This window comes from Clarias gariepinus, chromosome 3 (genome assembly GCF_024256425.1).
Source record: "Clarias gariepinus isolate MV-2021 ecotype Netherlands chromosome 3, CGAR_prim_01v2, whole genome shotgun sequence".
In the NCBI taxonomy this organism is placed as follows: Eukaryota; Metazoa; Chordata; class Actinopteri; order Siluriformes; family Clariidae; genus Clarias; species Clarias gariepinus.
Genome location: NC_071102.1, coordinates 28,605,684 through 28,677,772, shown reverse-complemented (window position 1 = coordinate 28,677,772; position 72,089 = coordinate 28,605,684). Strand labels below are relative to the sequence as shown.

At 37.5% G+C, this 72,089-nt stretch overlaps 4 protein-coding genes across 6 annotated transcripts; 2 read left to right on the top strand and 2 right to left on the bottom strand.

The window, feature by feature from the left end:
• The first annotated feature begins 25,804 nt into the window (after window positions 1-25,804).
• On the top strand, window positions 25,805-28,655 carry hey1 (hes-related family bHLH transcription factor with YRPW motif 1). Its single transcript, XM_053493062.1, has 5 exons — window positions 25,805-26,068; window positions 26,345-26,420; window positions 26,520-26,603; window positions 26,735-26,816; window positions 27,189-28,655. The coding sequence occupies exons 1-5, from the start codon at window positions 25,884-25,886 to the stop codon at window positions 27,815-27,817; spliced, it is 1,056 nt and encodes a 351-aa protein (XP_053349037.1). The 5' UTR covers window positions 25,805-25,883; the 3' UTR covers window positions 27,818-28,655.
• Window positions 28,656-31,790: 3,135 nt separating this feature from the next.
• stmn2b (stathmin 2b) lies at window positions 31,791-39,378 on the bottom strand. The gene is made up of 5 exons (XM_053493063.1): window positions 39,219-39,378; window positions 35,265-35,360; window positions 34,584-34,759; window positions 34,101-34,292; window positions 31,791-33,095 (listed from the first exon to the last, which is right to left on the bottom strand). The coding sequence occupies exons 1-5, from the start codon at window positions 39,235-39,237 to the stop codon at window positions 33,018-33,020; spliced, it is 561 nt and encodes a 186-aa protein (XP_053349038.1). The 5' UTR covers window positions 39,238-39,378; the 3' UTR covers window positions 31,791-33,017.
• A 4,162-nt stretch (window positions 39,379-43,540) lies between these two features.
• Window positions 43,541-50,240, bottom strand: LOC128518367 (uncharacterized). Its single transcript, XM_053491449.1, has 11 exons — window positions 50,087-50,240; window positions 49,257-49,327; window positions 48,867-48,995; window positions 47,865-47,939; window positions 47,472-47,630; window positions 47,230-47,322; window positions 46,852-47,010; window positions 46,425-46,487; window positions 44,168-44,260; window positions 43,819-43,992; window positions 43,541-43,650 (listed from the first exon to the last, which is right to left on the bottom strand). The coding sequence occupies exons 1-10, from the start codon at window positions 50,238-50,240 to the stop codon at window positions 43,834-43,836; spliced, it is 1,155 nt and encodes a 384-aa protein (XP_053347424.1). The 3' UTR covers window positions 43,541-43,650; window positions 43,819-43,833.
• An 8,856-nt stretch (window positions 50,241-59,096) lies between these two features.
• si:dkeyp-120h9.1 (Y+L amino acid transporter 2-like) lies at window positions 59,097-71,232 on the top strand. Of its 3 annotated transcripts, none has more exons than XM_053492502.1 (10): window positions 59,097-59,242; window positions 62,248-62,839; window positions 65,326-65,451; window positions 65,708-65,852; window positions 65,949-66,072; window positions 67,527-67,630; window positions 67,870-67,966; window positions 68,062-68,211; window positions 68,303-68,486; window positions 69,231-71,232. In XM_053492502.1, the coding sequence occupies exons 2-10, from the start codon at window positions 62,395-62,397 to the stop codon at window positions 69,326-69,328; spliced, it is 1,473 nt and encodes a 490-aa protein (XP_053348477.1). In that variant the 5' UTR covers window positions 59,097-59,242; window positions 62,248-62,394; the 3' UTR covers window positions 69,329-71,232. The 3 variants fall into 3 exon arrangements, with proteins under 3 accessions (XP_053348477.1, XP_053348479.1, XP_053348480.1); XM_053492504.1 differs by lacking the exon at window positions 59,097-59,242 and adding an exon at window positions 60,372-60,452; XM_053492505.1 differs by lacking the exon at window positions 59,097-59,242 and adding an exon at window positions 64,415-64,448 and having other exon boundaries at window positions 62,662-62,839.
• Window positions 71,233-72,089: the final 857 nt, after the last annotated feature.

Here is a 72,089-nt window from a genome sequence, read left to right as displayed (position 1 = left end):
CTTTCCTTTTCCTTGACCCTCAGCAGAGTGATGTGATTCTATTTCACACACTGACGGACAGAAACAGAGGGGTACTAAGGGGGACATCAGTTGCCAGGAGGGCAGCCAACTACATTTTAAACACTGGTATCCATGGCACAAATACTCCTTTTTTCAAGGAGTTATGGACAACATATTCTTCTCATTCAGGGCGGATCTGCTGTAAACAATGAGCTAAAGGTTTATGTGTTAGAAGCTACTGGCCTTTGTATGGTGTGAATGTGTTTGTTCCCAGCCAGGCAGTCTGTAGCAATGACAGAGCTCTGGGGTGAAGGCCGAGGCTGAGACTCCAGGCAGGTAGAGTCGGGGCAGGTCTGGACCTCCCGGCGCCTCGGCTGTCACATCGGCCCAAGGCAGGAGGTGGAGTTTGGCTCAGAACATCACATTGAACTCAAGGGGAAGAAACAGCACGAGACTGAGTTCTTCTGGCCGACGTGCTTCCTTTGCACATGTACTTTCTTTCCTTAACCATCTCCACTTTCATTCTTTACCACATTATTAAAAACTCCCTGGTGATATTTTTTATGTATATAATAATGATGTATTGGAATCTTTGTCATTAAAGACTGCCTGTTAGTTCAATATCAAGGGCTTAGATGCTGTATAGTTTTTAGTAATTATCCGAGATTTAACCTACATGATTTATTAGTACTTATGGATGGTACTAACAGCACTGTTCTCGATGTTAGTGAAGGTGCTGATTTGTTTCTATCCACTATAAAAATTGCATCATCATATATCACATTTGTACTGTTAGAAGCACTATTGTGGTGTTTTATTTCTTATATTATTTACATACTTTTTAAAATAAAAATACCATATCGTCCCATAAAAATACAGTACAAAATTAAAATTCTGACATTATTTAAAATGTAGGTAATGTTCTTAGTAACATGTTTTGTTGGTCTTTTTCTTAAACAGTGGGCTAAAAACAAGCAATTTTCTTATGATACATATTTTTCATCATTATAAATGAATATTATCACAATCTACATAACACTGTTAACCAAACAGCCAATCAGACAATAGAGCAACATTATTCCAGGCCCTTTATCCATATTGAATCATGATGTTGTTGGTAAAGTTTGTGGAAAATGCATAAGTTTTGTTGGATCCCTTTTGGTACAGCTTTTGTAGTAAAAAAAATCTTTAAGAAGCATCTACTGCTCCCTTTTGCCTTATATTGCTGTCTTCTTAAATTCACTGCATTATCAGCAGCATTTTTCACACACACCCTCACATGCAGTCAAGCTTATTTGGTCCCTGAGTACGGACTTCTGGAGCATGTTTTCCTCCATCTCCTGTTTTCCCAGCAGTTCTACTCAGGTGCCAAGAAGAACATCTGTACATCCATGCTGAATCTTAAACAGTTTCTGGCCATGAGGAAAAGAGACTGAGATGCTCATTTTCACCTCCACATGGGATAACTACAACGGGCATGCTGTTAAAGGCAAATAATCAATGATGAGATAGTGTAATACAGTACCGCAAAAAAGGGGCAAAAGTCTTGAGCACCTCTTCATTTCTTAATTTTTTGCTTTCAAAGGACAGTTTTTTATTTTTTAATGTAGTCCTGAGGAATAGTTCTCCAGGCTTTCTTAAGGGCTTTCATTCTCAGTCAGTTCCCGTACCTGACCAGTTTTAGAGAAATGTTTTTTTTACCCTATGAATCATTTAGGCATAAAAACCATCTTAAGACATGAACCAGTGGTTGAAGCAGACGAGAGGGGAAATAAGGCTGCTGCTGTTTTAAAATGGTATCTTTATGTACTTTACAGTTTGTCACAGTAAAAAAAAAATACCTTTATTATGTAAATTTTAATCTACATAACTTAATTTGATTTATTATGAAGAAATGAATGTGGCTTAAGTCTTTTGTGCATAAAGGTATAAATGAAGGTTATACTTGTTTTAGGGAACATCAGAGAAACATGTTAACATGTTATCCTGTCGCCACATGCATTACAGTTAGTTACAAACAGTTCCTGTACTTTCTCTATAAGGTATTAAGAAAAAAAACAGGCCATTTTCCATTAGAAACCTTTGAGGAACAGCTTTACTTCTGCCTGTTACAAAGTCCTGACAGTGGAGACTCCATCCATTTACAGTTTAACATTTAAATGATAGTAGATAATTAATCAATGATAGTGGATCGTTTAAAGGAACAGCTTACTTCTTATTATTACAAAGAGCAGAAAATGAATAAATGTACATGGCACATCCACTATAAACATGACCCTATTCGACATAAAAGGCCTTTAGCTGGGTTTTCACAGATAGGCTCACAAATAAGCTGTTGCCATAAAAAGTGATAACATATTAGAATGGCAGCATTAATATAAACCTGTTATTTCTCTAATAGCCAACACTCCTGTCCAAGCCATGCTGCTAGACAAAGTTAATCATCATGTTCTGACCAATCAGATTCGAGAATTTGTTGTTCCATAAAATATTAAATATTACACTTCAGAAAAAATAAACCAATTCCATGAAAATCACGAGCACCAAATTCCATTGCAATGACTTTAATGAGAAAATCAGATGTTGATTTTTTTATATACATTCACATTCATTTATCTGTATCAAGATGATAAATATGACATACTACTATGGATTGCAAATGTGCAGTTTAGAATATTTGTCCTCTGTTTTTCCTCAATAGTCTTGAATCATTATAGTACAGCTTTGCATTGCAGCAACCTCAGTCTGAGGTGAGAGCCAACACAGCTGAATCCTGCTGCAGCCGTTGCCTGTTATCCCCCTGGAAAGAACAGGAAGTGACAGAAGTCACTGGTAATATTAATATAGGAAACAGCACATGGGACACATCAGTTTAGTAATATTCGGATGTGACTCCAGGGGTGTCCTTTAGTCATAACTCCAGAGGATGTGCTTATTCCAGAACTTATGTGTGTGAGGTCATGGAACAGGTTTCACGGGCATTAAAGGGACTTCATGACAAGCGACTATTTTTATTTATTCGTTTATTTATTTATTTTCATAATTTTGTTGACCGGTTGAAAGCAAATGATGGAGCTTCGGTTGAAAGCTAAAAATGGAGCTTTTATAACATGCAAATACTTAATCAGCAAAGGTGCTACATATACAGTAGTATGAATCCTATGTTTAATAAGTGTAGTGTTTCTACTGCTAATGCAGTTGAGTGTATAAAGTAAGGATAAAATTGAGGCCATGCTGGAGAGGTAGGACCTGGATAGCCGTTAGAGGATAGTGCCTCCTTTATGGGGCAGTCCCTGATTGTCCTCAGTTCCTGTTGTTCTATTTGTGGCTCTGTGGTCGTCTCAAAGGTTTCCCACCGGATCAAATTGCCGCAGCACACAGCCTAGACAAAACTCCATTCAGGGCTTGAGCAGGCCAACTTCTCGCTCTCTCACCACCCTCTTTCCTGTAAGCCTTCCCCAGTGGAGCCTGCTGGAAAACAATGCGTCGTTACCTACTGTGCAACACGACTGGGTGAGACAGAAACCAACCCGCCCCAAAGCTGCCTGGGAATGGACTCCTCTGGTGACAAAGGAAGTGTGTGTGAGAGTGTGTGTCAGTGCAGTAAACACCCAAATATACTACAACAGCATTGTTTTTGAAGGTAGAGTGACGATGTGGTTAGCTGATTTTCCCCAGTACTGGTCAAAGTTCAGTGTGGTTTCAAAACTCACGGTTCACAAGTTTAACACTAGCAACCACATGAGACGTCTAGTGGGATGTGCTGCCTCCGAAACACTAAAATAAAATGTAAAAAAAAAAAATAATGCAAAGTTTAAACAAAGCCAAGGAATGTACAGAAGCTGTTGTCTCAGCTCTTTTCACATGTCATTAAAAGTGCTCAGCTTCATGAGACCTGAAAGTCAAAAGTGAATCTCTTCTGAAGACAATTTTTTTTCCCAATGTTTGGTTTTCTTTTTCTATTCCTGTTTCCCAGTGAGAGGAATCAGCCAGCCCAGTAGCTGTATAAGTTGCAAACTATTTTTCTTTACTACGACACAAGACAATTTCGCCATACAGAAAAGCTAAAAGAGTTAAATCTAATCTCCTTATTATCTGTAGCTCCTTCTAGAAAGGAATGGTAGCAAGTGTAAAAGAGAAGGAAACATCATTTTAAATGTTCTTTCTCTGCTTTATCTTCTGAGAAAGGGGTTTCAAGAGCAACAACTCACCTAGGCATAGAATGAGAGGGTTCTTTAAATAACAGAAGACGTCCTTAAAAAGGTCTACATTAACCAGGTTGTCACCCTCTAGTAAAATCAGAAATGTATTTCAAAAATTTAATATCTGGCTATTTCAATCTGAAAAGAAAAAAATTAAAGTCTGAATTTTTTATTTTAGTTTATTACATATTTATCTTTTGCTCTTTCAGATTGGCCTATTAAGGGATCATCTGCTCATGTGACATGGCACAGATTTTAGGTAGATTCCCTCCCTGACACACCCCTCCAGATTTATCCAGGTTTGGCACTCGCACCAAGGACGCTCTTATTCCAGTGGCTGGGTTCGGACACTGCCTGGGAATTTGAATCGGAGCCTTCCACAATTCTACCCCTGAGCTGCAGATGACAAAATAGTAGGCATAATAATGGCAACAGATTTTGATATATACATTTTATAATTTTTATATTTCTATTTTACAATATGTTTATAGACTATGGGTGTCTATTCACTTCTTGCAGGTCTGTGTACTTATTTGTTGACCATGTTTGAGTATTTATATTCTATGTGCACAAAAAAACTTTTTAATATGTTAAGGATATATGAACATCAGCGCAACTTGCGTCCATACATACTACCGCCAGACACTTATGTTGCATGTAGCACCTTGGTCCTGGAGGAACGTTGTTTCGTTTCACTGTATACTGAACTGTATATGGTCGAAGTGACAATAAAAGCCTACTTGACTTGACAAAAAATTAAGAAATTATTTCACTGTGCAGCTGTTCAGAAAATTGCCTGAGTAAACAGAATTTTAATACTCATATACTGTATACCTGGGTGGTGCCATGATGAGGAGTTCTACACCAATCAGCCATATTATTAAAAACACCTGCTTAATATTGTGTAGATTCCCTAATGGGGCCAAAATAACGAGGCATAGATTCCACAAGATCTCTACAGGTGTGCTGTGGTATCTATAAATTACGAGGTGGGGCCAAGTTAACACCTTGAACTCGCTGTCATGTCTCTCACACCATTCCTGCACCATTATTTACAGGGTGCATTATCCTGCTTAAAGTGGGAAAAGGAATACCATTGCCCATAAAAGGGTGTCAGCAACAATATTTAGATAGGTGGTATATGTCAACGTAACATCCACATGAATAGCAGGACCCAAGGTTTCCCAGCAGAGTATTATCCAATGCATCACACTGTCTCTGCCACCGTGCCTTCTTCCCATAGTGCCATTTCTACCCCAGGTAGGTGGCACACACACAGGCATCCACTTAATGTAAAATAAAACAGGGTTTATCAAACCAGGATACCTTCCTCCATTGCTGCATGGTCCAGTTCTGAAGCTCACATGCCCATTGTAGACCTTTTTGGCAGTGGACATGCATCAGCATGGGCACGCTAATGAGGCTGTTGCTACACAGCGCCATACAAAGCAAGCTGTGATGCACTGTGTATTCTGACTCCTTTCCATCAGAGCCAGCATTTAGCTCTTCAGCATTTTGAGCTATAGTAGCTCCTCTGTGAAACCGGACCAGATAGGATAGCCTTTGCTTCCCACACACATCAATGAGCCTTGGGCACCTATGATTAATTTGTTAGCCATGGCATACTAGAAACATGTTACGAAAATTTTATTCAAAACCCCCACCCCACCCCAATGACTGGTACCATTGTAAAGAGATAATCAATGTTATTCACCTCACCTGTCAGTGTGTTATGGCTAATCTTATTGGTGTACTGTAAATCCTGTTTATGTTTAATTTCTCTCTCCCTAAAAAAAAATTCAACATAAGTTTAAATAAAAAATCTGTTTAAATAAAACACAAGAGAGAATCGCTGATAATCTCCAAATAATTAAATATTGAAAAAACAATCCCTTAAACAAAGAAACATAGTGTAACATTTTTTACAACATATTTGCTTACATGAAAAAGTAATGTTCCTAGTAATAATGTAGCATGAGTAACATTCAGTCACACACTCACTCCACAATGTACACACATACACATTTTCACACACCTACACACATACTGGTGACAGACAGACTAATCACGATGTGCTCACCCCCAGGGCATGTGGTGTGTGGTTTGTGTGTGGGTGTGTGTGTGTGTGTTGTGAGTACAGAATGGGAGAGTGGTGGCTACATGTCCTCGGTCGTAATCCGTGACCCTCACTCACTTGCTGCTCCTCCCTGAGCCTGGGAAGCAGTGATGGGGGGGTCTCACACAAACACACACACTCACACACACACACACACACACAGGGCCGACGTGGGCAGACAGCTGTGTGGACGGCAGTGAGCAGCCGTTACAGCAGCCCTGCTCACCACCCACTGTATGAGTTGCACAAGCTGTTGGACACACACACACACTCGCACGCACACACAAATACACACACGCGCACACACAGGAAAAGTACATATGCGCGTGTTTAGAAAAAGACGCGTCATGTTCACAGTTACTGGTTTTATGACCAGAATATTAACCAGCCCACACACACACAAACACACATACACATGCACATATACTCACCTATGCACATGCACACACAGAAACACATCTATATCTATCCATCTATACATCTGGTACAGATAAACATACATTTCTATCACATCATACATCTGAGCTAAACTGATATATAGTCTATATTCGAACATATAGTCTAACCTAATCTAATCCAATAATCTAACGTATGGTGTAACATAATCCCCTACGATACTAATCCCAGTGTTTCACTAGGGCTTGGATACCATCAAAGTAGGAAGATTTCTCAGAATTCCAGAGCCATGATCAGACTGCCTGCTTCACATCTGAAATGCTGGCCTCCCAGGAACTCCTTTAAAGACCAAACATGTGGAAATGGCTTGGACCGAGGTCAGGACTGTACAAAAGGATGTGGCAATAACCCCCCCAGCCATGTTCCTAAAATAGTAACTGCTGACAACACCTTGGTTTTTTTATCCTACAGATAAAAAATATACCTTTAAATATAAAAATTCATCATTGATTTTTGATGTATTATACAAACGTCTCAGAAATAGTAAGTTTTCTGTAGTAGCGTTATAAATGAAGGTATGCAGTGATGTTCAGAGTCATGCAGGGTTAGGGTCTGATTAGACCAGGTGGTGAAGGTTGGAGTCTGGTTCATTACCTTTAACCAAAAGGTAAGAGACTATGAAAAGGATGGGAGAAGTCTTTCATAATGAGGGTACAGCGGTTGTTGTAGATGGTGAAGATACTTCTATGATCTTCTCATCTGTTCCCACAAATAGCTGTAGGGTCTTTCGGTCTAAAACTGTGGAGTTCTCATATCAATCAGTGAGACAGCTGGATATGATGTGCTCTATTGTCCCCCAGAAGAAGGTGATGAGGATGGGGGGGAAGGTTAGTACTCCTTAACCTCTGCAGGAAGTGTCGTCACTGCTGGTCCTTTTAAGAAAAGGCAGGTTTTGTTGAGAGTCCAGGAGAGGTATTAATAATGGACAACCCAGAAATGTGACTGCAGTTTTAACTCCATATTTGATAACAGTCTTTTTACTCCCCTATGTCCAGTACAGCTAGAAAGATTCCTTTCTGGACTAAAAAGTCCTTCATGTTGGTTGTTTTCTTGCAGAGGGTAAATAATAAAGTTGGCTAATATATGAACTAATATTACGTAAGATTATATTAAAATGGGATACTAAAAAACATTAAAGGTACTATAGGTTACCTGTTACAGTATGCTGGCTGTAAATTACAGACTTATATTTATGTGCACAACTTAAAATTTCTATAGTAAAAACCAACACTGGGACTGATTTGGAAGGTGCTCCATCAAAAACAAAAAATGCACTACATGTCAATTCCAAATACAGTCAGCCAGACAAGTGGGCAGACACGATGTTTGTAGCAGCTCATAGTAAAACATAGCAGTTCCTAGCAGTACCATAGCAATTCTAATTCTAAAATAATAGGGTTGTCTTTTTTTTTCTTTTTCATTATTTTGGACACTACAATCATTTACAAAGTCTTAAATAACTACTAATATCCATCTTTAAATTGTATTATGGCCGTGATTTTTTTTTTAAAATAAAACCTGCCAAGCTATAGAGTACTGGACTGAATTTTCTTGAGAATCTCCTTTGGATTTCCTACAATCTAAAGATTATTTTGGGAATGTGGGGAAAGGCTGCTAAAATTGTGGACTGCTACATTTGACAATTTTAAAATGTTTATTTGGCTTAATTATTTTGAAATGCTGAACTAAGCACTTGTTTTATCGGCAATTTTAAATGAGACATAGACCAGGAATAACAGTTTCACCAATGTGATGATTTGTCATTCATTTCACTCAGATCCACCCTCAAATTAAGCCGTTAGAAGTTAGGATGTGATTACTTTCCAGAAGTTTACGAATGTAGACAGAGGTAGAAAAAAAGGCCCATTGTCAGAGAAGACCATGCTTCTATCCAAATATTTGGGTAAATATAAATATACATTTATTTGTTTATTTGTTTATAAATATAAAACTACCTGGCCGAGAAGTGCAAAACAAAATAACAAAATAACAAAATAACAAATAAAAAAAACAAAATAACAAAATGAAAACAAAATAACAAATTTAAAAACAAAATAACAAATGGAAAACTAAAAAACAACACCAAAAACAAAATAACATAACCAAAAACAAAACAACTAAACCAAAAACAATATAACAAATCAGAAAACAACGTCATATCCAGATACAAAATACCAAATAAGAAAACACAACGACAATTCAGTCAAACCAGAAAAGGTAGGTATAGTTTGCGAATGAAATGCCTATCGATGATCGGACGAGACATCTGTCACTTAATTGTCCAATCAGCGGTAAGAATCAACACCTCTATCTGTGGTTTGCGAATTAAATTCTTATTTATCTTTAGTGGCAGATGTCTTGTCCAATCAGCGGTAGGAATGTAATTTGCAAACCACACCTACCTTTAATTGGCTCGTTGATTCTTCCCCCGTTTGAACAAGAAGAACTGCAGCCACACGGACATTTAGATTTATTTTCATTTAAGGATTCATTTCAGTATTTTAGGATTATACAGCCCTTTGGTCAACTACAGTAAGTTGTGTTAAGTGTGCTTTAAAAATGATCCTGACTTCACTTAGTAGTACTTTTTGTATGTCTTGAGCGACAGATGTCTCATCCAATCAGCGATAAGAATTTAATTTGCTACTATACCTACCCTTTCCGATTTGAGTGAATTGTTGTGTTTTTTCATTTGGTATTTTATTTCTGGATATGTCGTTGTGTTTTCTGATTTGTTATATTGTATTCGGTTTTGTTATGTTGTTTTTGAATTTGTTATTTTGTGTTCAGTTGTGTTGTTTTGTTTTCATTTTGTTATTTTGTTTTTGAATTTGTTATTTTGTTTTTGGTTTTGTTATTTTGTTTTGCACCTCTCAGCCACCATAAAAAACAGCAACAAAAACAAATGCAAATTCAGAATGAACGGCACAATGATCGACAACAAATACACCAGTACACAATGTAGGGCCTAGGGTTAGTTACTATTGAACTAGTTAGTTAGATTGGAGGAAAAGTTATATTATTTCCAATCCATATATAAGTTTCTGAGTTTGGATTAAGCTAATTTGAACCTGTTTATAACCAGTGAAAGATAATTCATAATTATATGAAGTCAATAATTCAAAATAATAATTATGAAATTGCTGGATTGTGAATGCCACTAGAATGCCACCTGGCTATGCTCCTAAGGTCCTCAAATTCAGACTTCAAGAAACATAAAGAACCTTTTGACTGGTGGATGCTTAATCGTTATTACTGATGAAAGAAACAAAAATGCCATTATAAAGATAATTTCAATGAAAATGTTTGAAAATATAACGAAAAGTTTTTGGGTCCACAGAATAAATTGTAATGGGACGAAGCCGAAGCTGCGGCTGCTGATTGAACACAATGGAGAACACTCGTTGCCCGATGCACCAACCGATGCGGGAGGCCTTAAGGTAAGGAATAAACTGTTAAAGGTTTAATGACCAAAATGTTATTAGTGAGCCTTATAACAGTAATTATTCATTAATCTAATCTATTATATCGTCTATCATTCATCATTTATAGAACCTATTTATTTATTATTCTTATTTTTTAACTTTATTTTTTAAGAGTATAATAGAAATGATATGTATTTTATTTGTTTTTGCATAAAACGAAGCCACGATTTGAACAACAGCAACAAGCAGGCATTGTAATTGAGATCTTCTCAATTCTATGCATGTTACTGTAGGTATGATACCGTAAAATGACAAATTCAAACAATTAGACAATTCTTCCTTGTGGTCTAATATTTTTTTATTTTTTACTAACAATTTAGTTTCTACTTAGTTATATTTATTGTTTAATCGACAAAAAACTAAGAAAAATTAACAATGATCGCGTCACCTGTATTTATCTTACACTATCTTCACACTATGTTTCATTAAATGCAAATTAAATTACAAATAAAACTTGAAATGAAGTTGAAAAGATCTTCTGTGCCTCTAGTGAGTCTTAGTCTGCCAACTCTGCCAACATGAATCAAATAACAGTTTTAACAGTGATTAGGGCATTATTTTAATAAAATAACTAGTTGATAGTAAGAAATTTTGGCTGCTACAGTTTCTTATAGAAAAAAAATAGTTTCATTACCAAATTGTGCTTGAAGTCTTTCGTAAATGTTAATCAGTTTTACACCTTTATGAGAAATTCCATCCAGGTTTTATAACACCACTTGTATTATTGTACATGGTAAAAGTTTATATATGCTGTATATGTTTGCTAATGTCAATGTTTTTTGGAGAAAAACAATGGAAGAAAAAATAGAGATATAACAAAGATACATCTTGGTAATCCCTCATTCAGGATCAGATCAGTATGATATTTAATCATTCTAAAAATACAAAAAATATTTAATATATATAAATACGAAAATTATAAATTGGCTTCTGCTGCATCCCCAAATGCATTCTTGTGCCTAGATAACTCTTTTTCCCAAATGCAAGATTAAAATAGTGGCGTTTTAAAATACTAAAAAGGTGGCTAAATATAATAATAATAATAATAATAATAATAATAATAATTTATTATTATTATTATAAAAAGTCTTGGTGAAATGTAAACAAAAATGTGTTGACAAAGTTAAGAGGAACGTCTTTACGTCTAATAAATTAACATGTCTAGTCATCATTCCACCTTTTTAAGTCTTCTGAAGCTGAATAACTTCATGTTGATTTGCTATTAATAGTTAGCTTACATTTATTCGGGGTATTTTGATATACTTCACAAACTTTCAGTGTAGTAACTTTGCCAAGCACCATAGATTAAACTCACTAATCATCTTCACTGCTTTTCCCTGTATACAGGGTAGTGGAGGGCCTGGAGCCTATCCCAGAAGACTCAGGGCATGAGGTGGGGTTCCCCCCTTTGATAGGGTGGCAATCCATTGCTGGACACACACACTCCAGGCAATTTAGGAATGTCAGTTAGCCAAATTTGCATGTCTTTGGACTGTGGGAGGAAACAGGAGTACCCGAAGGAAACCCACCAAGCACGAGGAGAACATGCAAACTCCATGCACACAAAGGCGGGAATCCGGACCCTAAAGGTGGAATTGTGACTCTGATAACCACTAAGCCACCATGCTGCCACTATACATTATAATGTCTGAGATTAGTTTTTATACAAATGTTTAAATAACTATTAAGCTTGATAGCAAACCCATGTTACAACCCCTCTGTCTGGTTCACAGTTTGTGATGTAATAATGTAAATATATATGCGAATAGAGCTATAATTGATAGTTCTTGCTTTATAAAATAAAAAATGATTTCAATGCACTGGACTAAAACACACAAACAAACTACACTGCCTAAATTGGCTATTGTTTTAAAAACAATCACAACCCAAAAAAATGAATTAGACATGAATAATCCTCAAATACAGTATATAGTAATGCAACTAAACATGCATTTAACAGCTTTAAATAGTTGTTATGCACACCTATAAAGTCAGAGGTAATAGTCAGAATGGTGCCAGGTCAGTGTGGGTCTGTGTGTGGGTTAGGGTTAGGTAATGGTGCCTTTTCTTTTATACACCCGGACCCCCAAAGTTTCTATGCATGGGCCAGGCAGTTTTGACAGGATCACAAACGTAATTTTCTTGCAGCAAAGGGCAACAGGTGAAATAAATGTAATGTAAAATTATTTTTTACTGGATTCTTTCTGAACCCTGATATGTAAACATTTCACTTCACCTCATAACTCTACACACGTTACAAAAATAGCTTCCACGTATCTTGGGTTTCACCCATAACAAGGTCAGTGGTTTTTCATTTTCCACATGTGAGGAAACCTTCGAGGTGAGCTCTCTGCTCGCAGCAGGAACAGTGTGAGTGAGATTGCAGTGTTTGTGTAAGAGCAGCGTGGGGACCTTGTGAAAACAGACTGTCGGAGCCGGGCAGCAGCCACGGTGCAGCCTGTCAGTGTAATGACTGAATAAACACTAACCAGGTTCCCTGACGCTCTCTATGTGTTCACACATCACTCACAGCCTTCCACACCATCAGCACTAACACAGCAGGGTTTAACATGCAGGTTTGGGGTGTTAGAGAAACATGAAATCGGGTCATTATGGGTGTAGACTGCTGCGGCTGCTCATTTTCTTGAAAGCTGAAATAACACCAGAGAGCGACTGCATAACATGCAGAATATCAGTTCGAGGGCTGGAAGCGTGTTTTTGGAAAATAATCTACAATAAGGCAGGATTTCTCAACAGACAGCATCCCAAATTATGTTTTATTAGAAAACAGGTTGTAATTAAATTTTCCCTCTACTAAGTGTAACAAACAGCCAAGACAGGTTTGACATTCATAGTGTACAGTATATATATATATATATATATATATATATATATATATATATATATATATATATATATATATATTAAGGCTTGATTAATCCATCCCTCCTTTTCTCACTTATCCACTCCCTACTTCACTCACTCACTCACTCACTCTTTAGTATATGTATATATATATATTAGTTTTGAAGCTACTGGTTGCTTCATGCATGAGCACATTACCACACTTTCCCTAAAGATATCATGTGGTGTGACTCTGTAATGTAATTTCCACACATTAGTATTTGTATACAAAAAAATAAGGTTTTTGTTTGTTTGTTTATTAAATTAATTTGGCCCAAGGGTGACACTTAGGCTATAGTTTTTGTATTATGTTTGCAATCATCAGTTATTAGAATTTTATTTAATTTACTACTTTTATTTAATTATTATTGATTTACTATATTATTGATTTAGTTCTTTCTTTTCAATGTTTCTGTCACACCTTTTACCTGCACTGAAGAAAGCAATTTTTTTTTAAATGGCTACTCTATAACCCATCTCCCCCCCCCCCCCCCCCCCCGGCCCCCCGCCCTTACAGTGCATCACAGAGAGTCAGAAAGAACACAACTGAGCTTGTTTGAAATAGAGAACAATTCAGTGCCCTTTAGGGTTAGTGTGCAGGCAGAATTACTCCCTCCCTGCCTCCCTTCCTTGCTATTTCACTCTCTGCTCCTTCCCTCACTCCTTCATTCCCTCACCCCCCCACTCTCTACCTCACTCCCTCACTCCTTTAATCCCCAAGTCCCGCCATCACCCCCTCACTCTCTCACGCCCTTCAATCATATTCTCCTTCACTCACTCAATTACTTCCTGCCTTTCTCAACCCTCACACACTTAACCGCTCACTCCCTTTCTCACTCACTTATTCCATCCCTACTTTTCTCACTTGCCCACTCCCTACTTCACTCACTCACTGACTCAGTCGCTCTATCACTCACTTACTCACTTCCTCCCTTACTCTGACCCATTTCTTTAACTCCCATCATCCCCCACTCTCTCACTCGTGGTATCAGAAGCTATATTACCAGGATAGCATTCTTTCACCTCAGAAATATTGCCAGAATAAGAAATTTATTGTCGCTAAACGACGCAGAAAAACTAGTTCATGCTTTTATCACCTCTAGGTTGGACTATTGTAATGCCTTACTGTCTGGTTGTTCAGCTAGATGCATAAATAAGCTTCAGCTAGTCCAAAATGCAGCAGCGAGAGTCCTCACCAGAACCAGAAGATATGAGCACATCACCCCTATCTTATCTTCACTCCATTGGCTCCCTGTGAAATTTCGCATTGATTTTAAAATACTACTCTTGACATATAAAGCATTAAATGGTCTCGCGCCGCAGTACCTGAGCGAACTGCTAGTGTCTTACGATCCGCCACGCCTACTTCGATCAAAGGATGCAGGCTGCTTGTCAGTACCGCGTATTATGAAAAATACAGCTGGGGGCAGAGCTTTTTCTTACAAAGCCCCAAAGTTATGGAATAGTCTTCCAAATAGTGTTCGGGACTCAGACACAGTCTCAGTGTTTAAGTCCAGGCTAAAAACCTATTTATTTAGCCGAGCATTTTTATAAATAGATTTGCCATAGGTAAAGGAGCAGATCTGGGGGACTCATGGACGTAGAGTATTATGGTAAACTGGTATGTTTGGATGCTGTCTTCCTCACTCACCATACCTAACTGCCATCTCTCCTCTTCTTCTCTTTCCCCCCCTCTTTCTTTTTCCTCTCTCCTCCTGTCCCCCCCTTTCACTCTTTCTCTCTCTCTCTGTCGAGCTACACATGTCGTTCCTGAGCTGCCAGTGATCCAGACTCCCTCTGCCCTCCGGACCTGTCTGACCCATCCTGGTGCCCCGCTTCTGGCTGAAGATCTCGTCACATGGATGCCCCGTGTGTCTCTCTGGGATGCGTCTGGTGTCTGGGAATGATTCTCTCTACCTAGAAAATGGTTCTGGCCTTGACTGGTGTTGGCAACTGTTTCTCTGGGGACTTGACAGTTCGATAGTTCATGACTGGAACTTCTTACAAGTCTACCTGGGTCTTCAATAACTACCTGGACTCCATATTAACATCAATTAACATCAGCTATTATAGCTGAACTGCCTCCCACCCTACACACTGTATAAATGCAGATCATTTACTGCTTTTGTTTCACCCAAATGAGGATGGGTTCCCTGTTGAGTCTGGTTCCTCTCAAGGTTTCTTCCTCTTACCATCTCAGGGAGTTTTTCCTTGCCACTGTCGCCCTCGGCTTGCTCACCAGGGACAAACTGACCATTTTGATTCATACAAATTCACATTTCATACAAACCTAAATAATTCTTTTGACTATGTAAAGCTGCTTTGCGGCAATGAAAATTGCTAAAAGCGCTATACAAATAAAATTGAATTGAATTGAATTGAATTTTGCTAATTTTTTTTTTTTTTTTTTGCTGTTTTGGATCAAATACCTGTAAGCAAGTTACAAATATTTTAAAAAATCTGCTTAGTATTTTTTATAGTTAGTTAAGGTAGTTCAGCTTAGTTAAATTTTATTGTATTATTAAGAAAAAGAAATTAGATTTATTGTTGTACATTTTAGGGAATTGTGGTAAGGATTCTTTCCAAAAACCTGGCAACCCTGGCTACTAGCTTTGGTGAGAAACCCCGCTAACAGTCCTATAATATGTTAAAAACCTCATGCTTTACAACTGTGGATCTGTCTGGCAAGATTCCAGTTCAAGCACAATGACATCTTGACAGATGACAAGCACTGAATTCCTCTCCTATTCCCTGTGTCTGTATTCGTATTCATTTAGGACGCATTATCTGTTTAACCCGAATAGTGTCTTCGCATACAGTCCCCTCTGCTATAGATGTGTGCTCACATAGGCTAATTAACATAAGGCTACAGAAAAATGTCCCCTGAGATAGAAAATCAGGATGTTTCTAATATAATCCTCTTTACTTACTTCAAGTTTATATTATTACAATTTAAATGCAGTAAATGAAACCCTACATTTTATTAAGTAAACATCAAAATGAAGAAAAAAATGAAAACTATTTCAGCTTCCTCTCAATGTAAGCCTATATTTGGTCACCTCCCATTCTCACTTAACAGCTAGTATTCCCGTATTACACGACAACTATCTGGGGAGGGTCATGTTCTCTCTTTCACTTGCATGAGCTCAAAAACAACCATGGTTAAATCTTTGCACTAGACCATTTTATAATTACGCACTATAGTTTCTATGTGCAAAACATGCTCTAATACTAACTAAACGTAATGGCTGTTGTTGATATAAAATATCAAAATGTTAATTCACCAGGGCAGCACTGTATCTTAGTGGGTAGCACTGTCACCTTGCACCTCCAAGGTTCCGGGGTCGATGCTTCGGAGTCTGTGTGCATGGAGTTTGTATGTTCTCCCTGTGTTTGGTGGGTTTCTACCGGGTACTCCAGTTTACTTCCACAGTCCAAAGACATGCAGATTAGGCCAATTAGGCGTTCCCAAATTGCCTGTAGTGAGTGTGTGTCTATGTGTGTGTGCCCTGTAATGTATTGGCACCCTGTCCAGGGTGTAGCCTGCCTCATGCCTCAAGTGTCCTGGGATAGGCTTCAGGCCCCCGCGACCCTGTACACAGGACAAAGTGGTTTTGATGATAAGTAATTCAGTTAATTCACCTGAACACGCAGTTCTATCTAATACCCTATTATCACACATTAGAAAAGTGTGAAAAGCATGGTTGTTTGGACTATAGCCATTGCCTCCACTTCCAGCACATATAGAACAGAAAACACACTCAATGTGTGCTTTATTTACACACACACACACAGACACACACACACACACACACACACACATATATATATATATATATATATATATATGCATGCTGTTTAAAATCTGTGTGGAAACTGAGATTGTGACTGATGTTCTAAGATCGGTGAGACTCTGACAGCTCAGTGACATTTACAAGCCAAGTGTGAATGTGCAGTTGTCTGCAGTGATCAAGCACACAGAGCCACATGGCCAAGCTGTGGTGCAACAGGTCAAGCGCTTATGCCATTAAGTTTGTGTGTGTGGGTGTGCGCGTGCGTGTGTGTATGCATGTGTGCGTGCTTGTGAGTGTGTGTGTGTGTGTGTATGTGTGTGTCTGCGGTTTGGTAATCTTGGAAGAAAGAAATCTCAAGCAGGCAAAGGCAGGTAGTAACAGACAGGGTTCTATAACAGTATTTGACGCAAAACACACAAAACATGATTGTTTAATCAACTAATAAACATTTTGTTTTTTGTTTTTTTTAAACATAAAACTACCACAGCTACAGTGCTAGGAAAGCAGAACATTTTACTATTGCTTTTTTAGGAACAGGTTGAAGATAGTCAGCCTATTTTTATATATAGTTTACATGACGACATGACTTAAATTGGACTTTTTAAAAAAAATGCTTGTCTGATTGAAATCATACTACAGTAAATTCTCAAAGTAAGACTTGTGCACCCAGATAATACAGTATAACTTTCTCGGATGAGAAATTGGCCTAGGCATATTGCATGTTTCACCACAGTTCCTGTGACGAAGTGTGGAACATAGGGCAGAAGTGTTAATGTTAATGTGTTAATGGTCTTTTGGTAGGATCATAACCACAAGGAATAGCATGCATCTCATTAGTACAAAAAGTAAAGCCCAAAATACAGTGCTGTGAAGTTGTCCATGTTTCACTTGCCCGACATGCTACTTATTTGTCAAGTGTTTGGTGTGTAACATAACCAGGAAAAGATCCAATAATAACACAATAATCGGGGCCTGTCATACAGGTTCAGACATACTTAGGCCAATTAATCAAGTTTGTATAATGGGACAAGGACAGTAATCCCATTAAATGGCCTAGTTCAGCTTCAACCAAAGCTTGACTTAACTGTGCATGTACATGTATAGTACTGCTCAAAAGTTTGGGATCACTTGCAAATTTTTTTGTTTATGTTTAGTGATTTATTTTTCTAGTATATTCTAGTTTATTCTACAATAATACTGGGAATTTCAAAACTATGAAATAAAACATATGGAACTAGGTAATTACGCGACAACAACAACAGTCAGTTGTTATTGTCAGCCTTTCTGGAATAGTTCTTGCAAGGACAGTATTGTCAAGTGCATTTGCAAAACCCATTATGATGAATCTGGCTCTCATGAAGACCAAAACGTACCTCTGTTGCATGGGAGAAGTTAATTTAGAACTACCAGCCTCAAAAATCACCAATTAACAAACAACACCTTGGATTAAAGCCATTATGAAGGCTTTACTGATCATGAGTAGCAGATGCATCTCAACATGAACTTCTCAAAGGAGATTATATATTTTGGACGCCTTCCACATGAATATGAATCAGGAACGACCATGGAGTTAGAAAGTGATCCCAAACTTTTTGAGCAGTAGTGTGTAAATGGGGGCCAGGGGTAGTTCAGTGGTTAAGGCATTGGACTACGGTTCGGAAGATCCCAGGTTCAAACCCCACAACCACCAAGTTGCCATTGTTGGGCCCTTGAGCAAGGCTCAACCCTCAACTGCTCAGATGTGTAATGAGATAAAAAAAATAAAATAAAATAATGTAAGTCGCTCTGGATAAGAGCGTCTGCCAAATGCCCAAATGTAAATGTAAATGTCCCATACATTGAGTACTCATTCACCTGGGGGCAAAGGTGGCTCCGTGGTAAAGTAAAGGCTTTGTTAAAGAGACGAGAAGGTTGTGTATTTTAATCCCATGACTGCCGATAAACTACAGCCTGGAAGAGAACCTGTTTGGTCTTTGGCAAAGCATCAATAACACAAGTTGACTGTTAAGCTTTAATTATAATTTACCTCCTTCTAAACCAGAATAGATTTAAAAAATAAATCTACCAAATGGATTACTTAAAAAATCTAAAATGTTTCTCATTCAACCTACACATCCTTCTGATTATCTCATCTCTTTTTTTCCCCCACTATTCTCTTTGCTCCTTTCTGAATGTCCCAGTTTTGGTCAGGTTTCAGACATGCAGGTTTAAGTTAAACGCTGCTCTTTTGCGTGGGCCAGTTTCCGGAAGCGTCTGCTGCCCTGTCTCTAGCCCGATTTCAAGGCTCAAGTGCTCAATTTCACGGGCTCAAAGGATTAGCAAAGGTTCCCAGCAGCACTGCAGACACGTAGCGCATTCACACAGCCTTCACACTGACCCAACCATTACATAGGTCACAGGGCGGTGCGATCCCAGGCCGCAGCATACAAAGGCCAAATCGCTGCCATTTAGTCGGGGCAAAAGTCAATTGCAAGAACAGTTTGATCGAGGCTTGTTAGCAAATAAGAAAATGTGTGAATGCGACAAAGATTGTGTGCATGTGTACATGTGCATATGTGTATATGTGTGTGTTGGCAGACTTGCCATCAAAAAAGCTATGAGCCTGCAGCTAGCCATCCTGACAGGATAATGACATCGAAATTCTTACTGTACATGAGTAATGGAGAACAGATTTAAATCAGTCTCACGTTCCAAATAAATGCACCAATAGTCAATTCACTTTGGCATATTGCAGTCAGGAAAAGCTCAGGTTACTATTTTTAATGGACACATATGCACATGCACACATGCACACACACAAGATGAAAGTATGAGAGTTCACAGACCTGAGCCCCCCTTTTCCTCCCTGACCGCATTGCTATGGTTGACATTTGCATGTGGACGGCCACCCACCGCGATGCACCTCAGAACTTCAAGCGCTTCATTATGACCACGAGAGTTCCCTAAGAACTATTACATCTCAGAGCAGTGTCAAGCTCATATCAACAAATGGCAAAAACATCATATTCCTTTCATCGTTCCTTCTGAAAATGAAAATAATGTAGTCACGATTGAAGTCAGCTCGACTTCCACAAAGAACTCTGGATATCTGTAACCATTTCCGTGGAATTAAATGCAGTAAAATCGGATGACCCTGACCACAGCTATGTAGCCCAAAAACACATGACAAGCTGTCGGCATATAGCCTTGCTGTTTGTTTTTAGCCCGATGTATGCCCCTTTAATGTTCATTTAGAACTATAGTCAACTGGAAGATTTCGGTACTGTAAATCAGAAAAAGTTAGCTTCAATAGGAAATTTTTTTTTCCAAAAGTGTGTGAGACTGTGGATTTATATAGCTAATAGATAATGTATAATCGAAAGGTTGTTATCTAAATTTGAAGTTGTTGTTGATCTTTCAGCTGCTCCCATCGAGAGGTCGCCAAAGCGGACGTGTTTTATGCCCTTCCTGACGCAACCCTCCAATTTTATCCGGGCTTAGGACCGGCACTGCATCTAGAGGCTCGGATTTGGGCATTGGGTGGGAATTGAACCCAGGCCTTGCGCATTTTAAGATAAAATCTAATACCTATAAATACAACGTTAGACTGTTAGGGATTAGCAATGCATTAAATCACAAGGTCACATTAATGACATCATAAGACAGATAGACAACTGCAGTCATGGTTTAAATTGCCCTGCTAGCCTATTTATACCAGCCATTTTTGGCTAGTACTATTTTGGCATTGCAGCAAGTTTATAAAAAGCTAAATATACTAAAACTAACTTAGATTTGTTGGTTCTAATGTTGATTTGACAAATCAACCATTACCTCAAAAGCTGTTAAACGTAAGTAACGGGAAAATATGCATGTTAGTGCTATACACATATACAGTATTGCTTGTCATAGTTGATGGTCTCTCACTGCGTGGTTTATGTTCAGTGCTGGTTTCTCCTTCTTTGAACTTCTTCATCCATCTGTGCACATTGCTCTAGTCAACTGTAAACGTTCTGTAGTGCAGTACGAGACCATAAACTTGGACAAAGGGGATTTTTCAAAGGGTGTTTAAGAGCCGAGGGTTGAATGATGTTGCAAATGCATTGCTTATGAGACTATGTTGAGTAGTATCTTTGAATAGAGGGAAAGTAACTCTACCAATATATGCAGTTTAAATGAACTCCAACAGTTAATTAAAAAGTTATGCCCACTTTTGCATTACTTTCAGTATAGCTCTCTGTGCAACTCAAACTTTCATCTTTTTTTCCGCAGGATGTTGAAGTGGCGACATACAATTTGCATAAAAAATTGCAAAAATTGATTTGAATTATTTAAAGTTAGAAAATGGTGTAGAAATGAAAAAGATTTAAAAAAATGTAAATTATCCCACTTTAACTTAATCTTACATTAACTTGACTTAACTTAATGACCATGCATGCATCTTGGATACCTGATTCTTATTATTATACTAAATGTATATAAATTAAAGTGTTAAAGACCTATTTTTCATGGAAAAATATCCTTATTTAATATGTTTTCATCTAAATATTTAAATAAAATCCTAAAATGTAAATAAAACAAACAAAACAACAACAACATTTTTGTGGACAGGATATCAGACTAAATTATTCAACTTAAAAAATCTGCCAATGATGCAGTGTTTCGTGTACAAACACACTAATAATTATAAAATCAAATAACTAAAACTTTAAAAAAAATCGCAAGTGTATGCACTTGCATTTATGTTGGTAGTGTTTTTCCTAGGTGGCTACTTAAAAATAAGGAACAGCTATCCACTCTGGTCAAAATTATTTAAAGTTTATTGTTAATCTCTGATCATCAGCTACTTAAAACAGACATTAAGATAAACTAGTTTTAGTCCTTCAAGAGAATAATAGCAGCGAAACCATTCAGCTTTGTTTGAAATCAACACTCTGTGTGGGGGTAAAGTGGCAACTCTTAGGATTTGGGTGGAACTGTTGAAGATCTCCAGAGAGGAGAAACCAGATTACTTTTATTATAATTCACAAAGCCATCAAAGAGAGGCGCAAACAAAGATGGGAGGAGGAACAGTGCAAATCATTATTACAATGCTCACACACACACACACACACACACACACACACACACACACACTTGCTCAAACACATAGCCACATCACATGATGTGTGCAAAAATGAAATGCGTAGGCAATATATAATGTCTTTGGACTTGTCATGGTAAGGGATCACAGGGTAACCTTCCAATGCAGGCAACCACATACACACACACACACACACGCACACATGCACACATGCACAAACATAAGCATATGCATGCATGCATTCGTGCACACACACATTCACATGAGGAGCACAATGCAAGGTGTCACACACATCTCATAGGGAATTAGGCACTGCTTCCTCTCCCAGTATACAAAACAAAGCCAGTCTTCCTCTGTGAGTGGATTCAATGCACTGCTATTTATAAACAATAACATGTCCCGCTGTCTGTCCTGCTGAACAGCGCATGGCGGCTTAACGCATTGTTTCTGAATGCGGAACATCTGTCCCTGCTGAACACTGGATCCTAGACACCTTGGTACACCAGTTTTTTTTTAGAGTGTGCAGGAACTTGGCTGCCAGATGTTGACGTCACCACAAAATATTTGCAGCTTCACAACTTTTATGCTCCCTAAGTACAATTATTTAAAAAAAGCTGCATCATCAAATAAAGTAAATTTTATTGTAATCGTTAGGATCATGTGTCCATGAGGTAAAATATAATACAAAAAACATAACAACACAATAAATACACACCCAAGCAGGACATGACGGAACGCACTGTACAGACAAACAAGAAGAAAATCATAATTCGTTGAAATAATAGATTCTGACACTGTATTTATCCAGAACTAAGCAAACAGAGTGTAAATATTACATGGATAAATTATGATTACCTGTGGAGAAAGTGGAATGTTGGGGAGCCACCGGAGCACCATGCACACACACACACAAACACACACACACATTACCACACCCATTCAACACTCAGGATCATAAATGATCTAGTGAAATTTTTGGGTAGGTCAGAGGAAACCACAAAACTCAGATTAAACCAGGAGTCAGCATGCAAAAACATTTTCACAGACTGTAAAAAAGGATCATCCAGGATCTCTGTGACGAGCTGCGAGACAGTACTCCTCCCATGCAGCACTACTACAGTTTAATATACATATAGGCTATAGTATATATAGGGGATGCAAATATCTGTGATGTGATGGTTTAGATGTTCATAAAAAGTATTAATGCCTAGTAAAATCTCTGATAATGTTACAGGAGTAAGTACTGTATGATAATGGACAGCATAGTTTTCTAAAACAAAAAAAGGATAATTTCTACTAAACCATGCATGTCACAGTGTTGTACAACAGTCCCTCAAGGCACCAATCTTCTTCAGTCCTGATCTGTTCAGCTTATATGCAGAGTGGGACTCCATCTCTTGGCATGGATTTAATGAAGCGGGGGGTAAAATGGGAAAGCACGGCAGACCCACTGAGAGGAGCAAAAGCTCTATCTTGAACTGAAAGAAGGCTCAGGGCATGCTTTGTTGGAGGGAAATAACATTCTGCTGTTGGGCCTTCACCTTCAAAAGAGCGCCGGCGCAAGCACTAATCACAACATGTGATGAGACACTAAAACAAAGGCGAGCGGCAGCAGAAAATAACAGCGTGGGAAACCTCTGTGAACTTGAGTTACAAGTCAAGTCCCCCTCCTCCTCATTCTCCTCCTCCTCCTCCTCACACATACACATTCTCCAAACACACAAACATTAGCTCCTTTGCACCCACTGCACGCCCTGCTTCTGACACCCAACCAACAATCACAGGCAAATATGGGGGGGGTTATCTTTACCACAAAGACCAGGCTGGTAGCAAGAACAACAACATGAAAACAAGCACAGAGTGTTTCCTCTCATTCATGTATGCAGAATGAGGGGCTTCTCTTTTTTACAATTAAGCGTGCTTGTGCAAGGGTCGATAAGGATCCGGTGCCCTGCCTTTCAGCCGGCAATGTAGCCCCGTGTATGTATGCAGACTCTGTCCTGTGGCCTTTTATCGTTCCTTGGAGCCAGAATGCGGTGAAGTCAGAACTTATTATGTAAGTGTGGCACTTTCTGTAAAAGAAGAGGAAGTTTGTCATGCGCTCTTTCTTGGACTAAAGCAGTGATATTCCGTTCAAATCCTGAACATGTGACTTTCCGCCCCAAAAATGTTTTAAATGTATCTGTTTTTGTTTTTGTAATTCTGATACAGACTTGTTGGTTGTTGATGGATTTTCATTATACAGTTGACAATTTTGGTGGACAAATATAAAGGGAAGAGAACTGAACACCATAAAGGAATAAAGTCACCCTGCATCACCCTCTTTAATTAGAAATGAATATAAGGCTAAATCCTGCTGGTACCACTGTGGGTAATAGAAATAAATAATAATAATAATAATAATAATAATAATAAATGTTAACCAAAGTAAAAATAGACCAACAAACAGATGATATGTTATTAAAATCACGTTAGAAATATAAATTAATATGAAAAGTCATTCAGGACAGGTTTTGGCTTTAAAAGTTAAAGTGAGAGATATGATCTGACTCACTCTTACTCTATACCACTTTATCCTGTATACAGGGTCCCAGGAGACTTAGAGCATGAGGGGAGGTACACCCTGGACAGTGTGCCAATACACTGCAGGGCACACACACACACATCCTTTTTGGGGGGATGGGGGGGATCATAATATGGTGTTGAGCTTAGTTTTATAATTATACTTGGACAATTTAGCAAAATTGTGAACTTATTTTGTAGCACCTTTGACACTTTTCTTTGCTCAATGCTAGTGCATGTGCATGTTTTGTGGCACTAAAAAGTGACCTACACAATTATGTATGGGACAAAGTTACATTTGCTCACTTTCTGATGGCAACATGATTACATTTCTATAATGGCTTCATAGGTCCTCTATATACTTTAATAAATTAGATAAAGAAAGAAAGACTATCAAAGGAAGGACTGCAAAATCTAATTAAATATGGGACAAAATTGCTCTTACAGTATCCCTGCATAATGTTGAATGGCCGCATGGTTTGTAGAGATTTTAAAAACGATTGAAATAGCTAAAATTTTAAATAGTGCATAGAAGTAATAGATCTCTCAGACAGGTTAAGGACACAAGGCTTATTTTTGTATGGTTTCACACACACACAGCCACAAGGCTGATCTCTAAGTAGACGATATGATAGACTATAAACAAAAACGTATGTTTGACAGACTGTTGCTGTTATTGCACGTGTGAACACGCAGTTGAGCCTGCAGTGCTTTTGCCAGGAGCTCATTAACCGTAAGCATCACGCGCACACGCCAGTGAGGGTACGCGGCAGAACACCGGAACCAGTTTCAACGGGTTTTCTGATATGAGCTCTCAGGAGTGCGCGCGCAGGTCCCCAGGCGGCCGCGCGAGCTCCTCGGGGATGAGGTTAGACGCCGCGCGCTTCTCGCGATGACTAAGTTTCACATTACACGTTCACACGCTCGCGCGCAGACCGCGCGTCGCCCCGACCAACTGCCCCATTCACGGCAGCGCCGGAGACAGGCGTCCCCGCTGATTGGCTGATCCACTCCGGGGGCTAAAGGAAACCAACGGAACTTTCCCACGGCCTGCGCGTGCTGACAGGCGGCCGACCTCCTCCCCGACGCCGCCTGGGCAAGACGCCGGTGGCGGACGAGAGGAAGGGCGGGGCTCCCAGGACTATCAGAACGGCACTCAGGGCGAAAACGCGCTTTACTGGCTCGTCGTCAAAATGATGCAAATTACTAAGGCGTGTTTAAGACGCAGCCCGACCGCGAGGTCGCGCACTGGTTGGTCCGGTTCGAAAACAAGACCCGCCTCTCACTGCGTGTTCTGGCGTTGAAATGACACCGTGGGAAAGCCTGGCTGTGCAAACGGGCGCAAACCGCAGCAGACTCAACCTGACACAGCACCGGACAAGTCGCACACTCAGATCCTCCAGAATGAAGAGAAATCACGACTTCAGCTCCTCTGACAGCGAGCTCGACGAGAATGTTGAAGTGGAGAAGGAGAGCGCCGACGAGAACCTGTAAGTCAAACATTTTTTTTTTTGTTTATACTTTGATACATTTTCATGAATAAAATGTAAAAATGTAGAATTACCTTCTGGATCAACCAAATATCGATCCATCCGTTAGAAAGTCAGTTTTATTTCAAGCACTTATTGCAATTAATTCCCAAATAAGGATTTATAGTAATTTGTACGCGTATGGTCTGTGATGAAGTAAACGATCATTACATGAAGTTAAATGGTTGTTTCAGTCGTTGCATGTTGTGCTTAACTGATGCGTGTTTTCTATTTCAGAGGCATGAGCTCTCCTCTCGGATCAGTTTCTCCCTCTACAACATCTCAAGTACAAGCAAGAAAACGACGCCGAGGGGTGAGCACTTTCCTACCACACCTAGTTATTATTATTTAAACATTAAATATTATTATTCCTATTATTATAAATAACGGTGCTTTGAATGTGTGTGCACAGATAATTGAAAAGCGGCGTAGAGATCGCATCAATAACAGCCTCTCTGAACTGCGCCGACTTGTTCCAAGTGCTTTTGAGAAACAGGTAAGATAGGGACATCTCTATATTAAAGTAATCGTTAGCACTGTTCGTCTATCATGTCCGTCGGTGTCTCTGCTGTATCTGTAAAGAAATCTGTGAGATTAAAAGGCTTCTGTCTTTTTTTTTTCCTCCAGGGCTCTGCTAAGCTGGAAAAAGCAGAGATCTTGCAGATGACTGTGGATCATTTAAAGATGCTTCATGCAGCTGGTGGCAAAGGTAGCAAACCGCTTTCTATTTTAACCTACTGTAAAGCTATCGTGAATTGTGATTACTATACACCCTCAGAGTCGTACCATAATGTCTACATCTCTTGTAATTTTAGTATGTTTTTAATTAGAATGGTGCATGTAATGAGGCCTTTTTTTTAAGTTATTATGATGATTAAAGGTACATATTAAAGGTACAAAAATAATGTTACCACTCCAGCAATATTAAAAGGTTTATGTAGATATAGAGTTTATATAATGTAAGTTTATATACAAACTAATTCATATTTATTCTTTGACTTTAAATACACTTAAAACCAGTTTAACAGGTGCTAAAAACAACAACTAAAGCCAAAGTAATTTATAATCTCTTTTTCTTTAGGTTATTTCGATGCCCATGCTTTGGCAATGGATTATTGTGGCTTGGGCTTCCGCGAGTGTCTGGCTGAGACGGCCAGATATCTGAGTGTAATCGAAGGTCTGGACAACACCGACCCACTCCGCATTCGCTTGGTGTCCCACTTGAGTAACTATGCCACTCAGAGAGACGCTCACACAGGTCTGGGGCATCTAGCCTGGGGCTCGGCATTCAGCACTCCTCACCTGGCACATCACCTCCTCGTACCACAGCATCAACAGGGGGCATCTTTATCGCGCAACCCTAGCAGTCCTCCATCCTCGTCCTCATCATCGCCCTCTTCTTCACCATCAGCGCACCCCTCAGAGCCTCATGGCTGCAGCAGGCTGAGTGCCCCAGCCATCAGCGAGGCAGGACAGAGCGGGCCACTCAGGGTACCTCCCTCAACAGGCACCATTCCCACAAGGCTTGCGGCAGCTTCGGGATCGAAGCTTTCTCCTCCACTTCTCACGTCCCTGTCCAGCCTGTCTGCATTTCCCTTTCCTCTGAGTGCTTTTCCTTTGCTCTCACCCAGCTCACTGGGTCACGCCACCCCCTCCAGAAGCCTGGGGAAGCCCTATCGGCCATGGAGCATGGAGATCGGTGCTTTCTGAAGTCTCAATCCAGCTTTCCTGGATAAATGACATTTTTTATAGACAAGAGAATAACCTTTAAAGAACAATGTGAGTTTGCCGGCCAGGACTCAACAAAGTGGAAAGACAACCCAGGACTTATGTACCAGAGAATTGATTGTAATTGTGGGTTTTTTGTTTGTTTTTAACAAAATTTTTGAGCTAATCAGGGATATGTGCTGGTAGCCAGGTTAATGTCTTAAGGGTTCTGTCTCTTTTAAAACTTTTTGTTCTACTGCTTCATCTACTTTAGTAAAACAGGGTGCTGTGCTGGTACAATGCCCTGCCTGGATACTGAGGGAGGGATAGAAAATGGGTGTTTTTATGGGGCTGAGGTACTGATACATTTAAATAGCTGGCACTGAGTGTAAAAGCTAGAACCAAGTTTTTATTATAAAGAAAGTAATAGGTAATATCAGTGTGTAGTTCCATATGAGAAGTGGAATATTGTCTACCCCTTGTCTTTATATTACATTTAACACCCATACAATGCAATTCACAAGTCATATTTAGAATCGTCTTGAATGAAGGGTAAAATATAAAGCAAATATTGTACTCCCTCTCACATCTTGGCAAGATACCATATTCTTGTATTATTTTTTGTTTTTGACTTTGTATTCCTACAAAGTTTCAGAGCTATGTAATTGGTCAGTGATATTACAAGATTTCTGAAGCTTTCTTTTGTATAAATACATTCAGTAAAATCTATGCAACAGAGCCTTTATCGCAAATAAATTAGAATTTTGTCTGTGACTTGCAGAATGTTTTTCATCTCTATAATATCTTCACCTGTGGTAGCAAGGATTTCAAGTAAGTAAGTATTTGCAGTTAAACCCCTTTATTAACTGTGACAGCTTTTAAAACTTTTTTAGAAAGGACAATCTCTTGAAAAAAAAATCACTAAATAAGTAATTTATGTAAAATGCAATTAATGTGTTTTAGTAATTCTTTGCAAAATAATAAAAAACAAAACGATATGTGTGCAGCACATAAACACTCATAAATAGGAAAACTGCTGCTGTTTATTGCAATTATTATAGTGTCATTTGTTGTAGAAAGATAATTATTTTTGGAAATATTTATATATTTATATTGTAGATCTATGTTCTTTTGTTCAAATTTTCTTTTAAAATATGTTTAGAATAACCAAACTGTGTGAGTACTTGATAAACACATAAAAGTATTTGGTAAGGTAATGATAGCTGGTAAGTCCAGAGTGCAAAACAACTCTGTTTTAGCTAACCTTCATTTTTAAAATGCTAATATAATCGATTTTCCTGTGAGGAAAGATATGCTGATAGAAATAGACAGAAAGGGAGAGAAAGAGAGAGAGAGAGAGAGAGAGAGAGATCAGCCATCCCGAGGGCCTATGTGGCCTCTTGATGTGTTCAGGAAGCCATTAACAGCTAGGGGATATCCTGGACAATGGCAGGCCATGCTGCCTTAGAGTGCGTGGGAAGAAGGGCATGAAAAAGAGCAGAGAAGGATGAAGAAGGAATGAGTAGATAAAGGAGGAGAGAGAGAGAGAGAGAGAGAAGGCGTATGCTCTATACTGCAGCTTTGTCCTGAAGCGTTTGCAGCAGCACACACAGCTCCTGGTTTGTCAGACTCCCACGCTACTGCAAGTGCAACTTCTGGCCAGGTCTGTAAACCAGATTCTCCTCCTACACACACCATGATGCTGAGGCACACTCGTACTCCCTAAGTCTATTCATCTTTTCTTTTTTTTTTCTGCCAGCCTTCCCTCTCTCTCCATCTCATCTCCTGCCACTATTGAGATCTTTACATTTTTATACATTACTGTCTCATACCTATTCAGAGTGCTATAAGTTTCACAGTCTCCCAAGAGACACCAGTGATCCTGAGTCAGAGTAAACGTAGGGGAGGTGGCACGCAGTTCATCAGACCGCCGCAGTGAATTGTTATGAGGTCTTTTATCGACACCTGCTGGTCACATACGGTATCACAATGGCAAATTTACAAATAGGTTTAGAAGTATTGTTATTTTCCTATATTTTGATTACTGTTACACATTATGCATTACAGAGAGTCACATATCTCCCGAACTTCTTACGTGGTAAAAAGGAAATATACTGTAATATAATATATAATATACATCCTCTTGAGGCTACAATATCACAAACTGTATTCCTCTCTCACTCACTGTTAATCCATCACAGGGGCACGAGGCCGGGTACATCCTGGACAAGGTGCTAATCCATTGCAGGATGCACAAGCACACACACACACACTCACTCACACCCTATGAAGTTATTGGCCTCGCTGCATGTCTTTGGACTGTGGGACAAAACCCACTGAGTACCGGAGGAAACCCACCAAGCATGGTGACAACATGCATAATACCAATGACTAGTGAACTGTTTGTTCACCAAGTCATATACTTAATTATTTCTTTAAAATATTTTATTATAATGGTAGACAAAAACTATTTATATACATTATATAATACCAAACCATTATATATCTATAATGCTTCTCAGCGTTCAAACAGAAGACATATTTCAACATCTTCCATTCAGAGGAGACTGCGTGAGCTAGGCCTTCATGGTCAATTTGCATCAAAGACACCATTACTTCGGAAGAGCAAATAGCAGAAGAGACTTGCTTGGGACAAGAAAGCCAAAGAATGGTCTTATACCAGTGGAAAACTGTCCTTTGGTTTGGTGAGTACAACTGTAACTGCAGTGTCCTTTTTAAACATAGAGGTAAACAGACAGTTTAGTCTGTAAACAGACAGTTTAAAGTGTGTGGTTCCCACTGTGAAGAATGAAGGAGGAGGTGTGGGGGTGCTTTGCTGGTGACACTGTTGGTGAATTAGTCAAAATTATGGGTACACTTAACCAGCATGGCTACCACAGCATTTTGCATCGACATGTTATCCTATTTGATTTGCACTTAGTTGGATCATATTTTGTTTTCCAAAACACCTTTAAATTATGTAAGTCTATTGGTCCAAGAAGAAGATCTGTTTCCAGTTGAGATAGCTTGGGATGAGTGGGACTGGAAAGTGAAGGAAAAGCAGGAAAGGAAAAACATTTCTCAATGTTAGTACATAATATAAACAAGAAATTCAAGGAAACCCGTCAAATCTCACTGTGTAAAAGGCAGGGCCAAAACCCACTTCTGAAGCCATGTGATCTCCTTTGTATCAGACAGCACTGTCTTAATAACTGTCATGGGTCTCTAGTAAATATTATGATATAGGCTCTGGACCACTTTGGTAAACCTTTGTCCATTAAAACTGTTTGTTACTGCATTTAAAAGTGCAACTTAATGCATAAGAATGCCATACACAAAAACTGTGCAGAGGTATCAAAGACTCCTCTGAGCTCTGTCTCACACTGGAGACATGTTTTAGCCAAAAGCTATTGGATGGGGATGTGCCAGTGCCCATGTCATGGGTAAATTGCATATCTGTGAGGGTACCATGATGCATAAAAATATGTTCATTTTGGAGCAAAATATGCTCCCATCCAAACACTTATGGTCCTGGACAATACAGTAGGTACAGACAAAGTTGGAGTTCGGATGGCAGCAAAATATGCTTGATATGTCTTTGTAGGTCTTCATTTCTAGTCATCTAGTTCTTCTTAGATTAACAATTAAACAATTATTACCATATGTTGTGGCCATTAAATGAGATATTTGGGAGTCATCATTTCATTTGAAGGAGGTGCAGCAGGGGATTATGTTAACAAACAAGGGTAATTTTTACTTTCATAAATATGTTCTGTAATTCTGCACAATCAAAAGTCTCAGTTTGACATCAGATAGATAGATAGATAGATAGATAGATAGATAGATAGATAGATAGATAGATAGATAGATAGATAAACTGTTTTCCCATTGCTGTTTTCCCTTTATCTAAGTATTTGTAATTAAAGTAAACAAAAATGACTAAGAAAAACAAAGAAATAAGGCCACAGACACATGCTTTCATTTACAGAACCCCAAACCTTTATTCACCACAGCTTGCTCACATCGATACATGTGTTAAGGGAAGAAAGCACATGAACAGGAGAAAGGTGCAGAGGGAAGGTCTGTGACAAGGGGATGTTTCAAATCCCTGGCTTACACAAGAGCACTGACACACTCCCTATGGTCCACCCATGTCTCTTTAGACACATACACACCTACACACACAAGCACACACGTACTTTGGTGGGGAGGTAAGATCACCTTGCTATCCATCGTGCCTCAATGCTCTATCAGTAAGGGTTTGCTAACTCCGGACATCCAGCAGTCCCTGGTACAACTTTAGTTTCTCTCTAGCATACTTTGATTAGAACGAGAGACCCATAAACACAGGTATATACAGAATGGAATATCGACTGTCTCATGGATGGCACTGAAATGGCCATGAGGCACAGATGAAAAGATCTAAAGATTAAGTGTGCTCCTCCTGAGCAGGATGTCATCTTTGTTAAATCCCCACCATCCCAATGGTGTGTATGTATGTATAAACATGAATGAAATCAGGGTGTGTCGGTATGTCAGTGTGTGTGTGTCCATTAATAGTGTGTGGTGATCTCACACTCATGAAAATCAGAAAATGTTTGTGATGTGATGCAATTAAATATGTTCTTCACACCTGCACACACACATATAAACATGGCCATTTGGGGTTGAAAAGGTGAAACTGCTAAATATCAGCTAGCCAGCAAATTCACAAACACCAAAGCCTGTTACAAGAGAAACTGCAGCAAATTGGAGTGATACAGTCAGAAGATTAATACATCCATTGATATATATAGAGAGAAAACTATAAAATGGCACAATGCAATATTTTTGTCGCCTCATATATAAAACAAAAAAGAAGTATTTACAAAAAAAATAGAAAGAAAAAAGAAAAATCAATACCCACTTTGACTTATTTCATTTTGACTCGAGCAAAAACATTCTTGTTTAAGGAGCAATATGATGCATGATGCTTCTCAATTTTATTTATTTTTATTTTTTTCCCACCTTTTTTGCAAGGAGAGGTTGGGATAGGAATGTGCTGTTGGTGTGGACTGGGGTTTGTTCTTCTCCCTCTGGTTAGGAAGTGGGGAACGGGTGTGTGTGTGTGTGTGTGTGTGTGTATGAGACTCTTTCTATATGTGGGACTGGATAATAGGGAGAAAGGGTCTCTGACTTGGTTAGGTGGGTGTTGAGGGACATATTAGAACTGGAGATCTTCGTCTCCGCTCAGATCATCCCGCAGTTCCTTGTTCCTACGTACCACCTGGGCATGTCTCTCCTGTGAATACAGAGAGAGAGAGAGAGAGAGAGAGAGAGAGAGAACCAGACATGAAAATTACCTTCTGCTTTAAAATATATTCTATATATCAGTTGTTTTCTTTTCTATACCCATGTCATCCATCCATTCAACCACTATCCATACCTCTTATCCCATGTTATGTCACAGGGGGCCTAGAGCCTATCTCAGGGCTAGGGTGCCACTCCACTGGAGAGCACACACTCTTGTGTACACTATGAACGATTTTGAATTACCAAACTACACGGCAGTATGAGGTATGTGGAGGAAACCCAACAAGCACAGGGAGAATACGCCTACTACACACACAGAGCAAAAGGTAAGATTTAAATACCTCACCCTCACTGGTGTGAGGCAACAGTGCTTAAGCCTAAACCTCTGTACCTTCCATAGCCACTGTGCAATAAAACAAAAATTCTAGTAAAAAATAATCATAATTAAATTATTAGATCAACAGATCTGCATTTTACAGCATAATACCTTTATAATATGTGTTACAGCACGTGTTCCCATATATTTGATGGGAAACCCATAAAATGATGATTTATGTTCTATTTTATTTAATGTATAATCATAAAAAACTGATTTCCCTGAAATCAATCATGTATTGAAATATCATTTTTTTTGTGTATTTTAACCAAGAAGTAAGCTTTTAGCGTTTTAAAGTCTTGGGAACTTTTTTTTTTTTTTCAGTTTAATTGAAAGACAGCAACACACTTCCTCTTTAAAACAGTGTTTTTTAAGCTGCTAAAGAACCCCCTAGTGGTTCATGAAGGTACAGCAGGTGGGCTGTTAGTTTTACAACTACACACCTCAAAATCATAAAAGAAATCAACAATGTCTGACCAGTAAGGTATGAGTTTAAAATTTTAAAGCACTGTATTGTACACTGTATATATTTGTTTTATAATTGCATTTTTTTAATATGTAACTTTTAAAATGCTGTGTCATTTGCAACACCTAAACCATTTAAAATGAAATCCTCACCCTCTCCTGCAGGCGCTCCAGCATGGCTGTGAGCAGAGCCTCGCGGTTCTTGCTGATGTGCTCCATTTTAATGGTGAGTTTCTCCTCTGCCATCTTGCTGAAGTTGCTGTTTTCCTCCATGGCCTTGAGCAGCACATCACGCTCATGCTCACGCTTCTCAGCCAGAGCCTTTAGCACCTGAGCCTCCTGAGACTGCAGACAAAAAGAGAAGAGTTAAAATGGAGTGAAAGAGGGAGGGGACTGGCGTAAATTCATTAGAAAATTGAATGATGCCTGGCTATTCAGTTCCTCCAAGAAAGTCCTGATCAATAACGGAGGAAGCAGAAATTGTCAATGAGTTAGCAGAAACTGCTATAACAAAGAAGTCAATAATTTTTTGTATAAATCAATACAGAATTTCAGGTCCAGAATGCAGCTTTGGGTATTAACACTAGGCCATTCCATTCGCACAAAAAAAGCGATTGAAGCAGATGCGTCACTCACTCTCCTTCGGTCCTCAGCTGCCTCCAGCTTCTTTTGAATGTCTTCCAAAGAAACGTCCCTCTTCTTCGGGGGAGAAGTGATGCTGTAGCCCCCCTCATATGTAGGGGATGGTGTCTTTAAGATCACTTCAAAAGCTTGTCCAGAGGTTCGCTTGTTAATGGGTGTGACCTTCATGTCTGAGCACAGATAACACAGAGGAAAACATAAAAACAACAAATGATTCAACATATGTACTAAATTAATTAATCTATCTATCTATCTATCTATCTATCTATCTATCTATCTATCTATCTATCTGTCTGTCTATCTGTCTATCTATCTATCTAAATACATAAAGTACTGTGCAAGAAAGAGCCACGCCTTTTTTCAAATTAAAATTGAAATACAATTATGTAGATATTTTTTTTTTTAAAGGGAACAACTGTTTTATAGCGAGAGCCAAAATCATGCCAAAAATGAGAGCCAAAAAGTCTGGCTAAATACATTTGTATGGTATTGTACTTGCACTGTAATGTAAATGTTAAACAACATTATAAAGCAACCTATTGCAGCTTTGAGACATTTGCTGGTCCTAGTGTTGTCCCCAATGTTTCTTATTACCATGTATATCCTAAGCTGTACATTTACAATGCCTCACTTACCATCTGAAGACTTTATTTACAAGACGTTTTCATTTCTTACCTTCAAACTCGCCCATTATCTTGTTCCGGGCCTCTGGGTAAAGACAGGAGCAGATGAAGGACACAAGGGGCAGCTCCAGCACCTTTTCTTTGTAAGCTGCAGTAAAAACACACCACATCAAATAAGCCATTGGCCCAGATCTGTTCTATCAAGTGAAAATATGCAAAATGGGTATTAATTTTCAATTGGGATGGAAAACAGCATCATAGCAGGCTCTCAGAGGGCTGAATTAGCAGAGGCATTGTTTCCAATTATGTGCACAGTTTTATAGGTGAGGAAGAGGTTCGATGACTTCAAAAGGTCCTGCATTTCAAACTAGCATACAGTATTCCCTCGAGGTTTCCTCCTCATTTCTTGACCGTATATATATTAAATTATTTATTTACTCAGCAGGCTTCCAACTGCATCAATATTACTGCACGTAGAACAGCAACTGCATGATCTACTACAATTCTTTTATTTATTATTATTTTTCTATAGTGCAGGTTGGCAGGATGATATCCTACATAATGACTCTTTTTAGCTCATTGGTTTTGCTGATTTGTTAGAGATTGTGGCACTGTGTAGGATGATATTGGTATTACACATTACAGGAACTCTGTCTCCTCCCTACAGATGAGTAGCAGCTGATAAACCATTTCTCTGACATATTCGGTTTTCATGTGTTAGGGTTTATTTTATCATTACAAAAGCATCCCATTTCTCATGAAATTTTCAGAACACTATCAAATACTCAATTCAACACACTGAAGAAACATATGTCAGAAGCAACAAAGACAGGGGTGGCGCCCAGTGGGATTAACAACCACAGGCAGGCTAATGGATGCTGTCCGTGTTTGGTGGTGTGTGAGCCGTAATTTGCAATTACCAGAGTGAACCGTTTGAGTGAGCAGAGCAGTGGTGGGGGTTTGGTGGCAGAATACTAAGCATGCATACTAAGCGTTCAGACATGTCAAGTCACCATCCCTCTTTCCACATCTCAGTCAGAATGAAAGGAGAATGATTGGCAGTTCAATGGAGCGTTTAATTTCAGTCTCCTGATAAGAAGGGGGTCAAAAAGGGAACTCCAGACAAGCAAAATTTCTGTGCTCAGTAAAATCTGTTATAATTATTGAGCATCACTTAGTGAATGTCAAGAGAACAAGCAGCAAGTCATCAGAGACCACACCCATAAACTGACCACTGGGTTGCAATTGCACCCTATTTTTTTCTTTTTTCATATTTAAGAAAGAATAAGGATAAGAAAGAATAAGTGCAAATATGAGACAAGATTGTGCTTAAAATGCAATAAATAATGCAATTGGATTTAATTCCATCTACAAAGTAACATAAGGAACACAATGTCAACAATGAAAGAATGACCACAAAAGCCCTACCAGTAAGAAAATGGATGTCTTTGTGTCGCATCTTTGATAATGAATCAGCTTGGCCAGCCAAAAAATCAATAATCTGACCCTTCCCACATGCACCCTATATTCTGCAGATATAGAACCATTTTAAAAGGCAGAATGAATTATCCTATTTTATATCTGTGGCACTATAAACATTCATTGGATATAAACATAAGTAGTTACAGTAGAATGTAGCATGTTACAGTAGAAAAGCTTGTAAAACACAGCAACTAATCATAAAGGATAAAACCAATAAACAAATAACTTGGTCAGCCATTTTGGTGTCTTTGCATTTATAACAAGCAAACAATCCAGAATGATTGTGTATTCGTGTCTCTGATCCGGTTTAATTGCGGGTTTGGATTTTTTACACCTAACATAAGCTGTAAAATCAAAACTGAATCAAAACTGAACTCTGCTTATTATAAATACAGAGCAGTGAGTTAATGACTCCTGGAATTTTTAAATAATGCAATTTAGTGCATGTAAATGCTAAAATAGTCATTTTTAGAGAGCTGTAAGGAGTGTCTTCACCTAATTATATATAGAACAAAGTAAAAACCAGCTTCATAATTCCTTTAGAGTTTCTAATACATAGTGGATCTGATCATAATACATACACTAGGTTTAATCATTTCAATCACAATATAATTAATTTAATCTGCATGAATTGCAAACTCTTAGAGACAATATTTTAAATTTCATATTCATATTTCGTATTTCATTGGTGGAATATAAGTTGTGCAAAATGCCACACACTATATGAAACCAGTGTTTTATTTATTATTATTATTTATATATATATGCATATAATATGTCAATCATTACAATTATTTAATAAATACAATATGATTTATTAATATATGATGATGATGAAAACTATAAAGTAAAGACCAGGTCCATTTCTACGTTGGCACAGATGAAAGTGCCTTATCAGCTGTGCAGGAAAAGCAAGAAGCACTATGCAGTTTTTACAACCTCTTCATTTATAACTGTATTATACTGCAACTACTCCCTCGACTGGGCTGTGTGCTCTATTATTATATTATCATTACTCACTTTCAAGGCATCGGTTTTGAAAGGAGTAAGATGCCTGGAAATTATGCATACACCTCTACTTGATAAGATATATCCTGATGCTAAAAATATTGCAGAAATAGTTGGCACACCCTGGTTTATTAGCAAAAGTTATTTCTTTCCGGTTGTCCTTCAAAATTAACAGCAAACAAAAATGCACATTGGGGCAGTACATACTTTTACCATGCAAGACCATTGGATTGGTGAGTGGATTTGTTTTGCTGAAAAACAATAACACACTTTAAAACATCATTTGGCTTTTTAATTAAAATAAAATTATTGTTGAATTATCAATGCATTTCAGTCCAATAATCCAGGACAACAGTTACAATGACATTTTTTTTTAAACAAAGCAATTGAATCGCTTGCTTTGGGATGAATTGCTATTTTATAACTATGCAATTTGGTTCTCAATAAGTTCCCAATCATATTTTGTTGTTTTATGTGTCAAGAGATGAAAACCAATTTAGCAAGCAGGCCCACATCTCCAGCATCCACCCATCATGACTCAATGATGCCAGCGTCTGATCCGCCCCGCTCTACTCGCCCAAATCTATACAAGCAATAAAACATCTCTGAGGATGAGACGACTTCAAGCCACATTTCCATGGCATTCTTCTCTTATAGTATGCATGCATCCCGGTATTCACCCATCAATCATGGCCCCTGACAGCAGAAATCCATGCACATAAATGGAAAAGAACTGCTCATGAATAAATCATATACATCGTCTTTAACTTATATGGTTTCAGGCCTGAGGTTTAATAAAAAAGAAAGCCGAATGCCAGCAATAAATGCTACAATGATATGTAATAAATATAGAGCCATATGTGACCAAATAAATAAGATGTAGTCCGTAACAAAATGTCGGCGTGGCACTACAAATTCGCCATGTCGTGGATTAGGAATTCGGTTCTGACAGCATCGCATCCGGCTTAATAGATTTAAGGAAAAAAAGAGTTCGTATATAAAACTGGACTGAGGATGATATAAGAGGACGCTGTCCGTTATTGTGGTGCTGAAGTCGATCATAAACGGAGAGCGTGATCTTGGGTGGGGTCCCTTCTGCATCATGCTGGAGAAAGAAGCCTGTGATGGACAGGTGCAGCACCATCCAGATAGGAATTCAACGCATTTAAACGGGGTGGAAATCCATTTATTTCCACACATATTGTTAATAATATGCATTAAGATTTTTTTTCCGGATTTATTTAAAGTATTGACGCAAGTGATGTACAAAAGACCCAGATGAGACCCCAAACATCCATCAGCATACATAATTTAAAAACACTAAGAGAGCATTATTATTATTATTATTATTATTATTATTTTGCATTATGTTTACAGAATGCGTCTTTGGGTGAAACACACGCAGGCGGGGATGGTGTGCATCCTGGGTGGCGTCTCCCCACTTTAGCATATTATACACCTTAAAAAGGATTTTTTAAAAATTAAAAACGAATTCAAAGCATACAGATGAACTCACCGACTGCGGTTTTGGCCATGGCTGCGGTTGTCGTTGCTGTTAGCCAAGAGGAGATGTAGTTTCGGACGGCGTGAAGAATCGGGACTGCTCTGTAAGGCACTGAGTCAGCAGAACGACGCTCTGAGGCGGAGGAGAGAGGAGACCGAAGCTCGAGATTATTAACACATGGATGCGCGCGCCCGGTACTCTGTGCGCGCGCTTGAATATGGTTCGCCAAAGAGTTCATAGACGACTCAGAAGCGTCAGGCTCATTTACTGGGCCTTGTTTAGGCAATCAACATAAATACGCATATTTTTAGTAAAAGACCAACTAGAATTAAGCATTCAATCATGATAAAGGAAATGCAACTGTCCAAAAGCAAGAAGCGATAAGGTTTTTTTTTCTTTTTCCGAGAATGTGATTAGCAGGATACATTGATCCTTGACACTTGGGACGCACATTACAGCACCGGGTCCCTCAAAGGCCACGCCTGTCTGCAGGTCGTGATTCCCATCGCTCAGACTCTTCTCCACGTCCATGTCCTACCCTTACTAAAATATCGACAAGTGAGAAATATTGTATCTATCTAAAGGTAGAAGAGACCCGCACTGCATCGAATGGCTGAGGTTTGGGCATTTGATGTGAACCAAAAACAGGAAACTCCTGCTCAGTTGGATATTTCTTATTATTCAAAAATAAGACAGAAATGTTACCAGGTTAAGTGATCAGATTATTAAAAGTGGCATGGAAAAGGGTTATTAAAATAAATTATTTACTTAAGTACAATGTGAATATAACATTACCACTGGTGGTCAAATAATGCTTAGTGTGACAATTTTATAGTTTGCTACATATTTGGTATATATTATCAAAATCATTTTGTTTAGTGAGACAGGCTATAATACGTTTAATACAGGTTGTAATACAGAGTTTGCTGCAGGATTTACATCTCTAAAATAAGCCAGAAACTATAGCTAAAAAAGTATTATTATTATTAGCAGAGGTGTCAAGTAACGAAGTACACATACTTTGTTACCTTACTTAAGTAGAAATTTTGAGTATCTATACTTTACTAGAGTAATTATTTTTCAGCCGACTTTTTACTTCTACTCCTTACATTTTCACGCAATTATCTGTACTTTCTACTCCTTACATTTTAAAAATAGCCTCGTTACTCCTATTTTATTTCAGCTTGTGATTCAAAAAACAAACAAAAATAAAAAACATCCGGATAAATCGCACCATCCTGATGGAGCAAATTTGATTAGGGTTGGATGAAAAGTATAAACATACCATTTCGACACCCTATTGGTTGGTACGCGATCCATCGCACCTGCACATGACGTCACCTCAAACACTCCAGCAAGGACGTTTGAATAAATTAGCATTTTTTGGTTGATAAGGTTGTGATAAGTAGACGAAGATGTCCGTGATAGAGACTCAAGATTCGAGCGAAATGTCACAACCAAGCACCAGCGAGGAAGGTAACAGCACCAGGAAGGTAACAGGAATGATATATATATATATATATATATATATATATATATATATATAATTACATAATACATTCATATTGTTACTAAGCCTGCCCTGAGTACACTAATTTTCTTGTATGTTGCCCTCACAGATTCCTGCAGCTAAGCTTGAATGTACATTTACATTCCAATAAAGGTTACCGATGACATGCCACTGAAGTTTGACTTTTTGCACCATTAAAATACTTATAGGCAACTAGTTATCATATCTTCTTCTCCATTAAAAACATGTTAATGCTCAGAAGTACACATATATGGTTCTTTAATGTATTTGCATTGTACTAAAATGCATTCTTTTTCGATTGCCATATACAGTATCCCAAATCACTATGGCCGTTAAAAAATACAACAAAAAAACAACACATTTTTCTTTTTTTTTTTAAATGAGGTGTTAGTGCAGTATATAGGCCCGTGGCTCAGCCTAAGCGTTTATCCTTAATGCCTTTTTTCCCCCTTACATTACTTTTACTTTTACACTTTTAGTAGTTTTGAAACCAGTACTTTTACACTTTTACTTGAGTAAAAAGCTTGAGTTGATACTTGACATCTGATTATTAGTAATAATAGTAGTACTACAACCAAAAAAAAAATTTGCGTACCAAATATTTACTAATGGTTTTTAATCTTTGCTTGTACAAAATGGCCAATATTTTGTGGTGTTTATGAACCTTGTGGCTTTCCATAGTAAAAGGCTGCCGCACTCGCCCCTGCTCACCGGAGAATTCTGTATATGACGCCAAAAATGTCTCCTCTATCGCCTGTTTCCGGGTTAACAGAGACATACACACGATAATTAAACAAATCTTTTTTTCACAGTTTGCTAAAAACCTTCATTTCCGTCATGTAGGCCTACACAGGGCGAATCTCGAATAAATATCTAAAGAGCATGTTGCAGCTGCCAATTGTATCTTTATAGTAACATTCCAGCAGGGTCACGTCAATGTTGTTCCTAAAATCTTTATGATGTACAAATGAAATCGCTCAGGCTGTGGGCCTAACATAAATAATGAAAGCAGCAGTATCTTAACGTGAACAATGAAAGCTGTAATAAAATAATAAGAATGAAATAGCCAATGGACAGCCAATTTTACTTACTACATCAGTAAAAGATTTATAAAAATGTATTGTTTATAAATATGCGCCATGCTATGGATGATATATATCCATTACTCTGTATATATTCAGAACTTTTTGCATACAAAAGAAAAAAAAGAAGAAATCATCATTGACACTGTGCCCCAGAAGACAAGGAAATTCAAACACAATGCTGCTCTCTACTAACCCAGATGATACTTATATCTTATCACCTATTCCACTAGACCATGGGTTTAATGACTTTATACAGTCTTCTTCAAACCGTAGACATGATCATACATCACAATACAGATTTTAAGCAAAACTTTATAGGAGCATCCATGAATTGACTCAGATTGTGGGCAAGCTTCGCAAGATCATTTTCACTATATGGACAAAAGTATTTGGCCCAACCTGTAATGACATTGTAAATACATATACTTCAATTGGTCCCTCTTTTTGCAGCTAAAACAGCTTTCACTCTTCTTAGAAAGCTGTCCATAAGATTTTGAAGTGTTTCTGTGGGAATTCGTGCCTATTCATTCTGTAGAGCATTTACGAGGTCAGGGACTGATGTTGAACAAGAATGCCCGGCTCGCAATCTCCATTCTAGTTCATCCCAAAAGTGGTTGATGGGGATGAGGTCAGGGCACTGTGTGGGCCAGTCAAGTTTCTTTTACACCAAACTTATCATACTGTACCATGTCTTTATAGTCCTTGCAAGTACTGTGGGTGTAAAAATAATACAGGAACATAAAAAATAGGTTAATCACTAATCTAGTTTAGGCGACACATGGCTTAGTGTTTAGCCCAGTCACCTAGCGTCTTTAAGGGTCCGGGTTCGATTCCCGGCCAGGTTCGGTTCACGTCGAATGAGCGTGTGTGTGTGTGTGTCTGTGTGTGGAGGATTGGAACCTCAACAGGGTGTACCCTGCCTCCTGCCCTAAGTCTACCGCAGGATAAAGTGTTACAGACAATGAGTGTGTGAGTGAATATTCTAGTTTATAAGAAATCATAGAATTAAGTAAGATGTTAACTACACCACAAAAAGTGCATTCAGCATAACTCCTCTTATGTAATGAAAACAATAATGCAAAATGTTTCAAAATATTGAAGTTAAAATCGAATGATGCATGTCATTATGTATTTTTTTATGTAGCTTTATTACGTAGACGAAAAGGACAGATTTTTTTCCGACTTGAAGTTGAAAAAAAAGTTACATGATTTTTACAGTACTGTATTGGCATTAAATTAGTTTTTCACCTTTTATAGATATTACCCTTATGACTAATCATATTATTGTTTAGGCGGCATGGTGGTGTAATGGTTAGCATTGTGACCTTGCACCTCCAGGGTCGAGGGTTCAGTTCCCACTGTGAGCATGGAGTCTGTGGTTCTGTAAGCATGGAGTTGGCATGAAGTTCTTCCCGTGCTTGGTGGGTTTCCTCCAGGAACTAAAGATCCTCCCACAGTCCAAAATCATGCAGATAAGTTTAAATGGGGTTCTTAAATTTCCAGTAAGGTGGGTGTGTGTGCGCATGTGTGTGTCTTGAGATGGATTAAGATGGATTGACACCTTGGCATGGTACCAATACTGTACACAGGCAGTATTGGTACCATGCCTCATGCCCAAATACTCCTGTTATAAGCTTCAAGCCTCCCATGAATGAATGAATGAATTAATTAATATTACTGTTTATGGTATTTTATTTCTTTATTTGACCAATATGAACAAATTTATTTATCTACATGTAACTGAGCTCTCTCACAATCACACACATTTAACATTGCATTCTGTCTCGTGCTTGACATGTGCTGATGCATCCCACTCTTGCTAACACTCCTAAAACACACACAAAGGGCAAAAGATGTTCAGATTAGAATGCTGAATGTTTACATCTGCAATTTTATTAATTAATTTTAATTTAATTAAAAATTAACATACAGCAATAACATTAAAAGTCTTCACATTTCTAAAGTAACTGTTTAATACAGGGATTTTCTCACTTACATGCTTTAGACTTTGTTAGACACTTTTTTCAGTCTTTTCTGGTGCATTCCTCATTTTTTTCCCTTTCCTCTGCCTTTTCTTTACTTTGGTGATCGGTGCAGGTTTCTCAGCCTTTAGGTTAGCAGTGGCCTCCTCAGTTTTTTTGTCTTTCTTCTTAGCGTCCATCAGGGGGATCTGAAATTACAAAAATTACAGTGTATTAGCTTTAATTAGAGCTACATATATAAAGGCAGATTAGAAATTGACTAATCACTCAGGCAAAATGTCAAAACATGCAGTAAACATGCACACACACACACACACACAAAATTCAAAATAGCAGTCATATATTAATAAAAAGAAATTTTACCTTCAGTAACTCCTCATTGTGAAACACACTTTTTTCTATCTTGTCATTTTCAGCCTGGAGGTCAGTGTGAACCTCATGTTCTTGCTCACGCTCCTTCAACACACACAGGAAGTGATGTTAAATTTTAAATACTAAATGTTCAAATCTGCAATGTGCCACTTTTATCTATCTATCTATCTATCTATCTCTCTATCTATCTATCTATCTACTTATCTATTTACCTATATACAGTATATACAGTGGAGCAAAAAAGTATTTAGTCCGCCACCAATTGTGCAAGTTTTTACATTTAAAAAGATGAGAGGCCTGTAATTTTCATCATACTGTAGGTATACCTCAACTATGAGAGACAAAATAAGAAAAAAAAACCCTGAAAATCACATTCTAGGACTTTTTAAAGAATTTATTTGCAAATTATGGTGTAAAATGAGTATTTGGTCAATAACAAAATTTAATCTCAGTACTTTGTTATATACCCTTTGTTGGCAATGACAGAGGTCAAACGCTTTCTGTAAGTCTTTACACACTGTTGCTGGTATTTCGGCCCATTCTTGTTGATGTTCTGGGGCTGTCGCCGGGCAACACGGACTTTAAACTCCCTCCAAAGATTTTCTATGTGGTTGAGATCTGGAGACTCGCTAGGCCACTCCAGGGCCTTGAAATGCTTCTTATGAAGCCACTCTTTCGTTGCCTGGGCGGTGTGTTTGAGATCATTGTCATGCTGAAAGACCCAGCCATGTTTCATCTTCAATGCCCTTGCTGATGGAAGGAGGTTTCCACTCAAAATCTCACGATACATGGCCTCATTCATTCTTTCCCCTCACACAGATCAGTCGCCCTGGTCCCTTTGCAGAAAAACAGCCCCAAAGCATGACGGTTCCATCCCCATGCTTCACTGTAGGTATTGTGTTCTTTGGATGCAACTCAGCATTCTTTCTCCTTAAAACAAGTTCTATTTTGGTATCATCCGACCACATGACATTCTCCCAGTCCTGTTCTGGATCATCCAAATGCTCTCTAGCAAACCTCAGACGGACCTGGACATGTACTGGCTTAAGCAGGGGGCACGTCTGGCACTGCAGGATATGATTTCCTGATGGCGCAGTGTGTTACTGATGGTAGCCTTTGTTACTTTGGTTCCAGCTCTCTGCAGGTCATTTACTAGGTCCCCCTGTGTGGTTCTGGGATTTTTGCTTACAGTTCGGGGTGAGATCTTGTGTGGAGTCAAGTGAGATTATCAGTGGTCTTGTATGTCTTCCATTTTCTGATAATTGCTCCCACAGTTGATTTCTTCACACCAAGCTGCTTACCTATTGCAGATTTAGTCTTCCGCGCCTGGTGCAGGTCTACAGTTTTGTTTCTGGTGTCCTTTGACAGCTCTTTGGTCTTGGCCATAGTGGAGATTGGAATGTGACTGTTTGTGGTTGGGGACAGGTGTCTTTTATACTGATAACAGATGTCATTAATACAGGTAACGAGTGGAGGACAGAGGAGACTCTTAAAGAAGAAGTTACAGGTCTGTAAGAGCCAGAAATCTTGCTTGGTTGTTGGTGGTCAAATTGTTATTTTACAGAAGAATTTATCTATTAATTTATTAAAATTCCTACAATGTGATTTTCTGGATTTTTTTTCTTATTTTCTTTCTCATGGTTGAGGACCTGAAACAAGTCTCAGAAAATAATCTGTCTGTATATCTGTATGTTTGTCGAGCTGATTTTGTCAAACCAGTTTGTCTCATATGTTCCAAATCCGGGGCACTAACGAAAGCAGTGATGTGAAGCACCAGTAAGAGATAAAACAAGGATTGTTAAGTAAACATATCCAATGCAGGCCGAGGTAAGGGCCTGTAAAATACCAGAACTGAGAGTTCAGTGTTAAATGCTGAAATCAAAATGTTGAGTAAAAATGAAGTTATAACCAGTTGTGTGCTGGATTTTAAAATAAGATACTAATCAATTCAAACAAACATCACCAATAAATATCAATTAGAAAAGCTAAATTTAATATTTCTATTGCCATTACTATATATATATATATTTTTTATGTATAATATTTTCACACTGGAATAACAACACTGAAGCGGTATAAGTGAATTTTAACGGGCTGGAGTCGTTTTAAGACAAAACTTAATCTTTATCCAATCTACTATTTAAATTTTTTCAGACTAGGCTAATTTGCCTTCCTAAATTGCCCCATAGTATGTGAATAAGCGTGTGAGTGTATGTACGTGTGTGTGTGCCCTGAGATGGATTGGCACCTCATGGTGTACCCTGCCTCGTGCCCAAAGTCTCCTGGGATAGGCTCCAGGCCCCCCGCGACCCTGTACACAAGATAAAGTGGTATAAATGAGTAAATAAGTGAGTATTAATGAGTTCAGAAAGACAAGCAGACATGCATGTGGGCTTTAACCTGAAATAATATCACTGGTTACATTAAAGCTGATTAGCTTGTTTTTAGCTTTAAACTTTTAAATACCTTTTAACTACCTTTTAACTATTTATATAAACTATTTTCCCATCAATGATGGAAACTAACGCTAGTTAATTAATAAAATATAGCGTCTTAAGAATACAATTCTAATTTTAATTGAATTAAAACACATAATTTTAAAGTCCCTATATTTCTATGTATATAGTTTTTATTTTATGTAAGCAGCTGTTTAATGCAAGCTTTTTCTCACTTACATTCATTAGATCTTCATACTTCTGTTCAGTCTTATATAGCGCTTTCCTCACTTTCTGCACTGTGCTCTGCTTTTTCTTCACTTTAGTGATCAACTCAGACTTTTCTGCCTCCAGATTAGCAATGGCTTCTTCAGCTTTCTTTTTTGCTTTCAGGGCAACCTGAAATTATAACAATTACAGTGTATTAAGCTTGAATTATTTTTACACAGATGAAGATACTTTTAAAAAAAACTCAATCAAGACAACAGCCCAAAAATCTTAGTAAACACACATATGCACACACATACACAAGCACACACACGCGCACACACACACACACACACACACACACACACACACTTACAATAGCAGTCATATCTTTTAAAAAAAGGAGATTACCTTTAGTAATTCCTCATTGTGAATGAGATTCTTTTTTATCTCGTCATTCTCTACCTGGAGGATGGCGTGAGCCTCCAGTTCTCGCTCATACTTCTAAAACACACACACAGAAAAAGAAGAGTGTTTGATTTTGACATTTGCAACAGTTGCCATTTATTGAATAATTAAATATAGCATTTTTGCCTAATTACTAAAATGTGCTCATATTTCTAATTGCTTAAGACAAGGTTTTTCTCACTTACAATAGTTAGATCGTCACATTCCTTTTGACTTTTATACAGGAGGCTTCGTAGTATCTTTACTGTGCTCTGCAGTGTCTTCAGTTTGTCCATCAACTCAGAACTCTCAGTCTCAAGCTGAGTAATGGACTCTACAGCCTCCGGAGCTTCAGCAAGTGTGACCTGAAATTATAACCATTAAGGCGTATTAGCTTTAATTAGATCTTCACACATCACAATCCTTTTAAAACTGACTGATCATTCAAGGCAGCAGCATAAAATGTGGTGAAAAACAGACAAAATGGCCACCAAAATGTGAATAAACTCACTCACATGCACACATGCACACATCCGCACGTACTCATGCACACAAAATTCACACAATAACAGTCATATCTTAGTAAAAATACATTTTACCTTCAGTAACTCCTCATTGTGAATTAGAATTTTTTTTAGTTCACCATTCTCCGCCTCCCAGTCTTGCTCCGATTCCTGAAACATACACATGATTGGCGACAGGTTTAAGTTTGTGTACTTAATGTTTATATATGTAATGGGCAACTTTGACTTGGTAAAAAAAAAAACATGCTGTGATATAGGCTGCATATATGCTACATCTGGGTAAATGTATTTGTAAAAATGAGCTTCCACTGTTATCCTGACAATACACAGTACATTTCATCAAAGCCAGATGACACAAATAACAAAAAGAAATTGTTTAATAGTTTATTGTGTCTTTATTTGAAGAAAATGTAATTTGTTGGATAATTTAGAGGAAGCATAACATGTATCTAATGGGGGATTTTGGACTTTAAATCCCCTAACAAGACCTAAACATGTGCTTTTATTTCTTTGTGTGTGTATGTAATAGGTGGCCCCATATAATCCTTACTAAGCCATCAATGAAAACTCTCATGCACTCACTTAACATCTATACCACTTTATTCTATATACTGTACAGGGACATGGGGGGCCTTGAACCTTTCCCAATAGACTGGAGTCGCACACTAGGGGCAATGTGGGAACGCCAATTAGCCTAATCTGCATGTCTTTGGACAGTGGAAGGAACCCACACAGAGTTTGGAATCGAACCTGGCCGAGACCGTGGAGGTGAAAGGTTGACACTGCTAACCACTGAGCCACCATGCCACCTCAATGAAAACTTATGACATAAATCTATTATATAACTGTTATACTATACATTATCATAGTTTATTGTCTAGCTAGAGATGGAGATTTTTTTTTTTTTTACTTCCCATCCAATGTGACCAGCCATCACTGTGCTTACCTCGCTGGCTCCAAGCACAGGTGAGCATCAAACTTTAGGGTGCGGATATTTCCTATTCTCAATAATTCCAGTCATATGTTGCTCATTTTATTCTAAAAAGTGGATTTTAATCAGAGGCTTTTCTCACATACCTTGCTTTTCATGTCACAATCTATGTTGGCTTCAGAGAGCAGTTGCTCCAACTCCTTCATTCTTTCCTCCAGCTGATCATTGGACGTCACTGACATTCCAATTCTCTCCTCAAGCTCATTCACAGAATCCTGAAAATCATTATCCAAATATTGTACATATTATGTGTTTGTAGCACACATAAGCACTAGCATTCAGTCTATAAACATCATAATAAGTTGCAGCTCTCTGGTTTGTCTAAAGGGCCATGTACAGAATCTTCCTATTTATCAGACCTCTGATGAAATTTGAAGGCATTGTTGTCCTGAATTTTTTAACTTGACGTCTTGTTAAAATAATGGAAAACTGGACTTCTGGAATTTTCCCACAATCAATGTTAGAAGCAGACTTACCATGGCCTGGTCCTGGGGAACATCTGTGGGTTGGACCACAGCTAGTTCTGTAGCCTGGACACACACTGGGTCTAATTGTAAAACAATAACAAAATAAATCCATTACATATTATTATATTATTTATGTTTTTTACTTCCAGACAAGCAGTTTTTTTCCACTCCAAGTCCTAACGGGTTTCTCAAAAGACCAGAAAAAACCCACAGGAAGACGTCATTTTTGCCTGTATGTGGCTGAAGCCAGAGGTGAAGTCTGGTGGCCATATTGTTTTCCTAAAACAAATCTTTGCTCTCAGCTGTGTTTAAAGCTCCACTGTAGAAAGTGTAAAAGAATTGACTGTTCAATTCAAGAGTCATTTTGTAATAAACCCCTTATATAATATTATATGATTATTTACATTAGTATTATGTGTTTTATTTTAAAACTGTGTGATTTCCCAGATATGTACGAGTCACTTTATTGTACTCCTACTGTAACTTTCCCTGGGAAATGTCGCCATCTACAGGTCCGCCATAGCATTGTCAATGGGAATTGCTGTCAAGCCTGCTAGTAGCTAACTTAATAACTATGACATAAAAACGTTTGTCAAGAGGATTCAAGCTGAAGAGCCGGTGTGAAAGTGCTAAAGTTAACAGCAGCTAAGTAACTCGGTTGTAACCGAGGTGTGGATAAACAGTATTATACCTCTATGGTATGGTGTTTACAGAGACTGACTCCGCCCTTGTGATTAGGGCCTGAATTAATCTAGTAAAACTAATTGATTTAAAAGATTGATTGATTAAGTAGAGGAGCAAACTTAGCCACTGCGTGGTTACTGCACGCAGTAATGTACCTTCGGCTCCAGTTGTGTTTCCAGAGTCCGAGGTTGATTTCTCCCCTCGTTTAAAATCACTGTAAACGCTGACAGCCGCCGCTGCAGCTCCAGCCGTGTACACTAGGGGGCCTGAACCCGCTGCCCTACTGGACATTAATTTCAACAGGTCCATGAGTTTTGTCTGACGGTCCGAAAGAACAGATTAAACAAACACTCGAGTTTCACTAGGATACGCGGTTTCAAAAAACACGCCAAACTCGCAGTTTAGCCGTCAGTGGGAAACTGAAGCCTCACGTCATAGACAATGACGTAATTACAAAGAAATAAAGGATGACGTTTAAGACAAATTTTTCTCCAAGGCTCTAAAAATGGTCTTCTATTTTTATATACAGTGCATTATTGTTGTTATCAGAATAAACAGAGCAAATCACAAAGCAGTTTAGAGTGATGTTTAGCAATTTCGTACGCACAAATAACCTCTTTTGATTAAATGGAAACATAATTTATTGTTTATAAATAATGTATATAATCCATACATTTCTAAGCTTTTGGGTTACACTTTTTTTCATAATAGTCATACACAAAGTGATTACAAACTTAATGACTCAAAACGTAAAGCTAAAGTGATTATACAGTATATTCCCACTTAAATGTACAAAATTAATCAAACAGTTGATTAATTTTGTCTTGTTCCTGCCAGTTCTCATACAAATGTTTCCTCTAAAACACTCACTCACTCACTTACTCACTCATAGCCTATACTGCTTTATCCTGTACAGTGTTGCCAGGGCCTTAGGGCATAAAGCAGGGTATAACTGAATATAAATCTTACAATCGCTGAACCTTTCAGACATAAGTCCAGACTTTTAATTATTTTAGAATTAACATTAAAAAATGTAAAAATCAAATACACTAATCAGCCATAACAATACAACACAAAACATTATGCCCAGTATTGTGTAGACTACCCTTATGCCACCTGGGCAGCTCTGGCCCCTCGGGGCACGACTCCACAAGACCTCTGGCACCAGTTATCTAACATCCATTCATACAGTATGAAGTTATGAGAACATCTATTTAAAATATATATTTGAATTAATAAATGTATTTCATTTATAAATCTGGTAACAAGGTTGTACTTTCAAAGACCCTCTGTCAGTCGATATTGTATTATTTTCAAATATGAAAAAATAAGGAAAAGAGAACAAACAAGTTTTTCTTATGATTATTAAGGAATTAATAGGGTGGAATGTTGAATTACCAGCACCTTTAAACAGGCCATGTGGATGAATTTGATGGTACTCTTGCATTAAAGAAAAAAAAACTCCACAATCCTACCTGAAATAACTTAAAACTGACGAAAGTAATGATAAATAACAATTTAATGTACATTGACTGATGAAAATCATACATTACTTTAAATTGTGATTTAACAAAATAAAAAAAAAAAACTAATGAAATTGCCCTGGACAAAAACTAATGGACCCTTTACCTTTTACTTTGTTGCACAATCTTTTAATGCAATCGCTGCAATCGAGTGATTTCTGTAATCCCCAATAAGACCTTTGCACCTGTCAACAGGTAAATGGCCCACTAGTCATGAGTAAACTGCCCTAGCTGTTCCAGGGTTCATAAAAGGCCAGTTTTGAGAACTTAGTTGCACTTTGGAACGTGGCCAATAACAGACACACTGACAAACACATAATTTCATTTTATACTTAATTTTTCAATTATGCTGCTGTTGTCATGCCACATGCCATATTTGTATACTTTCAGTCTAAAATAAGAATTTGCAAATTTAGTAAATCCTGTGTAATTTATGTAGTTTTATATATTTCTGTGTTAATTCTATTTTATTCTGTAATTTTGTAAATTTGTATATTCCAACCTAAATTTCTGTCATGGACAGTTGTATAATTTGTCACATTTACATTTGACACACTTTGTCTGATGCGGCAAATCGGCCCCTGAATATAACCTTGCCTCCTTTATGGTTCACAGTAGATGCCGTGTTCTTTTCTTTCAAAGCCTAATTTTTGTTCTCTTTCTTTGCATATTATTGTCTCATCTGTCGAAGGACATTTTCCCTGAAGCATTGTCGGTATGTATTGTAGCAGATCCCAGTAACGTTCCAAGATGGTGCAGTCCAACACTGATGTATCCTGACCTTGGAGTTCACCTTAAATCTCTTTGGAAGTCTCCCATGGCTCTTTGCTTATTATTCCTATTATCCTTCTGTCTGACTTTTTTTTTCTCTTGTGGCCACATCCAGGCAGTTTGGCCACTGAGGACCATGGACCCTAAACTTCTTAATAATATTAACAACTCTAGTCACAGAAATTTTTTTCTGTTGAATTACAATTCAAAAGTGATGTCTGATTTTCATTAATGTTGATTAAATTATTATTTCTTTTTATTTTTTAATTTCTTTATTTATTCTTTTTGTTGGTGGCACAGTGGCATAGTGGTTCTATTCCCACCTCTGTCTGTGTGCAGGTATGTATTTTCCTGTTCTTGGTGGGTTTCCTCCCACAATCTAAAGACATACATACTAGGCTCATTAGTGTGCCCAAATTACCGTAGTGTAAGAATAAGCATGTGAGTGTGTGCATGTGTAGCCCTGCGATGGATTGGCCCCTGTCCGGGGTGTTCTCTGCCTCGTGCCCCAAGTCTCCTGGGATAGTCTCCAGGGTCTCCATGACCCCATATACAGGGTAATGCTGTATAGACAATGAGTTATTAAGTGATCTCTTTTGTCAGTTTAAAAATGTTGTAGTGACCATTGTGGGTTTTTATTTCTTTAGTAAAAGGGTACCAACAAATTCATCCATGGAATTGTATAAAGTCATCTCTTTTCCGTACGTGGGTCCTTTAGAGTCCTTCAGTACCATGGCAACTTCTCATAGCAATCTCATAGCAACAGCAATCTTTATGAAAAAGTAAAAAGTATTTTACATTTAAAGGAAGAAAATTCTTATTATATATCTTATTTTACATGTCTATTAAGAATGGCATTAATTTGCCCCCATTATCAGCTTTTAAAGTGACATGACATGAGTTTTAAGTGCACTGTATAAAGCTGTATATAAGTGCATAAAGCTAAAAATGTTATTTGATCTACAAATTAAAATAATACATGGAATCAGGCTTTACCAGAACACACCTCAGGATGAATACTGGAAACTGAAAGACTAGGAGAAGCACTGCTAAGCTCGGTTGGCAAGATATCCCAACTAGAGAGATGTACTGCAAGCTAGCACACCAAATTTAACCTTACTTTACTTGATGGCTTAGGCAGCTGGAGTAATTTGTGTATTAAGCACTGTCTCTGCCTTAAAGTGATATAAAAGAGCGGTATAGAGTATATGTAGATTTACATTTTCATTACATTTATGCATTTGGCATATGCTGATATCCACAGCAACTTACAAAAGTGCTTTGAAGTTTCAGTGGAGAATACTCACTGATGGTCAGAATGCCCCTGTGTGGTCTGATTGGGGATGCTTGTGATAACTCAGGGCCTAAATGAAGAGGTTCCATTTTAAGTCAGGGTACTCAAGATCTCTTCTTCAGGTTTTTCCTTGCTACTGTGACTTCAACTCAGCATTATCTGTCATTTTGTGCCTTTTTTAACTGATTGCTTCAGTGAAAGCTGTCTAGAATTATTAACAAATTTCGGAAATGAGAGACATGCTTACTTCAAACTCTACCCCTTAACTTAAGCATGTGAAAAATTTAAATTATGCTAGAATTAAAAAGTAGGTCCATGTAACTGTGTTTAAACTTTAACAGTCTAACAGCACTAATGTGTCCTCACAGCAGATCTGCAGGATTCGTGCTGAAAATGGTAATCATGATTTTTTTCTTTGTGGAAATTGAGATCATGATTCTCTCACACGATTGTAATTTCTTTTCTCATTTTTTGCACTCAGTCATGATACATTCTGCTACCACATTTATTGGAAATGAAGGTTGTTAAGATCCTTGTGGCACTTCAGGTCTCTGTCAAAGTTTGTGCACTTTCTCTGTTTCATAAAAGGATTCATTGTTTCCTCTAGAATATTTAGTGGCACAATGGAAAGAGGATGGTGGCTTTGCGCATCCACACACACACGCAAACACCCACATTTACATTACATTTATATTTAGGCACATGGCAGACGCTCTTATCCAGAGCGACTTACAAAAGTCACACACATACATACTAAAATTTTTTGGGTATTTATTTTCGCACAGCACAAGACTTTAAGTTGGTAATTTCACTGAGTGTACTACAGAGCGCTGATTTCGAGAGACCAGGACCTTTGTTATTTCAGCAGCATGACTGTAGATAAAAATATGACGTAATGATGATGTTATGCACAGTTGATAATGATTACTGCAAAGTCTTTGCAATCTTTTGCTGGGTAACACCTTTCTGATATTGCTCCACTATCTTTCTGCGCAACATTGTGGGAATTGGTGATCCTTTACCCATCTTGGCTTCTGAGAGACACTGCCACTATGAGAAGCTATTTTTATACCCAATCATGTTGCCAATTGACCTAATTAGTGTTAATTGGTCTTTCAGCTCCTCGTTATGCTCAAATTTACTTTTTCCAGCCTCTTATTGCTACTTGTCCCAACTTTTTTGGGATTTGTTGATACCATGAAATTTTGAATCAACATATTTTTCCCTTAAAATTATACATGTTCCGTGATTTATGTTCTATTTTGAATAAAATATTAAAAGTTGGCACCTCCACATCATTGCATTCAGTTTTTATTCACGATTTGTATAGTGTCCCAACTTTTTTGGAATCCGGTTTGTATATGACAATGACTGACATTTATGAGTAGACATTTTTGTGTTACACAAATAAATAACAGTTCTGTTTTAAATTATGTATAATATAAACTAAGCAAAGTTACCTAGAACAAAATATGTTTGCTACCTATAGTAATAGGTTAATCTTCCTTTTCCTATTTGACTGGCTTATAACAAGGTAAGAAACATTGAATATAAAGTGAATATCCAACGTCGATCCAACTTTATTGTAGTAAGTCAAATCCTGTAGTTACTGTAGCATTAGCACCAAGATAGCAAGATAGCTTAGAGAGCTGATAATAACAGACCTGGATAGATAATAACACAGTAAGGCATTTATCTGTGATGCTACATTTATTAGCTATACTTAAACTGGAGAACACTGTAGCAATTTAGCTAATCTAACCAGAGCAGCATTACAGCAAAACCTCTTTCTCAGAACACAAATTTAGCTGTTGTCTACCCCAACAATAAGGAATTGCCCTCTTGTGGCGTTATTTGGTATTACTGCGTTGCCTCATTACTAAACATATGACTGTTACAACATCTTGGTGGATATTAGAATATACAGGGTGTACTACTAATATGCTGTACTATTACAGGGAAAATGCTGACACTGTACTGTAGTCTCACACAGACTCAAATACAGTGCTGCATGCTTCCTACATGAGATTGTGCTAAGCATCCCCTCCATGGATTAGGAAAAAATCCAGCAACTTTAACCTATGGACATACAGATATTGTTTTTTAACAACTTGAGAAATCTTAAACTTTATTCTTCAAGCCAGGAAACATGAGAACACTACACACTACTATGGCCACATGCATGTGATATTTTGGGAATAGTGAAGCAATATAACAGCCACCATGCTACTCTCTATAATGGGAAGTCTATTTTACCCTGTGGGGGAAATCTGAGTATGTGCTGAATGAAGCATTTGCATCGTTGGAGTTCCTGTTCATAAATGAAATGGCTTAAGGTGCTAGAGAAGGCCTTGTTAGAAGCAAGGCTTGATTAAAAAGCTTGGGAAAATGGCATATTTAAGTTGTCTATTTATCTTTATTTGTGTTAGCAGCTTTAGATTATATTAACTGTAATTTCTATATGAGATATTAATTAATTATTTTGGTAGGTGCGTCATTGGTGACAGTGAAAGATGGTATTTAAGATATTCAGAAAAAAAACACTCCCAGATGGCTTGCTGACATAATTATATACTACATTACAATTTTCTTCTTCTTTTTTTTAACTAAAAATATTCTAAATATTCTGAATATTTTTATGTTCAGACATTTTCCTACTCGTTAATTGATTATATGAGACATTACTTGTAAATGGGACCTTTCTACTTCAACACATGGTTCCTTTCAGATACTTCCAGAGTTGTGTGAGAAAGCCAGAAAATCCAACGATAAGAAATAAACTACTGCTAGAAATTTCCTGTCACTGATGTATGTTATCACAGTGTACTTTTGGATAGATAATTTTTTTTAAAAAACATGTGGATAATGTATTTTACACACAATTTTTATTCATTTATACATTCATTCACCTGGAGGAAACACGGGGAGAACATGCCAACTCCGTGCATAGACCTAAGGCGGGAATTGAACCCTATGCCTGGAGGTGCAAGGCCACAGTGCTAACCACTATGAGTTTTATGAGCTGAGGTTAAAATAGAATTTTTTTAGACTTTGTAGTGCCTTTCTGTTCAAGTCAAGTCAAGACAAGTAGGAAAAAAACAGTCCCTTAAGATGTCTAAAAGCCTGCTAGCTCAGTGTGTTTTTCTTGTTGTTTAATCAATTTGTTGGCCAGTAATGAGTGATACCACAACACAAACAAGCTTAATTAATTCAGTTTGCAATCATACAGAGGCTATTAATATATCCAATACTCTTGCACAATCATATCATCATTAAAACAGGGAGCTAATCTAAAACACACAGCAAGGATGTGTAGATTGCCTAATATAAGACATAAAATGTAGTGCATAAAATGCCAACAGAACAAAATAAAAAGTTGCAGAAATCAGTGACTGCATGGTTTTTACTTTAGTTGATGGCTGATGTGTATAAAGCTAATAATCAAATGAGGAATTATTCGTTAATTATAGCATAAATGACTAGATTATAAACAAAGAGTCAGGCAAGTGGCTTTCGTTGGAAATAGAACTTACACTCTTTATTATTTAATTCAATGTCTATTAATTTTGATTACAATGCAATAGCCAGATCATGTGTGAGAATGATTGCTTATGCTCCCAAAACGGCTCTTTCATAATTTGAGTCTTGGAATATGCCTGAACCTCAGGGAAGAAAGAGTAGGCCATTCATTACATTTAGGTGATCAGCTTCATTTTATTGCCATATAACATTGCTGAGCCTAGACCTGAGCAACTGAAGCAACCACAGATCATAACACTGCCTCCAGAGGCTTGTACAGTGGGAACTATGCATGATGTGCATCGCTTCATGTGCTTCCCCTCTTACACTGATGCACTCATTGTTCTGTAACAGGGTCAATTTAAACTCAACAGACCATGTGACCTTTTTCCATTGCTACAAGGTCCAATCTTTATGTTTCCTAGCAAATTAAAATCTTTTTTTTTTTTTCGATTAGCCTCTCTAACAATTTTTATTAGAAGATTGATCAAGCATACAGTATGCATTATATAAAAAAATGATAACCTAAAGGATTTCCAGAAGTGTAATCAAAAAGGACAAAATAAAAAAAGGGAAAAAAGGACAAAATAAAAAAAGCTAATTTATATATTAACAACAGCCCCATCCAAAGCTGTTTTTTTTTTCAAGTTGTTTTTTTTTTTATGACGCATCTTTAACACATTTTTGTTGATGATTCACCACAATCCTTTATGGTTTTAATAATGTGCTGGACTAATTCCAGTCATGTTTGCTTTTGCTTGATTCAGGCCAACAATTTGACCTCTGAAATGACAACATTTTGGCAGGTAGTGTGTATACAATTTACAAGAGAAGTAAGTACACACCTGGGCAATATCCCTTAATTGTCAAATAATTTAAAAAAATCTAACCTCTTAATAGTTGAATTTTCCTTTTTTGACAAGTAAAATTTTACACGCCCCAAATTAGAAACAAATTATAAAAGTCAGTACACCAGTGACATGAAACACAAATTCTAAAACCTGTGATTATTAAAAAAATAATTGGACATACCTGTAATTAGCTTAATTGCATGAACATGGTTATAAAATTAACACCATGCACATTCTCAAATTGGAATGCGTGTCTATCTGTACAGTATGTCTGCTGTACATGGACAAGAAATGGCAGAGGAACTAAAACATTGATTATCTGATTATCACATAAAAACTGTTTGTGAAAAAGAGTTTTGTGACAGCTTAGACAGTGCAAAGGACAATGCTTTACGTCAAGCTTGATGGATGGTGTGCATAAAAAAAAGTAATGCTTGATCTTCAGCACAAAACTGAAACAAAACAAAACAACCAGTGTGCAGAAACTTAGCATAACCTGTATAACTGCTGGAATGAAGATATAGCAAATTGAAAAAATGCCTCTAAAGAATGTGGCAGAACATCTCTGCAGGCATTTGTGGAGAGCTAATACTAGTATTATGGAGGACGGGGTGTGTCTTTAAGAATAAAGGTAGACGGACAGGTATTAAAAAAATAAAGATTTTAATTTTAGTAATGAAGGTTGTACTATACTTTTTATTTACTGAGGTTCTACTGTGGGGCCTGTATATTAAATATAGTAAACCTAATCAGTTTTACCTGAGAGTAGATACTCTACTGTTCATCTTAGAAGTAATTAAAATCCTGTAAGATGTTAAAACAGTAAGACATTTTTTTAATTGAATACACATGAAGGAGTACCTGCAGGAAACTCACTATGCACGGAGAGAGCATACAAACTCCATGCACAAAGAGGCTGTACATACATACATACTGTATATAGATTTTGCATTCATGTGTATATGTGTGAAGATAGATAGATAGATAGATAGATACTTTATTGATCCCAAAATCCAGTATATAACCATATAATAAGCATATATTGAAGAACCATAACAAATCAAAACATACCACGTAATTTCTTTTGAACATTTAAAAAAATGAATCAAATTAATCAAATCTGCATGGTTCAATGCTCCTAAACGGGAGTTTCAAAAGAATCGATTCAGTAAATGCCTAGTACGTTGACCATCACTGCTCTCGCGCTTCTGAATGATCTATAGGGCGGGAGAGTTTACATCATCCATCTTTCACGCACGCCCCTAAACGTTGCCACATTGTTTGTGTGTATATTGAGATTCAGGAAACCAAGCTTTTTCTTTTTCTTTAAACCTCAAGGACTTTCTCTGGAAGGTAAGTCGTGATAAACAGGACGTGGTTTTGGTTATCTTGCTAGCTGTGTAGGTAGTTTGTGACTTCAGGATCTAGCTCATGGTTCCTCTTAGAAACGTGGCTAATGCTAAGCTTTAGCTACTACCGGCTAATTTGTTTGAGCTGGAACGGATTACCATATGTAGACGGATAAAATGTAGTTTGGACATCATTTAGAAAGGTTTTTCACCTTGTACACGATAAGTTTGAGCTGTTGTGTTATATTATGTGTAGGTAGTGTGCAGGAAGTCGATTAGTGTCGGTAATTACACCTGAACAGTACAGACGTGAATGTTCATGCAGTATGAAGGCAGGCTGGTTTTGTTAGACCGCCAGATTAACTTACTTTCCCTGTTTTTAGCCGTGGAGGCGAGAGATAACACAGACCGTGATTTATCTACTCAACCTCTGGTTATATTTAAACCAAGCCAAACTTTTTTTTAGTAGTGGAGTCATTCTGCTTATTTCTAGAGTGATGATGCTGGTTGTGTATCTGCAGGTGTGCTGGGCATATTTAACTATGCAAATCATATAGAAGAATAGAGAAAAGGGGGAGGAAAAATATTTGTGTAACTTATTGCTGGCATTTGGACAAAATACTGAACAGAAATGAGCAGATGTATGTAGTGAGTTGTGTAGCTTCCTTTAGGGAAGTGCCCAATCAGGATTTTTCTCTGTGGGAATTTAGATAACGTTTTTCTCACCATTCTCATTTTTTTTCCACCTGCACATTTATTTATTTAACTAAAGTTTGAAAAAAATGTTTAAATAAAAGTGCTTTCTTCGCATGATTTTACAAATGTTGTAAAAAAAAAGTCACTTTTCCGTATTTTAAGATTGTTAAAGTAAATAACTTGAATATAAACAATCTTATATACATATATAAAACAGAAATTCAGTTTGTTTTGTCAGTTTGCCCAGGTAAGAGTAGGCAGCGACAACAACTTTTATGCCATATTGTGAGTGTGTCACAGGTGTTCCTCAGTGGGCAGAGGCGTCTATGGCGAAAACTGGTATGTCAGGGTGAGCTTATAGCTTCTGAAATCCTTGATTATTCAAATTTGAAGCAGCATGAGGAGCGGCAACGAGTTGACCGCACCCTCCATTTACAGGTAAGGGTAGGCCCAGCCGTCAGGACCTGCTCGTGGGCGGAGCTGAAGGGGAAAACTCTTGTACGCGGGCTGAGACGCAGGTAGCCTCTAGTAATAATTTAAAAAAGACTTATAATAACACCTGTGCTTTTTGGACACTCATCCAACTACAATACTTCATTATCGCATGCATTCGTTTTTATCATCATTATTTTAAGCAGTATTAGCTACATGTCAGTTTGTTAGGTAGTATGAAATTAAATACGTAGTCAATGATAGGCTGGTACTGTCGCTCGTCTTGCCTCAGGACAGTTATATATTTTTTGGTGCCCATATCTGTAAGGACCTAAAGTGGACAGAACACACAATACAGCTGGTTAACACATCCAAGAAGAGAATGTATTTCCTAAGGAGACTTAGGAAGTTTGGCATGCCACCACAGATACTGCAGGACTTCTACAGATGCACTGTGAAGAGCGTGTTGACCTACTGCATTGCTGTGTGGTTTGGGAACAGCACAGTGCATGACAGAAGGGCAATTCAGAGGGTGTTGAGGCTAGCCCAGAAAATCATATCCATCCAATCCAATTACCCCATTAACACATTTTCTCATTCTCATGAAGTCTGGTACACAGTACCAGCAGGAACAACTAGTCTCCGGGACAGTCTGTATCCACAGGCCATCAGGCTGATAAACTGTTGTCACCCACTACTACTTCCACAGATGTAACATGCCTACCCAAATGTACCCTGAACGTTGTAATTTTTAATTGTTTACTTGTACCACAGTGTTCTAGTATTACCGTATTATGGGTTGTTTACACTGTAAGTTTAAAATTTTATTCTTTTTTGTTTTGTTTCTTATTTATATTTATCTCCTACTGTAATTTTATTGTTCACTGCCCTTCTCCCACCTTGTTCTCGAGAGGCTAAGACAAAATAAGAAATCTTGAATCTTGGTTGGCTGGAAGTGAGTGAGCAAGCGTCGTAATATTGGCCGCTTGCTAATATTGGAACACCGTTAATGAGGAAGCAGGATGAGGGAAGTGTTACACTGTGTGAGTGTGACTATTAAGTGTAACTGATATAGCAATCTGGGATTTTTTTAAAATAAATAAGCAAATCCGGGATTTTTTAAAATTATTAATCATGCCCTAATGTAAACTGTATAAAATTATGTTGTGCTTTCATTACAAACTCATAATAATAATGTAGAGGGGAAAAAAAGAAGTCACATTAAGACCAGACTTACCCTGGCGGTTATTATTGAAAAACTTTTGATCAACTACTTGAACAACCTGTTTGATAAAAAAAGTGGATATACATAGATGTATCTCATGTTGACAAGTTGAACTGTTAAAAGTATTGTTTTATTGCACAATTCTGTCACACTGAGGATTTTGTCATTAGCTTGGAATAGATTTGGGTAGAACATTTAAAATCTGTTAGCTGAATGCAAAACATTGAATTTGGTCTTTTTTTTAAGGCATTATGGATTCAGCTGGGCATCATTTTATATTTTTTCAGTATGTAATGCTTCACTGAATGTTTATTTATTTGTTTTTGAGCAGTTAAGTTCAGAGACTTGTTTACTTTAGGAGTGTAAAGTTTTATGATGCTGAAAAATCATTTACAAAATGGTGTTTGGATGGACTCATCCTGTTCACCAATAGACATTAGGGATTTGTTGTAAAGTACAGTTCACATTTTCTTCATACCTGCTAAGCTTATCTTAAAGCAGTGTTGCTACAGTAGATCTGTAACCAGTTAATCCCATAAACAGTAGCATAGTTTTTTTTTTAATGTTTATTAAGGTATGTCTTTTTTTAAAAAAAAACGTCTCCTTTTTACAGAATTCCTAGTTGAACTGTTTTTTTTTTTGTTTTTTTTTTACAGAATGATGTGATGACACATGACGAGCCATAAATGAGACTCATGAAGTGATCCTGATTTCGTCATCTGGCACCACCCCCTCATCATTCTTCCCTTCTCCGTCCTTTTTTTGCTTCTCTGTCCTTTACAGATTGCATTCAGAGTGAAGTCATGGCTAAAGAAGTAGACACTGTTTCCACCAACTCCATGCGTCTGAAGCAGGAGATCTCGCTGTTACATGGAGTTTGTCTCATTGTGGGCAATATGATTGGGTCAGGGATTTTCGTATCACCAAAGGGTGTGCTGCAGTACACTGGCTCCTACGGCTTCTCGTTGGTGGTTTGGGCCATCGGTGGCATCTTCTCTGTATTTGGAGCCCTCTGTTATGCTGAGCTCGGCACCACGATACGCAAATCAGGTGCCAGCTATGCCTACATCCTGGAAGCATTTGGTGGCTTCCTGGCATTTATTCGGCTGTGGACCTCATTGTTGATTGTGGAGCCAGCATGCCAGGCGGTCATTGCTCTTACTTTTTCCACTTACCTCGTGCAGCCGTTCTATCCAACCTGCCTAGCTCCTTATAATGCCGTCCGACTTATTGCAGCGCTCATCATCGGTAAGTTTAATCATTTACAAAACTTGCTGGAATTTTTTCTAAGCCTATTTACAGTGTAATAAATTAGAGTACAAGATTATGGTAGATTTATACTGCTAAATGCTGCTCCAGGGAAACTCCCCATGCTGCACCTTGGTTGGGATTTAGATGAAAATCGCAGTCACAGTCACAGCAGGAGAAATGCATCAACTTAGTTAACAGTACCGCAAGTGCCATGTCAGAAAAATATATATGGATCTGGATTTTTTTCTTTTTTTCTTTTTTTTCCCTTCTTTTTTAAAATTATATTTTTTTTGTAGTATCTTTTGGTCTTTCTTAATCTTAAATAATTATTTCACAGCAAATATGTTAGTCACTATTGTTTATTTTATTTACTATTGTAAATATGCACAGTTGTTATTCAGAAAAGGAGTGTATTACAAACATGCACACTTGTGTGTCCAAACATTGTTCACACATGCACAGTGTCCTGTTTTAGTGTTTGTATATGTATGTTGTTATTTATCCAAGGTGTTGTTTTTTTATTTTACCTGAGTTGTTTCTTGAGGTGTTTCTTGAGGTTTTTGTCTGTTTACTTTATCTAATACCTTTTGTAGGCTACAGACAGTTTTGCTTCCTAAAACCTCTGCACATAAGACCAAACTACTGTAGGAGTCGATCCTGTACATGAATACATTCTTCTTTTTTTGTACAGTTATCTAGGGTTTTTAAATTATTTAAATGTAACATCTAATATGTTTAATTTTTAGTTGGCATTTTGCGTCTTGGCCAGTTAAGATATTAATGGCAGGACAGTGACTGTTTGTAATTCCTTTCATTGTGTTTGTGTTAGTGTTAACTCTGCAATGCAGAATTCCATTAATGTTAACCTTTTATGTAAGCCATATATCTGATGCCAAACCTTTCCTTTAAACAGAATGAGAGTGAAAGGTGGTGGTTAAATTTTACATTCTGAACATGCCTCCTCTTAAACCCCATTAGCGCCATATATAAAGTAAAGTGTTTTTTATAAGAATGTCTTTTATAATGCATATAATGTAAACCTATTTAGTAAAATGGATGCATCTTTAATCTGAAATCTTTTAACACATCCCTAAAAGATTTTTTAAAGAAACAAGAAATAGTTCAGCCTGTTTCGGACTGGTAAATATGCATATTGCGTACTACACCTAGAAGAGTGTAAATATAATTGGGTGCTATATACTGTATATATTAGTATATTTCCTAAATTATGATGACTAACTCGTTTAAATCCTCTAATTTGCTTTTGTGTTAATAGTGGAAATTTTGTTTAAACTGTATAAATTCATACCTTAGTGACAAAACCAGCTGTCAATAGTAATTAATACACAACTGTATATAGAAAGCATGTGGTACATTTACACAGGGTTGCAAAGCTATTGTAAAGTAAAAGGATTATGCAGCAGTTTTTTTGTTGTTGTTTTTCTTTACTAATGACTAAAGAGAAAACAATTTGGTCATTCTATGCCGCTGATGAGTCTTTGAGGAATTTTCTCTTAGTGGTTAATGAACAAGCCTGATTGTTTTTGTTGTTGTTGTGGTATCTGCTTTCAGTTTGCGCATGAAAAAAGCCATCATTGCTTCGAAGGTATCACAATCTCTTACACTGTTTATCTGTTTTACATGTGACCACTAACAGTCTTTTGAAGTTGGCTTATGTACTTCTGTATCCGTGCAAATATCGTTTATCTTCCATCACCTGAAGCTTTTCTAGCACTAGTAATGGTTTAGAGCACCTTGCTCAAATCATTAATCTACAGGGTTGCAATTACTGCTAACATGGTTCTAGATGCACATGTCCACTCATCTGCACTAACACAACAGTGATTACGACTCATTTAAGTTACAATAATTACATATTACAATAATTTTCAATGAAATTGTTCAGCAATAAGAGTCATGAGACTAAATTTTTAGGTTCTAGATGTTTACTGGGTGCTTTCAGGGGAACCAAGAAAGAAAATGAAGATAACTTGTAATTTACATACAGGCTAATGTTAGCAATCTTACATAAACACCAATAATACTTATTATTAACAAATGCAATAACATTTATTGTAATTAGTATTTATGTAGCAACCTGTCAAGATAACAGTGACATAACTTTTATGGTTGGTTGCTTAGATAACAGGCTGGCTGCCAACTGCTAGTTTTACTAACACAGCACCAACAAGGAAACTTCATGTTCAGATTTTTTTTGTCCAGCATTTTAAAAATGGTATTAACTATAAGATTTTACTATCATATTATTATCTTATAACACATGAATAAAAGCTGGACAAATAAGTACAGAATTTACATGTAGAATTTCTGGATACTTAGATGCTAGATCGACATGAGCAGACTTGGTGACTTACATTCATTGGCTTTACATGAAAAGTCTTGTCCTAAAAAACAAACTGCTTATTATTAGGAGAGTGTTAGTTAACTTTTTTTTTTTCTGATTTTGCTCTCCGTCTCTGCAGCTCTGCTGACCTTTGTGAACTGTATGAAGGTGAAATGGGGGGCCATCCTGCAGGTCATCTCCACGGTTGCAAAAGTGATGGCTCTAATTGTTATCATCATTGCTGGTTTGATCATCCTGGCCCAAGGTAGTTTAAAATTAATGAAATAAAAAAAAAATTAAATTAATGCAAATGAATGAACATTAAATGAAAATTGTCAAGTTTCATTAAATGTCTTTTCCCACCAACATGAATATTGTGATTTGTAGGTACTTGCTTCAATTACACTCATACTGTTGTTAATGAGGATATCTTTGTGTACAATGTGTACCAAGGAACAGCTAATAGTAGGCTTGTTCCAGTTTTCTATAGATGGGTGTTCAGTATGTGTGTCATGTTACAGGTAAGACAAAGAATTTTGAAGACTCATTTAAGGACTCTAATCTGAATCCTGGAGACATGGCTCTCGCTCTGTATGCTGCACTGTATTCATACTCTGGCTGGGACACTCTGAACTTCATTACTGAGGAGATCAAAAACCCAGAAAGGTTAGAACATTCATTAACCCTGAATTGGTGAAATAAAAAAAGGATTTTCACAGCTGAGAGAATAACTGGCTTTTTTTTCATATTATTCTTTGCTAGAAACTTACCCCTGTCTATAGCCATCTCTATGCCCATTGTCACGGTTATCTACCTCATGACCAACGTGGCCTATTACGCAGTCTTGGATGCAGAGACAGTGCTGCAGAGTGAAGCAGTGGCTGTGGTGAGTGTTGCCTGCAGTTTATATGCAATACTACTACAGATAACCACAATTAAACACTCAGAAATTTATTTGCTTAGTCCTTTAATGCAGTGATTCATGTAACTATATGTAGCATATGTGCAATAACCACAAAGAAAGATTTTGACGCTTCCTTGGGGTGAAGTGAAGTGTTTGTTGCATGTTTTTAAAAAGAGGATGGAAGCAAGAAAAGTTGGAGGAAACTTATGAGGACCTAACCAATTAAGGATCTAATTAAGGAAGACCCAGAGAGAACGTGAAACACTCTACACAGATGCATATTAAGATACATTCAATTTGGCACATAACTAAACAAATCCTACTTCTGAATGGAGGAATAGTTTGACAAATCTGCATTACCAACCAAACGTTTGGAAACACCTTCTAATTTAGTGGTCTTTTCTCATTTTTATATATTATAAAACAATACTGATGGCAAAATATTTTACTTTAAAAAGGTGGTGTTGAGATGTGTGTGCTACTCTTGCTCTGTAAATGCATAAAGGTCTTTAATCTAAGGTGCTGTTTGGTAATCTAATTGGTGGTTTAAATAGTTTTTTTTTTTTTTTTTAGTTTTGGTCTTATTTACCATTTTTGCGGAAATCTATTTCAGAGCAGCTGAACTTTGTGTCTTGAAATAACAATTGACTGTTGTTACTTAAATTCCATTTCCTAGTGTTAAGATCTCCAGAATTGTTCTAGAATGTAGAAAATAAACCACAAAAACAACATTAAATTGGAAGGTCTGGTCAGACTTTTGACTGGCACTGCATACTAGCTTTCTGTTTAAGTGTCAGTTGTGTCAACTGAAATAAGAAAAAATGTACGTCTTTTCTGCCACACAAGTTAATTGTCCATTTAGACAGATTTTTGTCTTACAAAACCTGATCAAATGAACACACCCAAATCTCACATGTGTACACACGCAGGCACACACACACACAAACAAACAAAAACTATTCTTGTTATTTTACCTCCTGGTTCCAGGAAGTCACAAAATAGCTCCTAACTGCCAGTATCTGGTTAGGGTAATTCAGATCATGCGATTTTCATCTGCCGTTTCACTGATCCTGTTAAGCAAAGGAAACCTCAGGCAGCATACTCTCTTGAGACTCCGATATTATTCCACAACAGGAGATGAGCTGCTCTGTTGCCTTGTAATGACCATGTGGCACTAAAATAAAGGCAATTAGCCTATCTTCTTCTTTTTGGTTTTGTTGTGCTGCTAAACATTTTAAAGACATATTAAGCTGAAATTCTTCTGTAATGCAAAAGCTAATAATAATAATAATAATAATAATAATGAGGCAAAACAGATACACGCAGTTATGGTTACATTATGTCATAGTTTTTTAAAATAAATGTCAGGTAAGTGTCTCTAAATTTGGTGAAGTTGAAGGATTGGTGTGAAAACTGTGTGTGGTGTCTGTGTGCAGACGTTTGCTGACAGTGTCCTTGGCTATGCACGCTGGCTGATTCCACTTTCTGTGGCCATCTCCTGCTACGGTGGTCTCAACTCCTCCATCATTGCTGCCTCCAGGTTAGTCGCTTATAACAGAAGCATGTGTACAGCAACCTCCTGCACCTGAAGAATGATTGCATAACCACACTGTATCTCCTACTATGGTTTAATAATCCTTGTGAATCTCCTGCATCTCCTCAAGAAATGGCTAAGGTTTCTTAGTTAAATTATTATGATTTTTTTGGAGGTGTGACAGTTCTATAACTGGGAGCTACTGTAATTTTATTTTTCAGCATTATAATTTTTTTCCTCTTCAGGTTATTCTTTGTTGGATCTAGGGAGGGTCATTTGCCCAATGTCCTTTCCATGATCCATGTAAAGCGTTACACACCAATCCCAGCTTTGCTGTTTAATGTAAGCATCAAAAGATTCTATATATAATTTTTTATGTGTCAATAATAATTCACAAGCATGTAAATTTTTTAACCGAGATATGTGTTTTTCTTTAGGGTGGCATGAGCTTGCTTTACCTGTTTGTTCGAGATGTTTTCCAGCTAATTAATTATTTTAGCTTTAATTACTGGCTGTTCATTGGCCTGTCCATTGCAAGTCAGATCTACCTGCGCATAAAGGCTCCTGATATGCCTCGACCAATAAAAGTAAATACTCCCTCTGTCTTTTGAATTTACTACGTGTTTAATAGACTGTTACTTTACAACACTGTGTGTGTGTGTGTGTGTGCGTGTTTAGCTTAGCCTGTTCTTTCCTATAGTGTACTGCTTGTGTAGCGTGTTTCTGGTGGTCGTGCCGCTCTACAGTGACACTATAAACTCTCTGGTGGGCATTGGGGTGGCTCTCTCTGGAGCTCCATTCTACTTCCTCTTTGTGCACCTGCCTTCCAGCTCCAGGCCTGCTATCTTGAGTAAAATGTTTGGTAAGTTTTGCAGCAAGGTTTGAACAAGATGAATTTAATATAAGGTTTTGGTGTTGCATTATGTTTAATCAGATTCTAGTTTTCTTGCTTATTGCAACTGGGATAAAAATCACATAATACCACAAACAGTAATAATGTTCAGTTGCAAGTAAATGTTCTATTCAGATCTTGTTAATATGATGTGAATTTAGCATGGTTGTAATATTGACCTTAACATATAACTAGAACATTGGGCTTTACAAAGCCTCATGCAAAATGTCATTTCCAGTGTCATCTTTGGTCATGCCTTCTGTAGAAAAGCACTTTTGAGTATAAATTCTTTAACTTAATGTACCCATTTGAACTTACCGAACTCTTGGTGTATTTACAGATTATTATTTTTTTTTTGTATTTTGTTATTTTGTATTTTGTAATTAATGTATTGCTGATACAGGTTTTATATAGATAAGTAATTTATGTGTACAAGTTGACAAGTATGTTCCTATGTGCTTATGATAAAAACATGTCTTAAAAGATAACAGCTTTTTTTAAGGATAAACTTTGTAGCAGAAAAGTTGTGGTTTTCCTGCTACTTATTAAGTAATACAAATCCATATGTCTGTGTGTGACCACTAAATCTGCTGTAATTACAAAGCAGTTCTTTAATTCCTCCCCTTTAAGCCATGGTATTGTTAATTAGAATAATATTCAGTACTTATCCTAAAAACATTTTTTAAACTAATCTCTCTCTCTTTCCACATTTAGATAAGATCTCACTGTTTACTCAGAAGTTGTGTTTCTGCTGTTTAGCGGATCCAGACCTAGACCTCGACAATCCAACCGAAACGGGCAAATCAGAATGATCAGGACCTGAAAACAGAAACTGAAAGCTTTCCATTTGTACTCCAGCAAAATCAAGAGACCAACATTTGGGAAATTTTAACCAGAACTGCATTTTTATACATTTTTATTTTTATTGTTATTATCTTTGTATTTAATATATTTTGTTTATATAATGCAAGTCTGGATATTTTAAGACAGTTTCACAAAGTATAAGGTGTTTATAGAAGTTATTACGGAGACCATGTTGATGTCCAGTTTTTATGTGTAAAATGATTTAGCTGTAGCATTTTTTTCTATGCCTTTTTTGTCTATTTTGCTACAGTGATCAGACAGAGACTTTAAGATGAGCTGCATACCCCCCACCCCCCTTTTTCCTCTCTTCCTTCCCCTTAGATAAAAGGAATGTCACTGGGATGTTAGCGACAGGTACTTTGGGTGCTGTGAGTCTTGAATGCCCTTGATCCTGTCAGCAGTTTACTAATGTATATTTAAAAAACATATCAGTTCATCTGGCAGTAGTGTTGGTGTTTTGGCTGATGCATGTATGGCTTGTGTTTGTGTGTTTCTTTTTTTGAAAAACAGCAAAGGAAACATTATGGTGAGACTGGATAGGATCGTTTCCCCCTTATACAGACTTTTTTTTTTTTTTTTTTAAGTTTCATTGTGGCCTCATATACCAATATAGATTATGGCTCACAACTTGAAGCTTATTTCAATATTTGTCAATGTTTTATTACATGTTTTATTGCACACGTTAAATGTTTTTAGGTGTGTAGATCATACTTTTTCTTTTTTTTTAACATTCAGTTACTTTTGAACTTATGCACACAATGGGCAATTAGTTATTTTTATAGCAGTTTAGGATTTTTTTTTTTTTTTTTCAGATGTTCAGGTTTCATGCCGGAATCATTTCCCACTCTAAGTGTCTATTGGATAAAGCACAGAAATTGTGTCTTACAGTTATTTTTTTCCTAAGCTGCTTTCAAAGACAAGGACAGGAATAAGCAGAGTTTATGTCCAGGCCGGGAAAATGCACATAGATACATGAAGTTAGGAAAACTAGAAATATCTAATGCAATATTTTAAGTCATAGATTCTGTAAGTGAATTTTACCACATTATGATAATTATAGAAAGTCACTGTATTGCACAAGGATACATTAATAGCTCTTGTGCTGATTTCAGGACAAAGCAGTCTAGTCTCAGGCTAAATCACAAGCTGTTTTATTGGTTGCACTTGAAATTAATGTACTTAGCCAAAGCTGAAGACTAGGGTTCTGTTCTTAAAAAAAAACAGGTTTCGTTACGATCTATTGCATAATATAATAGGACATAGGGTTTTGTGATTATTAAAGGTGGGGTGGCTTTTTTTTTCAACCTTAATCTATGTTTTATTCTGTTTAACCTCCAAACACACTTGAACCAAATAATTGTAAATTCAGAGGTTTTATGAAATGTTACTGGTTTACTTTGTTGTTTGTTCAGTTTTTAGTACAGACCTCAGCAAATTAGATTTTCCTCATTTTAACATCATAGGAATATTTTTAATTTCAGGAGACATTAGGGAGAGATGTCCTGTTTTACATGTGTTTTCACGTGTATTTTATTCATGTATGTTTGTAATGTTGTTACATTGTTACAGAATATATATGTATATTGTATACATGTGTGAAGTAACATTGTTTTGTTTACAGTACAAATGCTTAAGGTTCTTGAAAAATGGACAGGTGGGTGTGGGTGTTTCAAGTATTACCTCTGTATGCTTGTCTTGTTTATAAGAATTTAGCATCTATGCATTGAGTTGTTGCTCCCTGTATCCTTCTATGCCTGATTTTTCTTTTGTTGCACCAAATAAAAAGGTGGTGTTATAAAATAAAGTAAAAAAATAAACAATAATGCAACTGTGTGCAATGAACAGGATCAAACTCTTGAGGGTGCTTTTGTTCAGCCTAATGACTGTCATTGACTTAATATGAAAAAAGTGTCTTAAATGCCTCATTTGTTTGGCCTTATCTGTTTACTGTACTTTTTATTGGGTAATCTGTATTCACTACTTTTTCTGGCTTTTAATATTGAGATGAGTTTGGAGAGCTTCACCAAGATATTTTGCTAGTTTTTAAGCAAAGACTTGTGCAAGTTATTTCACTGTGTGTTTCCATCTTCCTTACTGGCCGTGAATAGGCACTCCTCGCTAAGCCGAGGCAGCCTGTGGTTCACTGAGCCATATGGGGAGTTTGTTTGCCCTGACTCATGCATAAAATATAAAGCTGAGGTAACACAAACAGACCCAAGGATACAAGAGACAGCAACCAGAGCCATTAAAAAGAGTCCAGCTCTGAAGAAGCTTCTCCATTTTTCCACCATTAAAACAAGGACGTGCAGGTCCCAGAGGTTGTCCAGTTATGCCTGCAGCCATAAGCTCAACTTGACGAAGTAAAACCGTTAAGGCAGACGTTACCTGGATGAGTTCCTGTGGGCGACCGCTGGCACGAGGCCATGGAACTGCCTCGGCGGCTACGTTGGATCCACAACCGGCCCTGGAGGGCACGGGCCCATCGCAGGGAGTTCAGCAGTGAGTGAGAAAGAGAAAACCTGGTTAAAAAGCTTGCTTTAATTTCTGTTCATTTTCTATAATGAGCAGAAGAGAGATGATGATGGTCAACACTTCATGAACTAATAGGCTGTTAATCAACAGCACATCGGTCTAATGTGTTTGTGTTGTCAGCCTTAATATAGACATGATCTTTATAGTAAGTTGTGCAGGCTACTTTCTGAATCATGA

Excerpts from the sequence above, each read along its gene's own strand:
- hey1 (XM_053493062.1), top strand. The coding sequence starts at position 25,884 with ATGACACCGTGGGAAAGCCTGGCTGTGCAAACGGGCGCAAACCGCAGC. Across the intron at positions 26,421-26,519 it reads CAAGAAAACGACGCCGAGGG|ATAATTGAAAAGCGGCGTAG; the intron begins GTGAGCACTTTC and ends GTGTGTGCACAG. Across the intron at positions 26,604-26,734 it reads CAAGTGCTTTTGAGAAACAG|GGCTCTGCTAAGCTGGAAAA; the intron begins GTAAGATAGGGA and ends TTTTTCCTCCAG.
- stmn2b (XM_053493063.1), bottom strand. Across the intron at positions 34,760-35,264 it reads GATAATGGGCGAGTTTGAAG|ACATGAAGGTCACACCCATT; the intron begins GTAAGAAATGAA and ends ATCTGTGCTCAG. Across the intron at positions 34,293-34,583 it reads CAGCTGAGGACCGAAGGAGA|TCTCAGGAGGCTCAGGTGCT; the intron begins GTGAGTGACGCA and ends TTTTGTCTGCAG.
- LOC128518367 (XM_053491449.1), bottom strand. The coding sequence starts at position 50,240 with ATGGACCTGTTGAAATTAATGTCCAGTAGGGCAGCGGGTTCAGGCCCC. Across the intron at positions 47,323-47,471 it reads AATGTGACGATCTAACTATT|AAGTATGAGCGAGAACTGGA; the intron begins GTAAGTGAGAAA and ends TGTGTGTTTTAG. Across the intron at positions 43,993-44,167 it reads ACAATGAGGAGTTACTGAAG|ATCCCCCTGATGGACGCTAA; the intron begins GTAAAATTTCTT and ends TTGTAATTTCAG.
- si:dkeyp-120h9.1 (XM_053492502.1), top strand. The coding sequence starts at position 62,395 with ATGGCTAAAGAAGTAGACACTGTTTCCACCAACTCCATGCGTCTGAAG. Across the intron at positions 67,631-67,869 it reads TCCATCATTGCTGCCTCCAG|GTTATTCTTTGTTGGATCTA; the intron begins GTTAGTCGCTTA and ends TTTCCTCTTCAG. Across the intron at positions 68,487-69,230 it reads TATCTTGAGTAAAATGTTTG|ATAAGATCTCACTGTTTACT; the intron begins GTAAGTTTTGCA and ends TTCCACATTTAG.